The following is a 72,089-nucleotide window of genomic DNA, read 5'->3' as shown; positions in this document are numbered from 1 at the left end:
CACTCTGCTTCTCCTATTTGTGGATGAAAGAATAGAGACAGCTTGCCAGATAGGGATGTAGACTGATCCTGGTGGTGGACTATAGTGAATATTTCATCAACCACCTGGTCCCCAGCCCTGGCACTGGCTGTGTCACCATAAACACCAACATCAAACGAGCAGTTCCCAGGGAAAATAACTTCAGTCATTCACTCTTACGTTGTGAGAAGCTCCCATGAGTCTGAAACAATCTGGACAGCGTTCCCCACCCACCAGCTCCCAGGCATATGATATGAACAATTGAAGAGACATTTTATTTTCCATCACATATGTGTATACGACAGTTACATTCCACATACAAATGATGTGATCCAATATACATAAGAGTATATATAAGACTAATCTGTTATTACATTTCTAGGCGCAATATTTAAACACAATTGTGTGATGAACCAACACATCAATGAATTTGTGACAGACCATTTCCACCACACAATCCTGTTTCCACAGTTTTTCATCTTGGTCAATTTCTAATGTTGACATTTCAACATTTCGACAAGTGGCACAGATCTACCTGATCTTCATCAGGACAACAGGTACGTTTTCATACACAGTGACAAGAACGAACATGAACACATATCACTACATTCTACTACTGTAGTCAGTTGTATTGCATTGCAGTTACATTTATAAAGCACATCATACCCCTGGCAAGCCTCCAAGTGCTATCTGGTGGACAGGTAGCAAACTACTCCCTTCGTCATTGTTGGTAGAGCGTGATTTTATAGTGATCATTTTGAAAATAATGCTGGTGTTGTGCTCGAAGACTAGTGGGCGGCTCCAGTCAGTGCTTAATTTGTAAAAGAATAGGTCCAGGGGCCCTGAGTTTTGCTCAGAGACCAATGGCCAGTGCTACTGAATGTCGGAATGTGGAATACTAAGGCTGCATTGTCTTTAATCCACCACTAGACACTCTCTGCCCATTTCTATCGCTCTTGCACGTTCCTGTTTTCTCTTTTTGTCATTTTTTTCTGTCTATCTCTTCATCCTTGTGTTTTCACTTTCTTGTTCTGATCCAAAACATGATGAGAAAGAATAAGTGCCTCTCCCCAAAAATAAGTGTTGGTGGGCCCCGCCTGCAACCACTGGCTCAAATTAAGTATTATCTCCTGTTGTGCCTCAGTAAAAACTTAGCTCTGCCTATGCTCAAGGATAGAGTGGTGTAAAGAGAAGTGAGAGTCAGACCCGCTTATGATAATACATGCCATCATTATTGCTTTGTGGGTAGAGTGTGGGTTTATAGTGGGGCCAATGTTGTTAGAGTTTTGGTGTTGTGAGTGGAGGGAAGAGGGGTGAGAGATACAACTACATTTACTCATACTTACCATATTATGTGGGTGACTCATTCTTTCCCGGTGGGGCAGTCAGTGTCTGTCACTGAATTTTGCATTTATTTATTTATTTATGTAGCTTATACAGCGCGCAGCTACCCCCGAAGGGGTGTCCCGGCGCTAGAACCAGACCTCAAAGGAGGAGGGGTGGAATGAGCTGATTACAAGCCAGGAATCATAATCTAGAGAACAGCCAGGTTTTTAGTTTAGCACGGAAGATGGATTCAGACGGGCAGAACCTGAGGTCGGTTGGGAGGCAGTTCCAAAGTTTAGCAGTGAGTACGCTGAACCCTCTGCCGCCCATTCTGGAACGTCGAAAGCGAGGTGAAATCAAAAGGCGTAAGTTGTTAGATCTCAGTGATCTTGTGGATTGAGATATTGACACTCGCTTTTTCAGGTAGCTAGGTCCAAGGCCGTTGATAGCTCGGAAGGCGAGGGTGAGGATCTTAAATTGAATGCGGCTTGCAATGGGAAGCCAGTGGAGCTCTTTACGATAGGCGGCAACAGACTGACGGTAGGGGATATTTCCGATCAGTCTAGCCGCAGCATTCTGAACGATCTGAAGCCGATCAATCAGATATTGAGGAGCGCCGGCGTATAAGCTGTTGGCGTAGTCCAGGTGAGAGGTGATGAGGGCCTGAGTGATTGTTCGGCGGGCGTCTAAGGGGAGGTAGGGAAGGATCTTTTTAATCATGCGTAGCTTCGCGAAGCAGGCAGAAGTGACCTTGTTGACTTGTGCTTTGCATGAGAGTGAGTCGTCGAACTGATAGCCCAGGTTACGTGCTGAGTGGACAGGGGTGGGCGCAGGGTCAAGTGCTGTGGGCCACCACAGGGTGGGGGAGATAGGACTTTTCTGGTTAAAAAACAGGACTTCTGTTTTATCAGCATTAAGTCTTAGGTGATTGTTGGTCATCCAGCCACAGATGTTGTCCAGACATTGTCGGAAGTTGGCAAAAGTGGAGTCCGAGTGGTCTCTAAAGGAGAATATCAACTGAGTATCATCAGCGTAAGATACCACTCTGACTCCACAAGATTCCACCACAGCGGCCAAGGGGGCGAGATAAACGTTGAAAAACAGAGGGCTGAGGGCATGACCTTGCAGGACACCACACAGCAGGGGTTTACCCTCTGATTTAAAAGGCCCAAGCATCACCCTCTGATTTCTGCCAGTGAGGAAGGATTCAATCCAGGCGAGAGCGGAGCCACCGATTCCGACCTGCTGGAGACGGTTTAGTAGGATTTTGTGGGAGACCGTATCAAAAGCGGCGGATAGGTCGAGGAGGACCAACATGGCCTCCTCGCCCCTATCCACACACTCACGGATAGTCTCAGCCACTTCCAGAAGAGCAGTCTCAGTGCTGAAACCCGCTCTAAATCCGGATTGAGAGTCGTGTAGCAGAGAGTTGTCCTCCAGATACTCTGTTAGTTGCAGCTGCACGGCCTTTTCCAGGATTTTTGCGGGTTTGGGGAGGAGGGAGATGGGGCGATAGTTAGGAAATTTAGTAGGATCGGCATCGGGCTTTTTCAGAATGGGGACCAGCAGTGCTTCCTTCCATGTGGTTGGGAAGATGCCATGATGGAGGGAGGCATTCCAGATGGAGAGGAAGGAGTTGGCCAGTGAGGGGGCTAGGTCACCCATGATTTTGGCAGGGATTAGGTCGGAAGGGGAGCCAGATCTGCATTGGGTGAATAGCCTGAGTGCAGTGTCAAGAGTCAGCTCGTTATAGGACTGCAGGGAGGCAGATTCCGGGCCCCTCACGTGGGGGATCAGGGGGGATACCTCAGTAGGGAATGAGGTACATATTTTGTCAATTTTATCAAGGAAATAGTCCGAGAGTCCATCGCATAGTGCCTGGCTGGAGGTGTTCTGCGTGGCCCTAGCGGGAGGATTTATGAATTCCTTGACAATATTAAAAAGGATTTTTGAGGAGTTTTTAGCGTTGGAAATTTGTAATGAGAAGTAGTCTCTCATAGTGGCTTTTTTTTGTTTAAGAAATTTTTTCAGAGCGGTTTTGTAGATAACTTTGGCTTCAGGGTCGTAGTTATGCCGCCACTTGCGTTCAAGTAGTTTGCATCTGCTTTTTTCCTCGCGAAGGGTAGTGGAGAACCAAGGGGCAGAGGGGTGGGTTCTAGCGGAAGAGATGGATTTGAGGGGGGCGATGGAGTCGATGGCATGGAGCAATGCAGAATTGAGTCTGGAGACATTTCCATCAATGTCACTGGAGAGAGGGTCCGGTTGAAAGTGGAATAAGGGGTCAAAATTGGTACAGGTGACTTTATGCCATTTTCTCCCCAACTCTTTTCTGAGGACCGTAGGGGCGGGTTTCGAGCTTAGCACGAGGTTAAAAGGGACAAGATGATGGTCAGACCATGTGAGAGGGAGGGAAGGAAGGACTATGATATTTGAGAAGTTAGTAAAGATTAGATCAAGGGTATGCCCAGCTGTGTGTGTGGGGCCTTTGACTAACTGAAGTAAGTTCAGACTCTGCATTGTTTCTAGCAGGTTGTTAGCTTTCGAGCAGCGAGGATTGTCCACGTGGAGGTTGAAGTCTCCTAGCGCCAAAAAATGTTGGTGTTTGAGGGAGAGATCCGCCAACAGGTGGGTCAGCGTAGTTAATGAGAGAGTAGAGGCGGTAGGAGGGTTGTAGACTAATGTACCCGCCAAAATAACTGCCGCGGTATCCGAGATGGTGAAGTACATAGCTTCAATCATCCCGATGTTCGTCAGTTTGGTAATAGACAGCTTGAGGTGGGGTTTTAGGATGATGGCAAGACCGCCTCCTAGTTTACCCCTACACGATTAATGCCCTTTAAGATGTAGCCTGGCGGAGTAGCAAGATGGATATCGGGAGTGGAGGAATCAGTGAGCCAAGACTCGGTAAGGAACAGGATGTCCCAGGCGTCGGAGATAATTGACGTCCATATCTCGTTGGCATGGCGGGGCAGAGAACGGCAGTTAATCAGACCTGCTTTCAGCGTCAGGGGGTGGGGCAGGCGGTTTGGCAGGCTAGGGCAGGGAGAGGGGCGAAGGCTTCAAGGCGGGAGCGTAAAATTACATTGAGGGCAGTAAAAAGAGGCATCCTCCAAGTGATCGGGGTTACATCGTGTAGTGGAGGGGCAAGTTGTGGGTTTTAGGAGGAGAAGCTGGGATTTGGTCCAGCACGTGAGGCCAGAGACAGCCGGACAGGCAGGGGGGCTGGCCCTAGGCACGGGCCAGGCGCGGACGGGCGCAGACGGGCTTGCCTTAGGCGCGCCTTCGGCGCGCAAACGGCGCGCCCGCTGCGCCCGTCCGCTGCGCGTACGGTGGATGCACATCTTTTCTAGAGGTAACTGAGGGCGGGGGGCGTGGCCTCGAAGTGGGCGTGGCCTCGCACCTCGCCGGCAATGGCGATCTTGTTAGTTTGGTCTCTGAGGTCCGCTGACAGCGATTGGATCCGCTGTGCGGTGCGCTGGGAGTGCAGCAATGAAGTTTTAAGATGCCAGGTAACAGCGTGATTGATTAAAAACAAGTTATTCGTGACACAGAAATATTTAAGAACAGATCGTGATGCTCCCGGATCCCGGCATAAGGGTGGCAACTGTTAGGGAACAGTCAGGTGTTTGGTAGTGAGTTCCAGAACAAAGAATGTTACACCAGTAATACCCACTTGAAGGGGAGGACGTGAGAAGGGCTGACCGTCATGTGCAAGGTGATACTTCACAAGCATTATCAAGGTTTTACTTGGATGAAAGAGGATTCAATGCTGTAGATTGTCCTAGGTGTATGGGGGGGTGCCTTGACGGAGGAGCATGTGGCCGGTTGAATGGCTGGAGTGATGTGGACAAGCAGGTATAGTTGTAGTGGTTTACTGATTGCTGCATTCTATATCTCTGTTGTCTTTATAATAGGTGAAGTGGTGCTCTGGAATAAGGACCAAAAGGGCATCAAGAAAGCTGATGGCCTGGATTTTCTGTGGAAAACCTAGATGAGGCAATATGTGTGGGACACCACCATAATAATAGATAATGAATATACCGTCGACCTGTTATCTATGGAGGGATTGACCAATCTCCACACTTTAACCCAAAATAAATGAGAGACCTAACTCTATTTATTGGATCCTAAGGGGACCAATAATAGAGGTCTAATAGTACCACTGAAGCCAATAATAAAAATAAAAATAACATGTCATAAGAAACATGGTGAGATCAACCTATTAGTATTACTGGACACAGACTTCACATTTATGCATGCCTTCTGTCAATATATCAAGATATGAGAAAATCGCTGATTTATTTTCAAACACAAGATCCTCCACCCCGGTGGAATCTTATTGAAACAGACTCAACTACTTTTAGTTTAGTTTATTTATGCATTGTTAATAAAAACCCTTACATGTACATAAAAGCATATTACATTATTACCATGATAATACAATATTACCACTAAAACATTATTTTTAAGAAAAATAGTAAGTCAGTGCATGTTTTCACTTTTGACTGTGAACAGTTGAAACTCACACAATAATAATTTAATACAATACGTTTTTGAAACAGACTCTTTATTATGCTCTAGTGTATGAAAAAGGGTTTTACAGAGTCATAGTAAATTACTCAAAGCGTATACAAGTAGGTTAGGCTGGACAGTAAAATTCAAATTTTTGTCATATTTCTAGAATTGCTATTCTCGTTGTTATGGGTGACGTTACATGTTTAATGCTTGACTTATGTTAATCCATCACAAATGTACGAGGATGACTTTGCAATGACTACCAAGTCATACACTTCCTCCACGTCAATATATTCTACAACATACATGCAACATACATCAACAACAGTCGCACATGGCAATCCAAAACCTTGGCAGCTATGCCCCCAGCAGCCCCCGTTTTCCACTCTCCAGGGGCCCCATCAGCGCTGTAGCGCACACAGGCAGCACTACACTCTCTCGCCGGCGTTGATTGCACCAGTCTTTCAAACATTTCAAGTTTTTGTCCATTAATGTCTATTCTATATCAGATCCTTCATAGTTGTTCTTTGTTCTTCAGCCATAGTGTTCCTGAGACAATAGGATCACTTGTTGGCATTGTTCTGCATGCTGCCTCAGTTAAATAATCTGCTCTTGACAGTATTGTTACAAATGGCATAGCTTGTATGTTAAGAGTGTTTCCCACTGTCTCATTAGAACTTAGAGAAAGACAATATAGAGGCATTTAATTTAAATGTTGGAGGTTTCAAATCAAAATATACTAGATTTCTGGGTGGTAGGGCAAAGTGATAGGTGGTGGGCCGGGCCGCCATGGGGGGGGGCCCTTCCATGTGCTTTTCAAGGGGGCCCCCTCAAGTTTCGTTACGCCACTGTGTTGTTGTGCATATGTGCAATAGTGTTAGATCTTGCATTGCAACAGCATAGTACTCAACTGCCAAAATCTAAGTGAGGCCCAAAGTCTTTATTGTTCAAAAGGTCTATTCCATGATAATTAGTCACCTTAAGTCCAGTAGTTTAATTTACGAGACTGGTCGGCAAAGTTATTATTAGATCTTGCTGCCTCGAGGAAGAACTGTGCATGGATCAGCTGAAGCCTTGAATCCTTTACCAGAACTCATACACATCCCTTCAATGACTTATGCTTACATGCCCCCTCATTCTTAGGCAGATGTAAGCAATGGCGGCTCATCCGCTAAGGCAGAGGAGCGCCGGCCCACTGCTCAAAAGTAAAAATAAAATGATAATAACAAATTATTATTATCATTTTATTTTTCCTGTTGCAGTCAGTGGTGAGACGAGGATGGCCAGAGCAGGGGAAGGAGTGGTTTGCACTCCCTAAGTGCGCATGACTGGCATTACACAGCCTGGTGAGGAACATGCACAGGCTCCCAGTCCCCGTCTGAGCATTGATCCACTGCGGTCAGACCAATCACAACTCTGCACTGCAGCATTGTGATTGGCTCAGGGGAGCCTGTGTGCCCAGGTGCTTCCTACTGCCTGCCGGGACTGGGGACAGGAAGATGAAGAAGACGAAGGAGATGCTGTGGTCCTTTTGTTTCATTCACATCCCACCCCTCCGCCCCAGCATCACATTCGGTAGCAGCTGCTACTGGATGTAGGAACTTATTCTAGAAAACATCCCTGAAGGCATTGCCAACTATTCAGAAAAACCCAGCAAACACTGTACAATTCCTTCAAAAGCGCTAGTCCTGCTAATCCTATATTATCATTATTTTTTGTTTGGTATACCACTAGTTAGACCCGAATGTATCAGAGCGCTTAACATGTTATGTGATAACGTTTACAAGAGGTACATAAAACATGAACAACCCTGCATACATTTACTCATTTATTTGAGAGTTTTATATAGTGCTAGCTAGATCCAAAGGTATCACATCAAAGATAAGTCTATACAGAGCATCTAAGTCAAAGCGCTTTACAATAGTAAATGTTCACAATATAGATAACAAGTATAGTAGATATTTATGCTGCACAGTGTTAATTTAACTGCCTCCAGGTGCACGGTGTCACCGGCGGAACTGCGCACAGCCTCTTGTCCATTTCACAGGCAAATACCAGACTTGTGAGAGAATGGGATTACAAACCCCTCTGGGCAGGGTTGTGCTTCTCAATTGTGTGACTCCACCCTGAGCTTGATGCTTTTTAGAATTGCTCATAAGCAGCACATTTCTAAAACCCCTTGTTCCTGCATCGTTTCAGGAAACTTGTGCCTGCGAGAATGCTGCTTCATGATAAATTTCCATCATGGTACTGCCAGAGACGGTTCCATTCCAATGCAGCATGCAATCGCTTTGTATTAGTAATACATAGTATTTTCTTTCCTCTATTTTCTGCCTTTGGCTGGCTGTTGTTAGCTACAGCAGTTCCTGATCCGTTCCCTCCTAATTTATAGATGTGTCCATCCTAATTTCTAGTTCTTTTAGCCTTCTTTTGTGTCAGTTTTTTTCTCATCCATTTGCCCTATCTCATTATACGCTACAGGGCCTATTCATGAACTGCATTTTTGTAATACATAAGGTAGTACTACAATAGAATTACTAGCCTACTAGACTATCTTTTATGAGAGGAGACCTCCATCATGACGGAAGAGGGCTTTGCATATATAGGTATACGTTTCTGTAGTAAATATAGGATGGACAAGAGGTTAGAAAATGAATGGGGAATGCCTACTACTAAATAGTAGGAGATTAAGGAAATTTAAGGAGGGATCTAGGGGGGCACATGCTAATAAAGGTATATGCCCACAAATGAGTATGACCACTACTATCTACATTCTACTCTTCTAAAATTACTAAATTCCTAAAGATGTCAAAACAAGTGTAAATCTACCCCAACCCAGTCTTGAAGTAAGTTAGCACTACACATGTCACTCCTGGCACTGTAGCACACACCCAAATAAAACAATGTAGGAAGGCAAGTAAAATACCCATAGGAAGTAATGTTAAAATAACTCCTGTGGGATGTGAGGAGAAGCTGATGGAATATTCCCAAATGCCAGGTTCTGGGACAGTACCCATGAGCAGTATTTCTCTGTATCAACAATTCATGTATGTGCCTACAGGGAAGTCGTATGGTGCTCCCTCTGGGCAACCATTAGAGCTGGATGTGTAAAGGAATGCCCATCCTATCCAGCTCTGAAAGCGACTTACTGTCTGTTACTGTAGAAGAGACTCCCTCTGTCCTCTATGGGTTGTCCAGCCATGCATGCTATAGACATTTGACCACAAGAATGCATAAATGTACCCTAAAAGATGTGGTTATAGGCTTATGAAAGTAGCTTAAAGCATAGGGCTATAGACTGTTAAATGCATCCTAAAGGATATGGCTATAGGCTGATAAATGCATCCTATAGGATATGTGTTAGAAATGGGATTTCTGGTTGGCTACGGTTTGCACCAAAGCCAGGCAGAAACCACCACACTAGTCAGGATAAGGGAGTTACACTCCTAAAATAACCCCTGCTCACCCCCTTGGTAGCTTGGCTCGAGCAGTCAGGCTTATCTTAGAGGCAGTGTGTAAAGCATTTGCACAAAACCAACAGTAATACAGTGTAAGCACTACAAAAGGACACCACACCAGTTTAGAGAAATATCCAATATTTTTATATATTTAAAACAAGACCAAAACAATAAAAATCCACCATACAGTACTTAAATATCTTCAGTTGTCAAAATAACATTGAAACACAGTTCCTTGATGTCGATAGCTCCGTCCGGGGCTATCACGGCGTCGTGACCAAACAAAACCAAACAGTTCTGGCTGTCCGCGGCGTCGTGGGCCAGCTACGGTGTTGGGGAGACCCACAAACAGTGCCTCTCAGAAATGCAGGGCATCGATGACCTCTTGTGGAGCTTCCGAACACACGCCGTTCGCAGGCGTCGGTTCCGGAGGTCGGTGCAGGAGTCGTTGGGCCCTGGAAGTCACCCGCGTTGCAGATCAAACTCCTCTCTGGTGAAATCAGGAGCGCCGGCGTCAGTCGGGTGCTGCAGTGCAAAGTGAAGCGGTGCGGTGTGCAGTACCCTCAGGTCGTGGTGCGAGCAGCGGCTCGGTGGCAGCATCGGATGGCGTCATCGGTGAGACCAGGGTCGCGGTGTGAGATGAAGGCGGTGCTCGTCACGGTGCTGGCAGGTCATGGTGCAGCAGCGACGTCGTCGTTGCTGAAGCGCTGTCGTTGGCTGACGAACGGGAGTCGATGGCACCGGCGTCGGTAGGCCAAGGCTGCAGTGCAGGATGACGGCAGTGCATCGTGTAACTTTACGAACTGTGCCCTCGAACCACGGTGCAAGCAGCGACATCGAGTCCGGCGTGGAGCGGCGGGGTCGGGGATACCAAGGCGTCGCCATGAAGCAAGGCGGTGCGGAGTGCGGTGCCCACAGGTCGCGGTGGCGGCATCAGCAGGCATCTTCGGTGAGACCAGGGTCGCGGTGCAGCGTTGCGGCGGTGCCTTCAGGACACAGAGTCGGCAGCGGTGTCGTAGATGGCGTTGAGGTTGAAGTCTTTGCTGTTCCTGAGACTTCTTGAACAGGGGGCAAGCTATACCTCAAGCCCTTGGAGACACTCACAAAAGTAGATTGCAGAAAGTTAAGTCCTTTCACTGCCCAAGCAAGAAGCAGCCACTGCAGGCCAACACAGAAAAGCACGCAGCAAAGTGGTAGTTCCTCCTCACTGCTATTCCGGCTCTTCTTCTTGGCAGTCTTCTTCATCCCAAAAGAGCTCTAAAGTTCTGGGGACTGAGTCCCCCTTTTTATACTCAATGCATCTTTGTTCTCTGAAGGCAGAGAGGCCTTTGCCTAGTCCAAACCAGTTCTGGTCAGAATTGGAGCACTTTGTTGACAAAACTCCTTCTTTCCTTTCACAGTGTAGGCCAGGTACATCAGACGCACCACAGGAGGTGGAGCCAGCATTGTGGAGGGAAGGGACCACCCTATTCATGTCCCAGGTGCAACTCCTCCCACCCATCTACATGTAGATCTTGCTATTCAGCCCTGTGCTGACTCACCCTGTCTCCTGGAATCCCCCAGCACCTGTCACTCAAATTCCAGACAAGGAATACACAACCTAGCAGAGGCAGGCTTGGATGGTTAGACAAGAAAATACCTACTTTCTAAAAGTGGTATTTTCAAACCCAGAATGTTAAAACCAACTTTACTAAAAGATGTATTTATCATTCTGAGTTCAGGCATACTAAACTCGAACTTCTACCATGTTCCCTGGGTCAGTTAGGATTTTAGGATGTAATAATCAAACTGCCCAGTCTGGCCTATGGGGAACAGATAGCCTTGCAATAGTGAAAAACGAAGTAGGCTGTAATTCACTATTAGGACATGCCACACAGACCAGGGCATGTCCTACCTTTCACATACAATGCACCCTGCCCAGGGGGGTATCTTGGGCCTACCTTAGGGGCGACTCACATGTAGAAAAGTGAAGGTTTAGGGACTTGCAGGTTTGTGCACTTGCCAAGTCGATATGGCAGCCCCAGGCTGCGCACAGGCTCTGCAATGGCAGGCCAGAGTTACACTTTACGGGCTGTTTGCGTGGGTGGCACAATCCAGTGCTGCAGCCCACCAACAGCATTTGATTTATAGGCCCTGGCAGTCACAGTGCACTTTACTAGGGACTGACACATAAATCAAATAAGCCAAATTATTGAAACACCAATCCATAACACATTTTATACAGGAGCACTTGCACTTTACCACTGGACAGCAGTGAGGAAAGTGCGTAGAACCATTACGCCAGCAAAAACAGAGTCAAAACCGGGAGGTCAGAAAGCAAAAGTCAGGGGAAACACGCCAAAAGATGCCAAGTCTAAAAATATGGCTATAGGCTGATACATGCATCCTTGTGGATATGGCTATAGGCTGATAAATGCATCATTATAGATATGGCTATAGGCTGATAAATTCTGGATTCTTGAATAACATACTACAGAAGAAAACATTAATGGATTTGACAGGGCTTGTGTTTCCAGTAAGTTTTCAGACACTCATGGGGACAAAAACATCAACAGAAGCTGTACAGGTATGGGACAGACATAACGTCTCCATGTGTCCTCAAACCAATTTTCTGATTTAATGCAATAAGAGTGTTTTCGTTTATGAGTGGTAGAACAGCAAGGCAAGAGCCTCCAGTTGAGCCAGGCTGATCTGTAGAATGGCAAGAGGCAGGGAAAGAATAAAGGGCACGTCTGAATATTGATTTAATGCTCACTTTGAAAATTGCTAAAAGTTCAGCCCAGACCTGGGACTTTCCCCAAACATGATCATTGCAGGTTCAGAGCCAACAGATGCTCTTCCGAACACAGCCATAATTTAGAAGCAAGAGAGGAACAGTTTATTTGCAATCATCAGATGAAAGGCTATGTTCAAAACATCACACCTGACAACGGCTCACCGCCCCATCCTCGTGTTCCAGCTGAGAGTCAAGGGTAGGGCAGACAGACCTGCATCGGTTCTGGTTTGTAATCTCTACGACTGGATAACCTCCATTTATTGCACTGTGGTGAGAACACCTCGGGGTGGGGAATAGGACTCACTGTTCTGAGGACCCTGGGAAATCCCCAGCAGTGATAACATAGAGGTATCTTATTTGAGGTTACTATGCAAACCAATTCAAGGCACTCATTGCTAGCACAGGAAATAAGGTTGGGATTCAATTAGTGCATAATCTCGGCTCAATAACTAGTTATATCTGTGAGAATACACGTGCTAGCGACATGTTTGTCTTTAGCACAGATCTTAATCCAGGGGATTCTACAACCTCGTGCCTGTAATGTTCTCCAGCCCCCTTTCTGCAATTTAGCGCCAACTGGTGGGCGTTTCCCATCAAGGCACAATGGATGCTGCTATCTGTGTGCATCTTCTGTTTGCTCCTGACAGCTGCACAGCTGCCCCGCTCTTCCTTTTCACCGCCTCACTTCTGTTGACCTCGACATTTCGTGACAAGGTAAGTAAACATTGCATCTTGATGAAAAACACGTTTTGCTGCAGGTCACAGGGCAGCGCCAACCACACTTTGAACTCGACGAGCTGCCACTCTGCATTTCCGATCTGATACCAAGCTAGAACAAATGATACGTTTGTGTCCATTGACATGGGAATGCTTTCAAAAAGGGTTGCGATGGCTTGTTATTCCCACAAATAATGTAATTTATGTGAGGTCCTGGCCCTAAAAGCGCTTAAGCATGGAATGAGAGGCTGGGGAGGCCCCAGTTTATGTGGTGTTATGTGGTACAGACTTTCCACTGCTCACAACTGCACACTATCGCATCACTAGGAGGCCTCAGCTCCCTTTCACAGTCAGTCTTATATTGGAAGTCATGTGGGCTTGGAGTCATATCTTCGCTGAGAAACTATAGGCTGCATTTCAAGCCCCCATGGCCAAGAAACACGTGCCAATAGACGTCAAGCGTTTGGTAGCGCATACAATAATAGTCAACACTCTCTATTTGTGAGCAATTAAATTAATATGAACTGGGACAACCAGAATGCACTTGGGAGAACGTGTAATGGCATAAAAAATATGCTGTGATCCCTTACGCCTGTAATTGCCAGGCATGGTACAGTGGCAGGCTTTCTTGCAAATCCCTACTCAGTACAGAAATGCCTGAGATTATGATTTATGATGGTGTATTCAGACGCCTTTTGTCTTGGCCTTGGATGATAGGGTAAGGTGGTTGAGCTCCTTATTAAGAGTGTTGGATACACACCCCGTGACCGGACCTACACAAGTTAACAATAATACCTGTGAGCCATGGGGTTCACCTGGAATTACCACTGCATCTAGTTATATTAGACTTTTATTGAGTGCACCACATTTCTAGCCCCAGCCATGCTCCCTTTCAACCTGCTTCATCCAAGACAATTTACCTAGATACATGTGTCACAGAAAAAAAGCGATGTGGGAGTGGCCATATGCATGTGCGTTGAATGCTATATGAACCAACACACAATCCAGCCTCCATTACCCTATAAACCAGGCTTCGCCAATGAGTAGCTGGTGAGCTACTGGCAGCTCTACAGCAGATTATGAGTAGCTCCCGCTGTGTGCAGCCTAGCCTACTAAATTAGAAACATTTAGTTGGTTGAATTTAAATATGTATACCAACGTTGAAAAGTGTGTATTCAAGACGAAAATGTTTATGTCTGGACTCCTTGCTCTCAATGAACTGCCATATCAATGCCATCTCGTCCTCCTGCTTCCACACGCTCAGCCTACTGTGGAAAATCTTCAAGTGGATCCCCACGAGTCTAGGACAACAGTCACTCATGCACTCGTCAGCAACAGACCCGACTTCGGCAATGCACTCCCTACCTCTGCATCTCTGCCTCAATTCAGGAAGGACCTCAAGATCTGGCTCTTCAACTGAACAGCAGATTCCATCCCACAGCGTCTTAAGACCCTTACGGGTGAGTAGTCGTGCTTTACAAGAACACTGATGGATTGATTGATTGATTGATTATGTTCAGACTCCATATTTTCCAAAACAAATGTAAGGCTGATGTTTGAAGGATAAATAATGCAACAATGGGAAGACTTATTACTAATATTATTACTTTGCTATTAAGATGTGTTCTGCATTACCCTTACCGAAGCATTCCATACTGATAAAGCCTTTTCTTACATTACTGCTGGCAGTCTTGCACTGAGATGATCCCTGCAGGTAAGCTTGCATAGTGTGGTCACTAATATAATCTTGCCTGATGTGCAACACTGATAATATTAGTAGCTCAGGATGCTTTGCATTGAATATAAGTAGCTCCTGTTGCTGTGAAGATCGGAGGCCCCTGCTATAAATCCTCATCAGTAATTTTGCACCTCACATTACCAATGTCCCAGTTATCATCATTTGAGGTTGCAGGTTGTGGGATGCAGAGTTGTTTCCCTTATGAGTGGGACAATAATTGTCTCCTGAAAAATGGGAAATTAACACAACTTCATGAACACTGCACCCACTTCCCATGGTAATTTACCTATTTTGTCAGGCTTTCCACCTGGAGCTTTTAGCTAGTACAATGTCTTGTGTGAGGAATACCAGTAACGTGGTACTCACACATTCCCTGTATTTAATGATTTGGCTGGATACACTATTTCTGCCCAAAATGGGAATGACAAAACAAATGTAAAGAGGGCCTTCGGGTATTAATATGTATGAATATGGCTGACCTTAACTCAATTGGCAATGTTTTAGTTACTGAATATCTCTCATGTATATTGTGTGTGGATGCATACATGCGTATGTACATTATGGATACAAGTGTTTAATTTGTTTCAAATTTGTTTGTAGGTGAATATATCAGCAGTTATACCTATTTCACTTGTATATACTTTATTACACATATAATAAAAGATGCAATTTTTCCGATATCAGGCAAAATTGTAATTGATGTACATTGATTTTATAAAAACACAGCTCACAGTCTAGTTGTTTGAAATATTCAGTTTCACAGTTTTCACTCACACTTCTCTTTTGACTGTCATTTACAACAAGTGCTATGTGTGGAAAGAATTCATCTTATACAACAAGCAGAATTGTGCTGCTGGAAACTGAGTGCATAAATCATATTCATTCTCACTTAAACCAGGCTCTATATGGCTCGTTACTTACAAGTCTATGATTTTGTTGCTGATTTCTGGGATGGGAATGCATGGATCAGTGGAGCCAGCACCCAAGTCCAAATTCCCAATGTAAGTTTCTGAGACATTTTGTTGCTCATATTTCTCCTCAGCACACAGGAGAATGAACGAATGGATGAATAAGTAATTTTATAAAGAGGACAAAACTCCAAAGTGTGTGGTGTTGCTATGCGAACAGTCAAGAGAAAGCTAAATATAAGGAAAGGAGGAAATTACATAAATCTAGTGGAATGGAATAGATGAGTTTAAGCTTCTTTTTGGCCAGTAAAATGCTGGCTTCATTCCGGATTGAGGAAAGAAGGCCAGTCCAAGGTTTAGGCCCCAAATATGAGAAAGAACGACCTCCTAAAATTCTAGTCCTACAAATCTTTGGCACAGCAAAAATATTCTCTGAAGTAACCCACGAGCAACGTTAAGGGTGTAGATCTTCAAAGTATGACAAATATATACTGGACTCATTCCATAAAAGGCTAGTTCGTAAAAACAAAGGATTTTTTATGCTAAAGGCTGTGGCATAGATTGGGTCCAAGTCCAGGGTGTCTGGTCTGAAATGTAAATCAAGTGCACCCCTCCTTTGATGGGAGTGAATACTGTTCTCTTGGTTGAGAAATACTGGCAGGAGAGTAAGAGCTTGATTATAGATGTAAGAGCAGGTCATTTTCTTGTTACCTGCATGGGGGGAGTGGCCTACTGGCTTCTCTGGTTAAAAAGGCGTCTGCCAGGCCCTGTAACCAGGGTTCTTCACTCCATCCACGTGTTTTGAATGTGAGCAACCAGAAATCAACTTGAAAAATGGTCTGTTCTGGTAATATTTTGAGTGTGAGATGCATCTCTGGCAATTAAGTGTAATTTTGTGGTAATTTCACATAATTACACCAAGCGAAATTACATGAGTTATGACCACCCCTGATTATGATTTGGTACTGTGTGTGCCAGTTGCCTCAATTCTGACTTGCCTCTTGACTTATGATTTGAATGTGTTTTCTGATTGGCTGCCTGAACCCTGTATTGTCTCTGGATTATGCATTGGTTGCTGTGCTTGTTCTCCCTCTTGTTCCCTAAATTTCCAGATCACTATCGACCCAGGACTTCACTGTTGCTGTTATCTGCTTCCTTGGTTTGTGGCTTAGGTTCCCCATTAAAATGCTGATAAACATATTCACCAATACCTCTCTTTCTCAGAATATTTCAATGTTTATGGAACATAGTAAAACATTCATTTGTTTCATTTACATTCAGTATATGTTTGGCATTCACCATTGGAAATTCTGTTGTGAATCCCCTAAAGCACAAGAGATGTGTTATGTTATGTTATGTTAAGGAATGCTTATAAAGCGCTCTGTCACCGTGGGTTTCCTGGCGCTGGTCTGATACTGACAGAAGGGAAAAGAAAATTAACCAGATTGTGGGAAAAGCCAAGTTTTTAAAGATTTACGGAATTGAATGAGCGAGTTAGAGAATTTAAGTGAGGGAGGGAGAGAATTCCAGAATTTGGGGGCTAGGAGTGCGAATCTCCGGCCACCGATTCTGCAGAGTTTAAAAGAAGGAACAACTAGCAGACGGAGGTGGGAAGATCTGAGGTTGCGTGAGGGGCAGTAAGGGCTGATAAGGGATTTCAGGAAGACAGGACAGGGGCCGGTTAGAGATTTGAAAGTGAGGCAGCCGATCTTGAAGGCTGCCCTCGAAGATACAGAGAGCCAGTGTAGTTTGGTGAGAAGGGGTTTGGCGGATTGCCATTTCGGAATCCCGAAGGCCAGTCTCGCCGCTTGGTTCTGGACGATCTGAAGTCTTGAGAGGAGGGCCTTAGGTAGACCATGATAGAGAGAATTCGAGAAATCCAAGCGGGAGAGGACAAGAGCCATAATAACTTGAATCAGGGCTTCGGGGGTCAGGAGGTAGGCCACCTTTCTGATCCTGCGCAGCTGGTACATGCAGGAGGATACCACCATCCCTATTTGGGGTTTAAGGGATAGCTCGGAGTCAATGATGACCCCGAGGCTCTTTACTGAGGCCACAGGGGTGGGGGAAGGGCCGAGGTCGGCCGGCCAAAAATGCGGGCCCCAGTGGGTGGAGCTCTTGCCGGGGAGGAGGAGCTCCGTCTTCCCGGGATTTAATTTAAGTTGGTTCTGGCTCATCCACTGAAGAATGTGGACCATAACCGCCTGGAAATTAGAAATAGCAGAAAGAGAATCAAGAGAAAAGATGAGTTGCAGGTCGTCAGCGTAATTAAAGACGGTGACGTCCCACTGCCTCAGAGAAAGAAGAAGAGGTTGAAGATACAGGTTGAAAAGAAGAGGAGATAAGGAGGAGCCCTGAGGGACCCCGCAGAGTAAACGCTCCCTAGGTGCCATGTAAGTACCCAGGCTGACTGTCTGAGACCTCCCAGTCAGGAAGGATTTGACCCAGGCCAGCGCCAGGCCCTGGATGCCGGCCTGCTCGACACGGTGGAGAAGGATGTTATGGTCCACCGTGTCGAAGGCGGCCGACAGATCTAAAAGGACCAGGGCCTGAGGGGTACCCCTATCCACGCCGGCTCTAAGAGCATCCAACACGGCCAAGATTACTACCTCCGTAGAGTGGCCGTGTGTGGTTAAAGAGACCAGCCATTACATCTGTCTGTTCACTGTTTCACTACCAGTCCCCTTCCCCTCCCCCTCTTTACACTTCAGTGGAGCTACATTCTGGGGAGTGGAATGATTGACTCTGTCAATCAAGATATGCAGATCCTGACAGTTCTGGATCCAGTCCACTACAACATATGGCACAGACACGGCAGGCTAATTTTTCAGCTTCTCATCTACATAAGGCTCCCAAAAGAAAAATAGAAACTCCTGGACCAACTAAAGGGATAGATGACACACCACTGATTTCATGACTATTATGCAAAGATACTTTGGAACTCAATGATGTTTTCAGTCAGAAGGGTGCTGACTCCTTACCTCTGCAATGGGAATACGACAGTGCCATTGATATAATTCCAAACTGTGATTCTACATGGTTGTACATATCATATGACCAGAATGGAAGATGAACATTTCAAGATAAATACGGAGTAAAACTTAGCAAAAGGCATCCTCGGGCACTCTATAGCAGCTGCAGGGTTTCCAATATTTTTGTCCCAAATTCCAGTGGAGAGCTAAGATCATTTAAGAACTGGATAATATCACAGTGAAGTATTATTTCCCTTTGCAGTTGATTTCTGCTTTGTTGGAGCAAGTCCATCCTCTCAAGATTTTCATACATCTAGATTTAAAAAATTCTATAATCTTATCAGATTAAAGCAGGCGACATATGGAAGACCGGCTTCAATATAAGGTATGGTCAATTGGAGTATTTGGTTAAGCCGTTTGGTTTATGCAGAGCTGCCCTTCTTGTCAACATTTAGTGAATGACATATTCAGATATATTTTGGACACTTTTGATCTCATATACTTAGACAAAATTCACATGTTTCTCGGGATCTGCAACTACAACGACAGCATGTACAAAAATATTGAGATGCTTATGAATCTATCACTTATATGCTAAATTTGAGAAATGCATCTTCAAATTCTAAACAGTAAACTTTTTGGTATTTGTCCTCTCAGATGAAGGTATCAATATGAATCCTAAAATAAAAAAGTAACTGGGGTGGCCGAAAATCCTATTCTTCGGAATTTGAAGAAATACAGGTTCTTGGGTTTTGCTCATATTTATTGACACTTCATTAAATTCTTCTGAAGTGTGGTCATCCCTATTGTGCAACTTTCCAGAAAAAGATATATATTTCATTGTGGGGTGACAGCATCTCAGCAGCAAGCATTCAACAAACTGAAAACTGCCTTCTACACAGCTCTCATTCTAAGGCACAATGCTGCCCAGATACAATACTCCCTTCAGAAATCTGTAGGATCTTTAGAACCAATATCCACTCATGAAAGACCTTGGAAAAAATATCTATATGGATTTCATCATGGATATTCTCCCTTCAATTAAAAACAAAGGTTTGCTGGCTGTGGACTATTTTAAGAAATATGCTCACTTTGTCCCCTTGCACAAGATACCAGCAACACTACAACTAAAATTGATTTTGCTGAAAGAATTGCACTTTTACATGGCTTACCTTCAGAAATAATCACAGACATTGACTTTTTGAGTTTATTTCCAAATATTCGAACACATTACTTTGTAGACTGGGATCAGACACTTTTAAGCATACCAATTATCACCCCTACACTGATGATCAGACCACGTACGTTAAACAGTCCCTTGAACAATTTCAAGGTTACATACCGAACCAACAAGAATAATCGGTTTTGTTGCTACCTATAGCTGAACATACATTTATGATTCACTGCACTCCTCAGGCCATTCCCCTTTCTTTTGGTCCTTTGATCTCCATCCGCAATTTTTACCTGAATTCATAAAAGTCACCTCTGTCCCATCTGTTACAACACACCTTATTAATATTTTATCAGCACAGGTTAACACTTTACTGCATTTACAGTCACCCACAGTTGGCAATAAATGATTTGCTGATTGCACAAAAACAGCCCAACTTTAAATAGGGGTAGGTTGTAGTATCGACCCATTTTCTGACTCTGCCCAGTTTTCACCCCAAGTTCCTTCTAGATTTATGGGCCTCTTTTCAGTATCAAAAATAGTGGAACATAGAACATTGGCATTAGAACTCCCTTACAGCTGAATATACATCCAGTTTTACACACTTCCAGAGTTAAATCTGCCATTTGCAAAACAACAAACCCTCCTTCTCCAGTCATCAAGGATGGCCCTCTGGAATTTGAGGTGGAGGCTGTAATCAGCTCTAGGAGGGTTAAGGATCAACTGCAATAGTTAGTACCCTGGAAGGGTTATGTTCGAGTGGAAAGATCCTGGCAACCCTCTACTTTTGTCCATTCCTCTAGGTTAGTAGCTTCTTTCCTCCAGAGGTTCTCTCACAAATCAGCACCAAGAAGGGATGGCCCTAACAGGCAGGGCATTGTCATAAATAAGGGAGTTCGAGAAACTCGGAAATTTGCTTCAGGGACAGGTTGCTATTGAACGTGGTTGAAAAAGTCAAGAAGGTTGTGGAGGACCTGTCTACAGCAGCTACAGCATCAGAATCATCACTGGTGGAGGTCAAGAGGAGGCACTTCTAGTTTATGAATGGTAGCAAGGCCTTTTAAGGTTCAGGCAACATTTCTGTGTTTAATTGGTTCCTTCACTTTCGATCAGTTCATTCAACTTTGTTATTCCCCTTTTTGATTCCCTGCTAGCATATTCACAAATACCTCTTTATCAGAATATATAATTGTTTATGCAACATAGTAAACCTTTTTTTGTCTACCTTCGGTATGTTTGGCGCTAACCTCTAAAAATGCTATTGTGAATCCTGGGAAGTACAAGAGAGGGATGGTTGACAAGACAGCGTCATTATGGCAGTCTCTTCTCTCTCACTCCCATTCTTCTTCCTTTCTAGGGTTTATATCTGCTGTCTATGTTTGCTAACGCAGGGGAGGATCTATGTTTGGAGGAGTGGCAAGGGTTATCTTCAGGCCTGCGCATCCTGACATTTAAACTGATGCTTGTTCACCATTAATCTCAGAGTCAACTGGAGAGGCCATTGCAAGTCTCTTTTGGAGATCATATTGAAATGTACTCTCATGACATTATTGCCTCGCCTAAATATGCTGTAATGGATGTATGACGTTACACCGCATACTTTTACAACGCCTACCTTTACAACGCGGTTTTTACCACGCATACCATTACAACGCATAGTGCTTTGGGGTGCTGGATAGTGAATAGTTTAATTTACTATTCCAACTCCAGTCCCCGTGGATAGTAGGGAAGGTTATTGGATAGTAAATTAACCTATTCCCTATCCTAGAGCGCCCCCAGCGCAATGCGTTGTAATAGTTTGCGTTGTAAAAGTTGCGTTGTAATGGTAGGTCGTTGTAAAAGTTTCGTTGTAAAGGTTGCATACCGCTGTAATATGTTGAAAACTTTGGTTAAAGGGACATAATCTGTAAACTAATTGATCTACTTGAATAAAAACTCTCCTTGCACAGATTTGCAATGATCATTGTTGTGCTTCTGGAAATTATGGGTCCTCAAATGAAGAGTTAAAGGATTCCATGTCAAATTTAATTGTAGCTCATCTTTCTTCAATGCCTATTTAGTTACACGTTTTTCTCCAGTTTATTCCAAGTATGCTGACTCACCTCCCCTCACAGGGATTATGATTGTGCCATACCAATTGAACCTGGCACTTCTGTTCCTTTTGGATGCATCCTATTCTCATCGTTTATTCCTGATCAGAAAAGGAGATGCTTAAGTATTATTTTTAGCAGAATGTGGATATACCATTTTCCTCACTAGATGGGTCACCTATGTTTTTGCACTAATGAAGGATGAAGATTTTCAATCTTGTATTCATTACAGAGGTTTCGATCAAGTTGCAATTAAAGATTGCTATCCTTTACCTCTCACAAACAACATTTTAGGATCCAACCAAGGAGCATGACTTTTCTCTACACTTGATTTGCAAGGTGTTTATCATAGAATAAACACCGGCTCCAATAGCAGCAAAGAACTCTTTGCAATCATCAAAGACTCAACCATACCCATAGCTGTCACGGGAAACATCAGCCCATCACAAGACCTGAGCAAGGACCTCTTAAACTTCTTTTGCAGCAAGATCGCAACCATATATAGTAACTTCCTCTTGTAACCGGCCCCCCTGGATCTCTCCAGACGTCTCCCATTGACAGAGGAAGTAAACACAATCCCAACATGGGAACATGGGAGACCATTAGATACCATTAGCACAGAGGAAACTTCAACAATCTCGGAGACGATTCACTCTGGGCCCCCGACAGACCCCTGCCACCACCACGCCTTTAACAAAGGAGCAATCCCTATCAGCGAGGCCCTCATCTCTATCCTCAACACATCCATTAGTACAGCCACCTTCCTGAAACCATGGAAACACAGCCATCAATGGCTTCCTATAGAAACAATTGGCTGACTCGACCAAACTCGCATCCACAAACCAATATCCCTCCTTCCCTACCCTGCTAACATTCTGGGAAAAGCCATCAACATGTATCTTTCTGATCACTTTGCCAAACACCAACTTCTCACCAGCACACAATCAGGATTCAGACTCAACCACAGCACAGAAACTGCCTACAACTGATGAGATCCAGATAATCCTCGAAAGTGGTGAAACTGCAAGTTTAAACAATGTCTCTCACCCCATCTTAATCCAACAACTACACGAAGCAGGCATCAAGGGGCTTGCCCTCAAATGGATCTGCTCCTTCCTCACTGGAAGAATCCAACCCATCACCATGCCCCTGAGACCTCTGAAGCACAAGATCTTATTTGCAGCATCCAGCAGGACTCCTCACTCAGCCCTGCGCTCTTCAATATCTACATGACCCAGCTGGCCAATGTAATCGGAGCTCACAACATAAACATCTTCATTTACGCTGACAATACGCAACTGATACTGTCCCTTTCTGACAAATCACCGAACACCAGGAACAAGTTCACCACCTACATGACAGAAGTAGCTACCTGGATGAAATTCAATTGCCTCAAATTGAACTTGGACAAGATCGAGGTGGTAGTCCTATAGAAGAACTCCTCACCATGGGATTCCACCTGGTGACAGACCATGGAGCCTCAGAATCATCATAGACAACAAACTGGAAATGGCTGCCCAGGTCAACTCAGTAATCTTGTCCTGCTTCAACATACTAAGGATACTGAAGAAAATCTTCAAGTGGCTACCAGACAACACCAGGAAAAGGATCACCTAAGCCCTCAACACGAGCAGACAAGACTATGGAAACACCCTGTACGCTGGTGTTGGAAATTGCCCTTTCTGCAGAGTCATCCCCAGACTTTTTGTCTTCCCCCTCCTATTTTTCCTGAATTCGTTTTAGTTGGCTTTGGGACTCTGTGCACTGTACAACTGCTAACTAGTGCTAAAGCGCTTGTGCTCTCTCCTTAAAAAACATGGTAGAAATGGCGTACACCAAATTGGCATCTTTAATTAACCTATAAATTAAATATCTGGTAACATGCACTGCATGGGCACAGGGCTTGTATATTAAATGCTACTAGTGGGGCTGCAGCACTGATTGTGCCAGCCACTTAAGTAGCCTCATAAACATGGCTCTGGCCTGCCATTGCAGAGTCTGTGTGTGCAGTTTTAAACTGCAATGTCGACCTGGCAAGTTAAACCTCTTGCCAGGCCCAAATCTCCCTTTTTAATACATATGTCACCCATAAGGTAGGCCTTGACAGCACAAGGGGCAGGGTGCAATGTATTGAAAAAGTAGAACATGGACTTTTAAGCTTTACATGTCCTGGTAGTGAAAACCTCTAATATTTGTTTTCCACTACTGAGGGCTATAACTGCCATAGGATAACATTGGGTCACCCTATTACATTTTATAAACGTAACTTCCAAATGGGAAGATATCACTGGTTCATGTTTGGTGTCTCCTAAATCTTAATTTAAAATCCTAACTTATGTTGAAGTTGGATTTTAAATGATAATTATGAAAATGCCAGGCATTTGGGGAAGGCATTTGCATGCCTTCCCCATTTGGTGCCTGCAGCCTGTCTCTGATCAGATGACTGGGTGTAGTTAGCAGTTGGGATTTGTGCATCCCACCTAGACAGCCACACACAATGAGAGCTTAGTTGTGACTGAGTGGGCTATCTTAACAGGATGGGAAGGAGGAGCTGGACCCAGCCTCACTTATACCTGCATAGACTGTGTCCTTTCCCCACACTAAGGGCTGCATACCCACTTTAGTTTAGTCTGTAGCCAGGGCAGGCAGGGCATCTGTGTACTTCAAAGTCTTGTCTTTGAAGTCTCCACCATTTCAACTGTACTATCGTGTATAGGTACTTGACCTCAGACACCACCACTTCAGTACACTTCTGGACCATGGATACTCTGCCAGTAAGAAGGACTACTGTGCTGCTGAAAAGACTGTTAATCTCTCTGCTAGACTCCTGCCTTGCTGTGCTGACCTGCTGCCCTCTTGTGTGGGTGAGAAGAACTGGACCTGCATCTCTTGAACCCAAACCCCAAAGTGACTCCAACGGCTAGTTGGCTGACGTCCTGATCTGAAGACTCAGGGACATAATAGGTTTCTAACAACCTTGCACCTGGACTCTGTCATCTCCGAGACTACCCTGCTAAGTGGTGTCACCCCCAGTCCTGGACCCTTGGAAGTAGGCCTAAGGTGCTTACCAGCAGAACTGACACATCTCCTTGATGATTATCCTCCAGCATGCTGTGTGTGGATTGGGCCCGCCGCAGAAGATCTGCATCAACCTCGTGTCTTCGGAACTCCCACATTGCCAACGGCGCAGCAAATTTCCGACCCATTTCCTTGAATCCCTTGTTAACGGCAGTTCGACGACAAAGCTGGCCTCCACATCGCAGCCTCGCAGTTCATCGGAACTGACGCATCATCTCAGCTGTGCACAGCATTCTCAATGCCCAAACTTCACATGCAACAGGATCTCGCAACACAGTCTTGCTACATCTCTGAACCGACGCAACTTCAACTGTGCAACGCTTTCTCGTCTCGAAGACATGCAAAGCTCCTCAACCAGGATTTAAGGTACTTTGTTCAGCGGGTCTTATCTGGTCCCTTTAGTTGGCCCACAGTCTATCGTGGCCAGCTTGAACTTGTGACTTTGTGAAAGTCCGGCATGACCAGATACTCCTTGTCGGTGTTTTGTGCTTTTCGATGCTATTTTATCCTAAAGCTTTGAAATTCCTTATCTCCGGTTTCCCTAATTGATTTTTTTTCATTTTGGTCTTGTTTTATTTGTTAAAATCGACTCTATTTTCAAACCTCAGTCAACCGACAACCCAATTTCTAACAGCAGGGATTACCAACCAGCTCACAAGAAGACTGCAGACCATTTAAAACACAGCAGCCAAACTAGTCCTCAACCTCCCATACTGAGCCCACATCACACAACAACTTAGAGAACTCCACTGGCTACTGATACAAAGGTTTGCACACTTAAAACTCCTAATCCAAACCTGCAAAGCTCTCTACATCCCCGACCTTACCTACTTGAAAAGCTGCATTCAATTCCACCAACCTTTTAGACACCACCACTCTGCTGGTCTCCCACTAGCAAACACCCCACACACACACAAAAGCAGATCTGTGGGAACACCTTCTCGTAGCTGGCCCATAAAATCTGGAATGACCTTCCACAACACATCAGAGCCTCCTCCTCATCTCTTCTTGACTTTCATAACAAGCTGAAGACCTGGCTTTTCAAGTTAGCCCCAGGGAGGACCTCACACACCTGCTACAGAGTGCAAGGTTACCCTCACAGCGATAACATAACATAACAAATAACACCTTGTGCATACAAAGGAAGGTGATAAGTGGAAATCAGGGTTGCTCCACACATTTGGGCATTTTGAATATAGACAAATACTGCTTGGGATGTGCAGTGCTCCTACTATTTTTCAAAGCTTTATGGTTTCAATCATTTCTGATGGTTGGATGTTTTGGGATTCATATGGATAACATTTTTTTTTTTTTTCTAGGACCCTTGCAGAGCATCAAGAACATAAGTGTGGTGTTAGCAAGACTCCAGCAACATCAGTTGTCTTGTGAGCCTTAAAATGTGAATTTGAGAAGGAAAAGATTGATTATCTTGAATTTGAACTGAATGCTTCTGGCTTTAAATGGACTAAGACAATTATCAGCAATATGTGAGTGGCCTTCACCAACAAATGTAAAAGAGACTCAATATTTTCTTGGCGTTAGTAGGATGATCAAGCCCAAAGGGTTTTTGATACATTCAAAAGGATGTTTACAGAAGCACCAATTGTTTGTCATCATGATACTCATGAAACATATTGTGGAATCAAAATGGGATACCCTAGCACACGTAAAAATCAGGATACAATCTTTTCAGAGATTAGTAAATAACACAACACAATTGATGGATTATATCAATTCTTTTCTTCTCTTTTAATCAGTTTCCCCGGAGTTCGGGTTTCACGTTTTTCCTTGCCAAGCCAACACGTGTTTTGTCGCTTCTTGTACAAATTAGAAAATGCGACTTGTTCACAGCTGTACGTATGATCATTGACAACTTTCTCCCCCTAGCCTAGTAGAGACTCGCACTCGAGCACTCGGCGGGAGGACAGAGGACGCGAGACAGGAGCCTATCATTAGAGAATAAGATTCTGGACACCTGGCTATTGGCCTTTGATTATTATTTCCTGTACCTGTGAGGACTTTTAAAGCTTAAGCTCACGCCATGGGACCATGTGGCCTAGAATTATCGCTATATGAGAGAAGTTGTCAATGATCATACGTACAGCCATGAACAAGTCGCATGTTCTAATTTGTACAAGAAGCGACGAAACACATGTTGGCTTGGCAAGGAAAAACGTGAAACCCGAACTCCGGGGAAACTGATTAAAAGAGAAGAAAAGAATTGATATAATCCATCAATTGTGTTGTGTTATTTACTAATCTCTAAAAAGATTGTATCCTGATTTTTACGTGTGCTAGGGTATCCCATTTTGCATTGTTCTATTGGTTTTCCACAGAGTTTTAGGGAGGCAGGTGGTTCTCCCGATCCCTGTAGCACCGTCACAAATAGTGCCAATTGCACAAATAATCTAGAGTGAATATCCCTCCAGCGCCTACAGACTTATCACCCATACCACCATCCTTTTTCCAAAAATATTGTGGAATCAGACATGTCTGGAAGGGCTGGAGGGACAGAGTTTTTAAAATACAAAAAGATGAAGGACTAAAACATCCTATCCTTTACTTTTTTTCATATTTTGTCAGAAATGGAATGGAACTATTCAGTTCTTGAAAGAGATCTTCTAGCTATGACAAATTACTTGTACTACTAACTACACAGACTTTGATTGCCCTCAGAACATTTTATAGATCCTTCCAGGTCTTACAACATCCTTTTAAATCCAAGGTATGTCCTTTGTCTCAAAGGGTACCACAGGGCTCGGCCCTTAGCCCTACTTTATTTGATGTGTATATGCGCCCCCTGGCAGACATTGTGCTGCAACCTGGGGTGAAACTGGTGTCATATGCCGATGACACTCAGTTGATTTCAAGGTTTGTTTGAGTAATCTTGCTAACTGGATGAAGTTCAGCTGCCTGCAGCTGAATGCGGGAAAGACGGAGGTGATGATAGTAGGCAAGCAGCCCTCCATATGGTCACATTTGTGGTGGCTGGAGGAGCTGGGACCTACTCCAACTCCCAAGGCTAAGGTCAAGAATTTGGGAGTATGGTTCGACAACACCCTTTCTTATTCAGAGCAGATATCAGCTGTGGCAAGAGGCTGCTTTGGCATTCTTAAAATGTTGCGGAAAATCCTGGACCTACTACCACTAGAGGCCAAAAGGACCATTGTACAGGCCCTTGTTACGTCCCGTTTGGATTACTGTAACATCCTTTACCTAGGGGTGACCAAAAGAAATCTCAGCATTTTACAGAAGGTTCAGAATTCTGCGCCTCAGCTGATACTGAATATCCCTAGGCGGGCATTGGTGGAGGCGGCCTTGAGGGAATTACAGTGGCTCCCTATACAGGCTACAGTCACCTTTAAGGCTTTGTGTTTTGGCCATAGACTCCTCAACGAGAAAGGGCCAAGATATCTGTGTCCCCTTCTCACTGACTACAGACTTGCTCGGAATCTGAGATCGTTGGGCACAGTGAAGATGATTGTGCCTAAGATTCGTAAGGTAAGGGCAGGAGGTAGTTCTTTTGGTTTTCTCATGGCTAAGGCCTGGAATGACCGACGTGTGGAATTGAGGACTTGTCCATCGGAGACATCGTTTTGGAAAAAATTGAAAACCTGGCTCTTCCAATATCCTCCAGGGGGCCGGTAGTACGCCTTTTCGCTTCTTACTGCCTTGAGGCTAGGGGGAGGAGGGGGTCTGGGCCAGTTGCTGTGGTTTTACAGTGTTCTAGTGCTGGGACACTCCATTGGAGTAACCAGGCGCTCTACAAGCTTAATAATAATAAAAATAATAATAATAATAGATACCTGAAGCTGCTAACCACTGACCTGTTGGAAGTCCTTCTGCCTGACCACGCTGTGTGCTGCCTGGGGCCCGACTCAAGACCAAGAACTCCCATTGCTGCTTGCAACGACCCGCCTGCCCGTTTCACTGCGGAGCGCAGGACTGCCCGGGACCACAATCCCCAGGAGGCAGTGCGCTCTTGCGGGACTGCGCCAGCCCATGAAATTGACACCAGGGCTCCTGCGGCACGGGACGCTGCTAACCACTGACCTGTTGGAAGTCCTTTTGCCTGACCACGCTGTGTGCTGCCCGGGGCCCGACTCAAAACCAAGAACTCCCATTGCTGCTTGCAACGACCCGCCAGCCCCTTTCACCGCGGAGCGCAGGACTGCACGGGACCACAATCCCCAGGAGGCAGTGCGCTCTCGCGGGACTTCGCCAGCCCTTGAAATTGACACCGGGGCTCCCGCAGCGCGGGATGCGAGCGGGCCAAGGGCAGGCCCGACCTTGCCCATCACTGGCCGGAGGTGGCTGGGCTGGGCCACCCCTCTTGGCTACTATTCTTGGGAGTAAGGTAATCTTTTTACGATGCCTACAACTAATGCTCCTGCTCGTACTCAGAGAAAGCGTACATGTACTGTTAAAGGGCCTTTTATTAACCGAGCCACTTCTTCAGTAACCCTGCCTACAGCAATTGACTTAATGCTACAGAAGGCGATTGGGGTAGTTAGCACAGAAATTGAACTTACGGAAAGACGTCTATCTTTTACTCCTGACTTTTCCCCCCCTGGTAGCATCGACTTCAGTTAATGTTGTAAACCTCTCTGAATCATCTCTACTTGAATGCCCCCCTTTGCAAGACTCTGTGCTAACACTTTCATCTAAAGCAGAACCTGCTAGGGAGGGTACTGTCAAAATACCCAAGAGAGACAGGAAGAGAAAGCAGGGTAAAATCAGGGGGCCCAAGGGGAAAAAGGCAGGGGATGGTAATGTAAAAGGTACTTCAAACGATCCTAGACCAGAGAATTGTTTGGGCAATAACCATGTGTCTTTGGTAGCCCAACCATATCCATCTTGGGCCCAAACATTACTATCAGACCTCCTCACTCAATGTAGAATTATTGTGAAGGAAGAGATTGCCCCACTCTATGATCATATTCAAAATCTAGTAGCTAGTGTGGGTAAAATCCAGGCCGCCAGGCAAACAAAGCGCTAATACCAACTCACCATCTAGATGTCAAATAAGGGCTGAGATCCACCAGAATCTTTCTGAGACTCAACAAATTCAAGCCTATCCAGAAATTACTTTGACCCCGGCTTCGGCAAATACTAAAGAGGTAGCTTCCATTACTGAAACGGTAGATAAGACTATCCCTCAATTGGTTGGGCAACCCCCGATAGAGACCCACCCCAAAGTAGGGAGGGAGGTCCAAAAACAAAACCAGTGTACAGGGGCAAACCCAGCTTGTAATGTGGAAATGGGTAACACATCCACAGAGGGGAATAGAGGTGAGACCCCTTACATAGGGAAACACAAAAACTGTCCCTTGCAACTATCAATCTACCTCCAGCGGCAGCTCCATATGCAGTTATTCTGGCTGGTATTCCCGAACTTAAATATGGCCAAAATGAGTCCCAATTAGATCTCAGAAATAAGATATTGTTCTGGCTGGCTACATATAAACAATTTCCCTATAACAGGGCAGGTGAGATCTTGATGCTGCATAGGGTGGCCTGGTTGGGTCCCACAAAAAAACACAATACCTGGGGACTTTGTGATTATTAATTTTAATTACCCTGAAGCCGTCCGTAGACTGATAATCCATCCTTCCCGCCTTTCGGGCCAACAAACTGCCATTAGAGCACTCCCTTTGAACTCTTTTTACCCTTCTTCCCGAAACGCTTGCGAAGTTTATCTTCCCCGGGACTGTGGCAGTTGGCGTATGGACTCTTACGCGATTCCCCCAAACGTTCCGTCCATATTTAATATTCCGGTGTCAAATCAGTTCGCCCCTCTGGAGGATGTAGACTGACTGAGAGGCCCGGAAGTTTTTAATAATTATAAACCTGGAAGGTGTGCGTCTGAATTTTTGTCTGATCTAACCCAGGTCCATAGACAGGCTATAGTACATATAGAGGAGGGTATGAAGTTACAACAACAGGATACCTCCCTCTGCAAGAGGCTACACAAATCTGGTGGTTCTTATATGTCTACCTATGCGGCCTTAGCCCCTGCCCATTCGGATTCTCCGGGGGGGAATTTTGCAGGAGAATAAAATTTTAATTCTGTCCTGGAATGTGGCTGGCCTATCTAACAAAATTGCTTGCCCTGATTGGGGTCTTTTATAGATCAATATGACATATTCTTACTTCAGGAGAACTGGGCAAGGGAGGAGACAGTAAGACTGGGCTTTGCTTCATTTAACCATCTGGCATCGATGGGGTAAAGGGGTAGACCCTATGGGGGCTTATCCATATTGGTAGCATCACATTTGGGCTGCATGGTGACACAATTAGCCACTCCAACGATAGATCTGCAATGTGTCACACTTAAGTTTCCATCTAACCTCAGGGTGACTTTTATCAACGTTTATTCTCGCCCTGTTCGCATTGGGAAAGAATCTATGACAATGGCCCTGCTTGATACATTTATCCCCACCGTTTCTGGCAATAGCCTACTGATCATTCCCGGTGACTTTAATTGTCAATATGAACCCTTACCTGCCATTGGAAACTCTATTACTATAGAAGAAGATGAGCAATGGTCTATACCCGAGCTCCAAACTACTCCAATTAAGACTTGGTCACCACTGGCTCTCCAATTGAATTCGATAGCTATGGCCCATTCTATGAGAGCCTGCAACGGTCATACCCAGTCCGATCATGAAGGAAAGGCCACGTTCAACCGCATTGGCCAAACATCCCGGATAGATTATATCCTGGTCGGGACAAGGACATGGCCTATGGTCACCGATTTTGAGATTTTATCCTGACATGATAGTGACCATAACGCTTTGGTTCTAAATCTGAGATTACCTGACACTGGCATTTCCGTCGGGAGTAAACCAAGCCAGAATAGTGAACTGAATCTCTCTAATAATAGAAGAAGGCTTAAACGGCCTGTGGTAAAACAATCGTTAGATAAAATGAGTGCCTTATATTCAGCTGTTTATAAGACCTTTATGGAGATCAGTGGTTGTATCGAGCTCGGGCAAGAAGAGGTGGCAAATAAAATCGTTAAACTACATCTGGGGTTGGTGGCAGCATTGACTGATTTACTTAATCCGGTAGTAACTAGACATAGGCCAAACCAGAAGACCCAGTCATGGTTTGATGATAACTGCAAAATGGCAAAGTCTCTTTTAATTGAGTCAATTAAAGCCCCAGCCAGGAGCCTAGTAAAACTGAGGAGGCAGGAATACAAGCAGGCTACTGCAGAGGCTAAGCAGCAATGGAAAAACAATAGATGGGACAGTATAAAAAGTGCCCTAGGCAATAGGAATATGCAGGAGTTCTGGGCAATCGTGAGAACTGGCAGCAGTTACGGACAGGTTGCAGATGAGCCGAGTATTGCACCGGAGAGATGGATGGAGCACTCCGGGTGCTGTATTCAATGAAAAAAGATTCTTTTACAAGCCTGGTAACCCCCCAGAATATCCACAACGACTTTCATTATAGCCCGGAAGATGTTCCCACATTGACTATTCTTAAACCAGCTGTAGACATAAAAATTACACTGTTGGAGGTGGAGGGTGCGATAAGGAGACTCTCGGCAGGAAAAGCCCCTGGTATTGCTAAAATCCCAGGGGACTTTTATAGGGACCAACCTGAGATTTGGACCGCGTACTTTTGTCTGATGTTTAATGCCATACTTGTCCCAGTATTCAAAAAGGGCTCCCAATTAATCCCTGCAAACTACCGCCCGATCAGTTTGATCGACGTGAGTCAAAAACTTTTTGCACAGATTATTCTCGATCGCCTCCAGACCTGGATGGAGGAATCTGAGATACTGAGCCCTTACCAAGCCGGATTTAGGGAAAAAACATCGACCATAGGCCAACTTTTAAGATTGCAACTCTTATATTGGAAAACGGTTAAAGTAGAGGGTGGCAGCCTCTACTTAATATTCATTGACCTTAAGACGGCATTCGATCTGGTACCCCAGGATATTTTGTGGGAAGTTTTAGCGGATATGGGTATTCCAACTTATCTTCTTAATATTCTTAGGAGACTCCATTCAAACAACTTTGCGCAGGTCAGAAGTGATAAAAGGGGTGCCTTGACTCCTAGGTCCATGGTCAATAGAGGAGTGAGACAGGGATGCTTTCTGGCGCCCACCCATTTCTGTCTCTTTTGTAATGCCCTAATTGCCCATCTCAAAGGGGTCAAAGATATAGATGCACCCAAGATACGTGGTGAGCAGGCATGTTTGCCGATGACACCCGCCTTTTGTCCAAATCCCCGATGGGAATACAGCGTGCCCTAGATAGTTTTGCCAGTTTTTGTGAGAAAATGGGGTTGGAGATCAACATCTCAAAGACAAAGTACATGATCTGTAATCCACCAAAGATCACTCGCTCCATTCCTTCTCTTAATGGCACTATCTTGGACAGGGTTACTATATTCGAATATTTGGGCATTACCCTCAACAACAATATGGAGTGGGGCCCTCAGATAGCCAAGGCTAAACTCAGGCTGGTGCAGATGACAGAAGGTGTTTTAAAACTGCACCGGGAATCCACCTTCAAACCAGTTGCCTCCATTCTGGAAATGTATAAAGCCCAAGCCCAGGGAGCCATTCTGTACGGGGCAGAACTGTGGGCACTGCTCAACTGAAGGCGGAAAACTGCTTTTTGAGATCTCTGTTGTCTCTTCCAGTTAGCACTCCCCTTATCCCTCTAAGACTGGACCTAGATATTAGACCCATAGACGAGGAAATTGGTGTTCGCCCTTTACCATATTGGCACAGACTATAGGTAACCCCAGAATTGAGGTACTTCAGAGAAGAAGTTAAAGAACTTATGGAACTCCCTGGGACAGATAAAATCCAATGGTTTGCTCACATAAGAAAAGAGAGCAAGAGGTTGGGCTTCCGGATCTTTGGAGTAAACCTGAAGTAGCTTGTATGAAGGTGTCTCAGGCAGATTTGGTGAAATTGCATCGCAATCAACAACTGGAGGATGTTGTCACCAACTCTGCGCTGGGATCCCTAACTCTAGACTTTTGGAGATACAAAGATGAGTACTAACTTGAGCCAATTTTGGATGAGATTGTCCCTAGCGAAGCAAGGAAACTCTATATTCAATTTAGACATGGCACTCTACCACTTAGGTTTTTTTCGCACAAATGGTCTGATAATAAATCGCTAGAATGTCCAGCGTGTGGCGTAAAAGAGGAGTCTGTGCCCCATGTTTTTTTTTCTGCCCATGCTATAAGAATCTTAGGCAGCAATGGCTCATTCAACTATGCAGAAACTTGGGGCTCAAGCAGTATCATCAGGCACTCAGGATCTTAAAATGTGATACTTCCCAACCAGTTGTATTCTCTGTTTCTTGTTATCTGTATGCCATGTGGCGGAGGTGCTGGTCATTTATTAACAACTACTCCCGTGGTCAATGTTCTGTCTAGTCTCGCCCGTTGTGTGATATCTGTGCCTTGACTGTACATTACTTTAACCTGTATATATCTTTTTTATCTTTTTAACCTCTTTTTATCCTTTTAGTTTCTATGAAATGTAATCACAGTACTTCTGTAATTAATGGAGTTACACATAGTTGGCATGATGCTTTTTATTGAGTGTATCTTGTATTTTGCATCTTTTAAGGTCCTCGACCGAAATAAAGATTACTTGACTGACTGATACCTGAAGCTGGTTATTAGATTGAAGTATCCCATTGTACATAGAATAAAGCACTTTTTAAAGATAAAGTACTGTTCAGCATTGAAGTATTCTTTATTACGGTTGTTGTACTAAGTCCTCTAACCTCACACCACCTCCCTGAGTAAGCCTTGGATTGCTCTACCTTGCTACACTGAGGATGAGGTGCTAAAAGGGCATACTTCGTGTTGAGTCTTGGGGCAGATACTGGGTCTGATAGTTGGTGTTGAGTAACCTCTGCATGCCCCAGGACTCCCGAACCAGTCCCAACTTCAATCTAAGGCTGTTTGTTTATACTAACAAACTTCCACATATCATTTTATTTCATTCATGTCACAACTCATAGCACATCCTGGTTACTTTGTTGCACAACACAGACTTTGACTGGCCTCAAAACATTGTATAGGTCCTTCAATATGGTTTTAGGTGGGCAGTATTCTTTTGCATCTAGAATAAAGTACTTTCTTTTTTTTTAAATACAAAGCACCTTGTTCAGCATTGATTTATTTTGTGCTGTAGTCGTAGTTTTGAGTCCTCAGTCTTTAACCGCACATCACCTCCTTGAGTAGCCTTGGATTTCCCTACTTTGCTACGCTGATGGCCAAGTGCTGAAAGGGCAGATATGGTGCTCAGCTTTGGGGCAGGAAGAGGGTCTGTTCCAGGGACAAATTGGTGCCCAGTAACCTCTGTATGTCTGAGGACCCCCAAACCAGTTCCCACACTGATGCTAAGCCTGATTTTTTATACTTACAACCTTTTAACATCATCCTTTATTCATATTACTCCCTTATGGTTCACTCCTGCCACTTCGTTCCTCTGTGTTACCCAGCTGTTACTGGGTAGAGCTCTGAGGCCTGAATAGACCTGGTACACGTGCAACAAAAAGGACAAATAAATAAATGGTCCACTTTTCAAATGGTGCGCTAACAGTATTCTACAAACTCTGTATTTGCCAGCATGAGCGACAAGCTCATGACAAAAACTTTGATCCCCAGCACTTATATATTTTAATTAAAACGTTTTAAATCAAATTGTGAACTTCTGTTATGCTCAGGTCCAGTGCTGTAACAATGGTGCAATTGCCCTATTGGAAACAAGGAAATCGAGATGGACTCACACTGGAGGGACAGTAAATGACTGCCATAACTGGGCAATTTGGGCCCTCTTGGACGCCAGGCTCCTGTGCGCTACACCTTCTGCACTAATGACAGCTACCAGTGGAGGCCCCTAGGCAGTCAAAATTTCGTGGACCCCCCTCAGAACTTATCTCCTAATATGTTTAGATTTTACCAATAACTAAAGAGTGACTAACAATTAGTGTGCTATGTAAAATATGAAAAACAAGGGAAAGGAAAGACAACTCTATTGGTAAGAGGAACAACTCTATTGGTAAAAAGAACCCTCACTCACCCTAGTGGTGACATGCTTCATCATGGGGTTCCCACGGGAGGGAGACCGAATGTCCCCCCCCCCGTGTGCTTCAACGCCTGCAGTTGCAGCGGAGCAGGTTTTTTATGAAACAGTTAGTTGTTGAATTATATTTGATAGGGGTAGGAGAGTGACCTCTGAATACCTTACTCTCTTGTTGTTTGAATATAGATTTTACCAATCAAATATTTGAATAATCCAATTGTATTACACAAAACTAAACATTAGCTATTGTAAATCTTATTAAACAAAAATTATTTTAAACATTTTTTTTAAAATTATTAATCATTAATCTTTATTCGGTACTTAAAAAGACACCATAAAAGCTCATACACAATATACACTTTAAAAAATAATTTTTCATACATTTTTAAAACACGTATTTCGTTGATTTAAGAAAAAAGAGTTACCCATACAGTTTGGGAAATTATTACAATTAGTTATCTTCTCTTGTATTCCTTAACCGTAATGCAACTCGAATAAAATTCACAATACAAAACAGTGTGTGGGCATCCGGGGCTTCCTGTAAAAATCTCAAAGCCTTTTTAGCTTGTCTAAGTTTTGTTTCTTTCATAATCCCTACTAAAAACTTACGCCTTGGGGCAGAATAAAAAGGGCATAATAAAACAAAGTGAAGGGTATCCTGCGGAGATCTGAAGTCGCAGCCACAGGTACCCTTCTCCTCCACTGTGAGACTAAACGCAGAGGGGACAGAAAACAGATGGTGAAGCATATTCAGTCTGAAGCGGGTCATATGGTAGCGATCCTGGGCATTATACATGACCCTCAGGTAAGGTTCCAGTCCCTGCTTCACTGTTAGTTGGTAATAAGAAGAAACAGTGGGCTTTCGTCTTTCCCTCTCTGCCCTAGTCGCACCTAAATGTTCTAAAAGAAAGTCTTTTAACCATTATTTTATTCGCAATGTTAAGGGATTCTGGGTCTGCAAAGAAATGTATTCAATCAATGTCCTCCATCGAGTCCTTGATGTACTTCATCCAAGGTATATAGGACCATTTATCCCGTTTAAGGCAGTCTTTTATAATTTGTCTTGTAAAAGATGCGTTCGGATTGGTCCAAATTTTAACCCAGGCTAAAAGTGGTTTGCTTCTAATCCGATCTTCAATATACAACTCTCCAACTTCCTCATGTATAATGATAGCCGGTACACTTTGGGGCACTTTTAGGATTCTTCTGAAAATGTTATTTTCTTCCACCTGTATTGGTTGTAGTTTTTTATCAATGAAGCCCCAAACGTCTGCACCATAAGTAACCTTGGCACTACATATTGATCTATAGAGATTTAATATCTGCTCTGGGGACCATCTGCCCAGTCTCCTCCCGTACCCCATAATAGCGCCAGTTGACGCTGCCAGTTTAATTGCGTGTTTCTCCACCAGGGGTTTAAAGGTCAGCTGATTGTCAAAAAGTACCCCTAAATAGGAAAAAGTCTTGACCTGTCCAATTTCGTGTGAACCAATGTGGTAAATAGTTTTCCCTTTTTTCTTGGGTCCTATTGCCATGATATAAGATTTTTCCAGGTTAGTTGATAGGTCAAGTTGGGCCATAAAATCAACGAAGCCGTCAATCAACTTCTGCAGCCCCCGGGGGGTTCTGGCTAGCAATAATGCGTCGTCGGCATATAATAATACCGGCACCGCACGGTGGCCAATTTGGGGCGAGTCTATCTGTAGCTTAAGAAGTTCCTTTTCCAGGAGGTTTATATATATGGAGAACAGGAATGGAGCCAAGATGCAGCCCTGCCTCACTCCACTGGTACATACGAAGGGATCAGTTTTACTTCCCTCTTGGTTGTATCTTACACTTGCAGATGTATTCCAGTGTAAATTTTTTAAGACGTCTACAAGGGGTTGGTCCACTCCTAGATGTAACAGTAATGACCAAAGTTTTCCTCTGTTTACGCGATCAAAGGCCGCGGAAAGGTCCATAAAACCCATATATATATTCCCACTACCAGCGATGGTATATTTTGCTGCCAGTAGGTACAGATTTAAACATTGATCAGTGGTGGATCTACCCTCCCTGAAACCATATTGGACGTCTGATAGGACCTGGTGCAACTCAGTCCAATCCTGCAGCCGGCATAAGATGACACGTCCTAACACTTTCGCCGTCACATCTATAAGTGATATGGGGCGGTAGCATTTTGGGTCATCGCGATTCCCCTTTTTATAAATCGGCACTATGGTTGCTGTTGACCAAGAGCGAGGCAGTCCTGCCACCACTGCCTCGTTCAGAACCCTCGTGAGCAGCGGTGCCCAAAGATCTATATTGCTCACGAAAAGATCGGGGGGTATTCCATCAGGGCCGGGTGCTTTATTCTTACTAAGCCCAGCTATGGCAGATGTAACTTCTTCCAGGGAAAAGTCCAATTTTGTACATTTTGCTAGCCTTAGTCTTGATCCTTCCCCTTCAACTGAATGCCCTATATAGTTATAAAGGCTCTGGAAATGAGTTTGCCATTGTTCAGGTAGGATATTGTTCGTTATTTTTGGTGCTCCTGGGTCCTTAAAACAAAGGGTATTGATAACTTTCCAGAAGGCTGAAGTATCCCGCCTTTCAGCAGCTTCCCTTAAATCCTCCCAGGCTTGGATTTGTAGACTCTTTTTCCGTTTATTCAATATATTTTTATACTCTATTCTGTTTTGTGCTATTATCTGCTTGTTTCTGGGTCTAGTGTTCAGGCTAAGTTTCAGTTTTTTATGTGCCTTGGTGCAAGCAGAATCAAACCAGCGTGGGGTTGATGGTACTATGTTATTTTTTGTAGTCCTCAGGAGTTTATCTACATGGCGGGCAATTTCTTCAAATGCACTAACCACTAGTGCTCCTTCCACAAGAGGATCGAGGCATACATTTATGGCGTTCAAACCCTCCGTTATCAGTTGTTTATAAAATCTATCTCCATCAATCTTGGCCCATTTAATCCTTCTGCCCTGATCCACTGCGTTTTCCATAATATCTAATCTATTAGAGGATTTTTTTTTAACTGGCCCTCTTAATACAATAGACAGAGGGTTATGGTCACTGAAAATACTAGTGTCTATAACCATATTACTGATGTTTCCCTTTAATGGGGTTGAAACTAAAATGAAATCAATATACGACTGGCAACCTCTACCTCTAAAAGTTGGGTTAAGATCTCCCTTTTCACCCAACATAGCGAGGTCCAAAGTATGATCCAAGTCATATCTTTTCACTATTTTCTCCAGCTCCCATCCCTCCGCTACATGAGCAAAATGTGGCCCTTTCAAGATAGTACATCTTGACCAATCTCTGTTGAACGGTTTTAAATTATCACAGAGATGACAATTAAAATCCCCCAGGAGTATTATATTTGTGGGGTTTGGTGTCTTTTTTGCGCAACTCAACTTTTCTAAACAGGAGTCCAGTTCCTTAACCACGGACCCCTTTCCCGTTGTACCAACGGCATTATACCAATTAAAAAAAATAAGATTAAGATTTTTAAATTGAAATCTCACAACTTGAATATTATGTGAGTCCCACTTATAACTTGACCATACACCCTGAATTTGAAGGTTAACATACATTATTAGTCCACCCCTTGCTCTCCCCGATTGTGAATTTAAGGCCGGGACAGCAAAGCATTTGTACCCTTCTAAACTATATGGGTTGGGATCAACCGCCCATGTTTCTTGTAGACATATGACTTGGAATTTGGTGATATAATTATGCAAATCCTGGGAGTCAAATTTGGCTGCTAATCCAGCAATGTTCCAGGATAGAATTCCGATGTATTCATTATTTCCCCCTGTACATTGTTTGTTTGGGCCATTTAGGTTGTGGTCTACCTCCATATTTAGTTTGTGGGTACCGATTTCTGGTCTGATGTCGCTACCATATCTGTTCGGTATTGGGGTTTTTTCAGGGGTTAACTGTTCCTTACTTTTCTTTCTTCCTTTTTGTGAGTTACAGCTCTTTTCGTTGGGTCCCTTAACATTGTTGTGTCCTATAGTACCGGGTATTCCTAGATCTATTACACTTGATCCCTTCTTCTCAGATCCTCTAGGTATTTCAAGAACAACGTCTTCAAGTGCACTAAACCTATTCCAGTGCGCATACTGGGACAGGGGATAATTATCATAGGTTGGGGTTGCTACTTGGTGAGGCATTTGCCATTGGGCTGGTCTGTGCGGGAGATCCATCTGTCGAGCCCTATTCTCTGGAATTCTAAATCTCTGTGGAGGTCTTTGTTGTGTATATGGGTAAAAATATGATAAATGAACGGGGTTGATTTTGGGTTTGAGATTTACTTGGGGGTGCATTGCATATATAGTTAACTGCTGCAATGTCTCTAAAAGTAATAGTTATTATATTCCCTCCTATTGTTTTAGTTCCTTTCCCAATCCAATCCCCCCTCCTTACTGTAAGAATTTCACCGCATATATTATGGGGTAGGGGTCGATTTAACTGCAGCCATTGTACACATTTATTTTTTAATTCAAAATGTGTTTCCCTTTTGCCCTCTTTAAGTGGCGGAACTCCAGTTAACACAACTACAAAAGGCGAGGCTTCAGGGGGGAGATTAAATGTCCTAAAATGGGTCAATGTGGATTTATTTTCCCAAGCATTTGTTTGCGTAGTAGGATTTGTTTTATCATTTAAGGGTTGAATTTTATTTACATTTGATGTCTGGACGGTACCTTGACATTGTTGTTTTGTTGGAACCTTTGTTGCCTCATTAGTACTGACAGAGTTCAAAGATTTTGGTAAATTTTGTACACCCTGAACGTTCATTTGTTTTTCCCTCATTGTTTCACTTGGTGGCAGTTCAGTTGTTGATATTACCTTTTCCTTTAATTGCGTTTTAGGCGAACCCCTTTCCTGTGTTGCTTTTGGTGTATTGCCTTCCTGTATTACTGTTTGTCTAACTATAGTAGGTCCTTTATTGTTTACCAAGGAAGTTAATCTGTCTATTTTTGATATAAGGGGTTTAATTAGCGCTGTGATAGTGTCTTCTAGGTCGGCTTTCAAATCAGCCACCATATTAGTAATCCAACAAGGTATTCCTGATGTAGGCGGATTTATGGGTGCCACCAAATTATGATTTGTGGTCTTACTTTGATCCTTTTTCCCCTCCTGGTTTAAGTGGTGTTTGAATCCTTTTGCCCTTGTATTATTCAATTTGGCTATTTTTTTGTTTATATTCAATGTCTCCTTTTTCTTTTCGGTGACAACCTGAGCACACGGGAGATCCACAAAGGAGGAAGAAGTAGCACCTAAACTAATGTCTGGCCCGTCTAAAGCCTCCAGCGAGACTGCAGACATATCCGTGTCCCCCTCCTGTGTATCTTGAATAATAATAGTGGTAGTAGTGGGTGGTAGGGACATCCTTCTCTCCGTGTTTGCTATAGCATCAGCTACAGCCCCTATTGTCTGCTGAAGCATTATATCAATGGCAGTTAATGTTGGTGCCGGTTGGGGGGTATCCTTTTGTTGTTGTTTGGAATTTGACCTTAGTATAGGCATCCTTGTATTTTTAGCCTGCTTCCTCATACTGGGTTGCTCGCCCACTAGTGTGGACACGACTTCAATATTTGAATCTACTTGCTCTAATATACTGGGAGCATAAATACCTTTTCTCTCGATGACTTCAAATAAGGGGGGTACCCCAGCCCAGCCTCTTCTGGCCGATGAGGGCCGTAGAGGGCCCGCCCTTTGCCTGGGCTTAGCCCCGGGCGTCCCGCTCGCGTCCCGCGACTCTGAGGGCTCTAGTCCTTATTGGCCCCTCCTGGCGCTCTGGTCGCGTCAGGGAACGCGCCGCCGCGAAGGCTGCCGGGATATGTAGTCCCGGAGCGGCGGCGCGGCTGGTGGTGGCTGGTGGCGGCAAGACGGCGTGGTCTGTGTTCTCTTTGCGCTCCTGCGCTCAGCTGTCCCAGTGCCGATATGGATTTGATGCGCCTCTCTCCCCAAGTAAGTGCAGAGTTGATACTGCGGGATTCCCACCCGCTCCACCGAGGGCTCTAGTCCTTATTGGCCCCTCCTGGCGCTCTGGTCGCGTCAGGGAACGCGCCGCCGCGAAGGCTGCCGGGATATGTAGTCCCGGAGCGGCGGCGCGGCTGGTGGTGGCTAGTGGCGGCAAGACGGCGTGGTCTGTGTTCTCTTTGTGCTCCTGCGCTCAGCTGTCCCAGTGCCGATATGGATTTGATGCGCCTCTCTCCCCAAGTAAGTGCAGAGTTGATACTGCGGGACTCCCACCCGCTCCACCGAGGGCTCTAGTCCTTATTGGCCCCTCCTGGCGCTCTGGTTGCGTCAGGGAACGCGCCGCCGCGAAGGCTGCCGGGATATGTAGTCCCGGAGCGGCGGCGCGGCGGGTGGTGGCTGGTGGCGGCAAGACGGCGTGGTCTGTGTTCTCTTTGCGCTCCTGCGCTCAGCTGTCCCAGTGCCGATATGGATTTGATGCGCCTCTCTCCCCAAGTAAGTGCAGAGTTGATACTGCGGGACTCCCACCCGCTCCACCGAGGGCTCTAGTCCTTATTGGCCCCTCCTGGCGCTCTGGTCGCGTCAGGGAACGCGCCGCCGCGAAGGCTGCCGGGATATGTAGTCCCGGAGCGGCGGCGCGGCTGGTGGCGGCAAGACGGCGTGGTCTGTGTTCTCTTTGCGCTCCTGTGCTCAGCTGTCCCAGTGCCGATATGGATTTGATGCGCCTCTCTCCCCAAGTAAGTGCAGAGTTGATACTGCGGGACACCACCAAACTTTAAATATTCAATGGATACCTTACAATAATACAGTATTTCCTCTATAGAGTTCTTAATGTAAAATGTTCGTTTCTTTGAGTTGATTTATTGTTTCCTGTCTTTTGGAAACAATTTAAGAAAGCTTGATTGTAATTTTCTTTCAAGATCAAATCAACATTATTTTGATCTGATGTCGCGGGGCCTCTAACAAGAGTGGGGCCCCTAGTCCGGTGCCTACTTTGCCTATTTGGTAATCCGGAACTCACATCTACGCCCTGCTCCATTCTGTTTGGGTTAGTGTTAGTCCTTCACCCCTTTGCTTCCATTGCTCAGGTGCCATCGTGTTGATAACACACATTTACTGCTGTGACCTCACCTCTTGCGGGAAATCCAGAGGGTCGTTCTCTTTCATTAATCCGAACTTCGTAAACATGTGAAACCCATTAGCTTAAAGAGCACGCACGAGCCTTCCAATTCATGACATCACAGGCGCAGGATTATACTTTATGACCGCACAGTTCATTAATCATGAACCAGGTGCTTCACGTACAACCCCTCCCCTTCACTGCGCTTCCCACCACCGCCCACCCCCACTCTCCCGGCGGGATTTACTGTGCGACAGTCTGGGTTTCAGGGTGTCCCCTCTAAAAGCGGTTTCGGCGTCATTAAATTCTGGCGGTGACTTGTTTAAAGCAGAATATATTACTTCCAGGGCTCACCGAGACTGCTATAATGACGCCACCTGCTATACCTGTAGTGTTGACCCACCATTTCCTGTCTGCAGAACACTACGTTTCCAGCCCTGGGCTTTTGTTGTTATTAATGCAATCACAAACAGAGCTGGTAAATAGGAGAACTCTGTGGAAAGCTTTTATATTCTGCACTTTGCCACAGGCGGCCCCAAGGCACTTGGGACGCTCAGCTCCACCTATGCTGTGTTGTGAAACTTCGAACTTTAGTTTTGTAAACTTTACTTTCAATTGACCAACAACCTAATTAATTATTCTTTCGAGATCAAACATATGTAAATATAGGAACTGTTTTCCATTACTTTTCCTTTTTTTTTTAACCTCATACGAAACAATGGTGTTGCTTTTGTAATGTGTTTTCGCTACCATAACTATTTGTTTTCTTAATTGTGGCTTTTGAACTTGTTTTGCTTATGCTATGGTTAGCCCATCCACCCTTTCAGAATATCCTCTGCACAAACCTGCCTGCAGGATTTCTGTTTTAGCTGATCTGCTGCCCGAGGTGAGCTAACTCCTTCTACCAAGTTTATATCAAAACAGATATTTATTTGCACAACATACCACGAGACTGATGCCAAAAGTCCAAGAATAAACACAAAGTTAATCAAATGACAAACCAACCAAGCAGTCCTTGTACTTTACCCTACCCTTGGGCTTTGCCTTAGCCATCTGCAATTTCTAAAGGTGTTATGCCAATGCAAGTAGCTACAGGAAATAATGACTGTGTAGGGGTACCAGAATTTGCTGTTGCAACCCCTAACGTCCATCATGATTCTGTCCCTCTTAGCTCTACGATGAACTGTCTATTGAACCTCTAGCACCAACCGAAGGGAATATGTACATTCTTTTGTGTGTCACATCCCCGTTTGGTGGGCCACAAGGTAGACTAGGGCCAACTGTGATGATTGAGGTCATCTACCACTGGTGTACTGGGTTGGTCCTGCTATGGCTGCAAAGTGGCCAAGGTACATTTTATTGCACTTGACTGGCAGGGTAGCGAGAGTGACCAGTCACAGGCTGCTCGGGAAGGTACTGTGGGGAGGAAGAGCTCAGAACTCAACAACCAACAGACACAATAGCGAAATGTCCATCCCTGTGCTTATATTTTAAGGAAAAAGAAAATACTTTAACCCAAAACAAAATTATATTCTACACAACGCAATGAGAGTGTAATGCAGGGTTGTAATCAGTTGCATCCAACAGTTAAGCGCTTCTTTCTAGCGTCCATCTCCTTCCTGCCATGATTGAGTTTTTGTCGCTGCAATAACCAATGCCATAGAGAGCGGGCAAGAATTAGGCAAAGGTGCAGATAACACAAAGCAGTTCCACTCGTTAGCAGAGTAACTGAGTTAAGTGTTTTTCAACACTTGGTTTAAGAGTCTTAAGCAGTGCGGTGACCATTCCTAATAGACCTTATTATTGCTACTGAAGACTCATTGACAACTCTATTCTGCATACCTTCTGCTCTTGGACATTCTCAAAACTAGAATTGGGACTTTAGGGGAAACAGTCTTTTATGTGGTGGTAGCTGTAGGAAGGTGGGTATCTGACTATATGGTTACCCCAACTTTTTGCCCAGTGTTTTGCTGGTTTTCGACTTAGTTGGCCTGGGATCCTGCTATTCAGGGCCCCAGGCTATCTGTTCTCCCTATAAAATGGACTCCATGTACTTTAGGTACATACCAGATTGGTTACTGGATCACCCTTGTGAGCCCCTGTATAGTGTACCATAGGTAACCAGGGCATAGGTGCATTCAAGGCCTACCAGAGGCTGCAGCATATATTATGCCACCCTGGCTGGCCCTCCAAACTGACACCACAGGCTGATCACTCAGCTTGGGTAAGGTGGTGTAATCACCCCTTACTTAGATATAGTTTACCTACATCTACCTATATATATAGACACATATGCACCTATAAGTCACTCCTATGGTAGGCCTCGACAATCCTGGAGGCAGAGTGCTTGGTTTTATGTGAGGGTGCCCTAGCATGAGCTGAGCCCCTCTGAAGCTTTTGGAACCATCTCCTTATAGCTGTTCTATGATATAGCCATACCATATACTCTTAAGTGCATTATAATCCTCACGGTTAATGCTAACTTTGGTTTGGCTACTTTGGAATACTACCCCCCCCCCCCCACCAGTTCTGGTGGCGGGGGTAGCATTCCACCCTTCTAGAGGGAGAAGACATGTAGTTACTGCTAACCCCGGTTAAAGTAAAACAGAGCCTCAGCATCACAAAATGGATGCTGCTGCCACAGACACGAGTCTGACCTCCTGTTGCTGGGGGAAACTCCACCAAGGGCAGCCTGGACAATAGGTTTCCTGTCCAGGGAGGTGCCACCTCCCTAGACAGGGTTTTGTGTATTGGGGCAGGGAGGGCTGCATCAGCAGATGCTTTTTGAGACACTGCCTGGGGCACACAAGGTACTCCATGCATAGCCCGGTTCAAACCAGTTGCTGGGGTACTCCAGCCCCGCTCTGGTGTGAAACTGGACAAAGGGAAAGGGGTGTAACCACCCCCTTCCCAGGTCCACCATAGGAGGGACCTAACAGGTAATCCAGCCCCTTAACTCAGTATAAGTATAGGAGCTGTGTCCCCAGGACTTTAGATTATCCTGGAACGAAACTTTGATACAGAACTCTTGGACCTTCAACATTCTATTCTGACTAGAAGATGAAAGACATCTCCCTTGTGGTCTAGGAGTGACCACCCTGTGCAACCAGGCACCACCAGTAACTTGCCTGTCTGCTTTGTCGATGCTCCCGCCAGAACCCGAAGACTTAGTGACACAAGAACTAGACTTCCAGACTTCTCTGACTCCAACCCACATCCACAGCAAAGCTGAGACCCGTGGTGGACACCAGAGACATGGGACTGGACACCCTGGACATCCTGCATTTTGCTAACTGCATCGACTTCTGAGGTAACTCGAAGTTGTGCATTGGAGTACGAGAAGCCCCAGACCCGAGCACCATTTGCACTGAAGCTCAGCCCTCCACACTCCACGAGTGCTGCGTGGGGCCTGCTCTTGCATTTCAGCTTGACGCGTCTTCCTGGTTGCTAGCCCATTGGCTAGTGAGCCTCCTGAAGACATTCCTTTAAAACCAAACTGCTTTCCTGGTTGCTCCAGGCTTGCTCCAGCTTCCCTGCAAAGGAGAAGCTCCTCAGACCTTGATGGTCTGCACCAAAGCCAATCTTCACTTCCTGCGTGGGTTGCATTTGCCAAGGCTCGTTGGGTCCAGTCCGGATACCAATGCTGCAGTCAACTAGATCCTTTGTGGGACAGCTCAAATCCAGCTCCTGGTTGTCGTCGACACCTCCTGGTCCTCGTGGCTGGGGAGACAAGCTTCACCTCTTCACCTGAGATCATCGCGACATCGCCTGGTTCCTTCCTGGTACCTTCCTGGTCACTGGCTAGTGACCCAGACCCTGTTCCCTCTGCTTTCAGGTTCTTCACATCTTTGATCCACCTTTGGATCCACCCTGACACTTTTCCTCTGGTCGCCTGCAGCACTTCTTTGCAGATCTCCATAGAAAACATAGACGAAACCCGACACCAAAAGGCACCTATGCACCCGGCTTCCCTGGGTGCGGTAACACGAGTACTCCGGTGCTCCCGTGGGTATTGACTCTCCAAGTGTCCTAGTCTAAAGGGGTTTTGTCGTAGTCCATCCGGAAGTGCCCTAAAACCGTAACTTTGTAACTTTTACATTTCCCATTATAAGTCAATGGTAACTCGTAACTGTGTTTAGACACTGCACGCGTCTCCCATGGGCCTCCTACTTCCTAACCTTTGGTTGTTTAGTGTAGCCCCACCAATTCCCTAGGCCCTAGGCCTACTCACTATTTCTGTCGTGATTCTTATACCACTTTCTTAGTATATGGTTCGTGAGGCCCCTAGGGCATTACCGAATATTGTGCAACTTATCGTATGCTAATTGAGTAACTTGTGATGTCCTTTTACCTCTGACCTCATAAAGAGTGCAGAGGGGTTGTGTTTAAAATAAATACATATATATTTGCCTTGTGTGGTGTCCTTTCATTTGGTATTCAAGGGATTATAATTGGTAAAACAGCTTGCTTCACATGCTCTCTGAAGTCTTAGCCTATGACTGCTGGTCCATGCTACCACTAGGATAGCTTGTCTATAAGCTTGACTTTACAACCACCATCAATAAGGGTCGATTAGACTGGTGCAAGGTGCCCACTAGAACTAGTGGATATCATATGCCAGGCTAACTTCTCACAGTAGCTAAGTCAAGGAATTTGTTATACATCTTGTGTACTCCGGGCCCTGCATGCTGACGTTTGCAGTCTCTGTCCCCCATGTGCAGGGTACCTGCTTTTGATTGCATTGCAGTTTAGGTTGTACGCACCCATCGTTATGGCCCTGATAATTACACTGGGATGACCACAGACCCAGCATTGTTTGGGTCGGGGTTCAAGGGGTAGACTCGCTGGGCAGGGGTGTGCTGTCCCATCGATCTTCTGCATGGCCATCCTCATGGCTGGTTGCAGACTGATCTTTGGATGCAGCAGTTGTGACCACCGACTAAGTTACATCATGATCATGTCTGTGGCAGTTGTGACTTCCGGGCTGACACTGACTTCCCGCTTCGGCTGTGATGCAGCTTTCATTTTGTCCTCCAGTGGAAGGAATCAATATCTCAAGCCCCTGGTGGCTAGATGAGACTGGTATCTTTGCCCTGGTACAAGCGTGATACAGTTCACTGGATAACTGTGCGGAGAGACGGGGATCCATTTGTCAAATGGATCACTACTGGCTTGCTCTCGCTTTGCTATCTTTCTCTAGATACTTCCCACACCAGGAACACACTCCACCTTTCCTCTTGGACCGCCACTCCTCTGGCATGGCAAATCATATTTATTTTCTCTTAGAGCAGACAAGCAGTAATTGCAGCCTTCAGGTGAAGGCCCCCTAACCTCACCTAGACTGGCTGTCTGACAGGCACCAGCCCTTTTTACAAAGATGCTATTCAAGTGCTCTGTGGAACACTCCCTTCCTTAGTCAATAAGAAATTGGAACTTGAATAAAGTTTGGTGGCTTGGATACCACGTTTATATAAATTTTCCAGACAGGCGATGCATTTACAATGTGTATGGCTTCAGAAACGGTTTTGGATGGTCTCTTTCTAATATTAGTTCTGGTTGCCCTTCAGACACAGCCTTTGTGCAAAGCAATGGCTCCCACAACAGACAGAAACGGGACTTGCTTCAAGAAGGGCTGCCCATAACATGGGCTCCATGAACAGTGAGTTCTTTCTTTGCACCTGACTGCCATTAGAATTCTTGAAACAGTAATCAGAGACAGACAAAAGGGAAGGCTGTGACTAGAAATGTCCTATATTAAACACATGAAATTGTAGTCACACCACTACCATCTACCAAATGGCAGTGCTCAGGAAGAACTAATCAGCAATTCATTGCAAACAACGACCTTATGTAATTTCTAAAGGGTTTGCTGTCTCCATCCTCTTCACTTTCTGGTTATGATCTCCACCTTCAGCCCCCGACATGCAGGCAATACACATGCATGATATGGGGAGCTTTCCCCATCCTCCATAGTGTGTTATGCCAATCTAGGAGCATCCAAAATGGATCCCACTGGTCTAGGTGCTTGAACTGACAGTCACACAGCGTCCTACTACCATAAGCTACATATGCAACATGCGCATAAACACACATATACACACACAAACACACATATACACACAAACACACATATACACACACAAACACACATATACACACACAAACACACATATACACACACAAACACACATTCTCTCTCTCTCTGGCTCTCTCTCTCTCTCTCTCTCTCTCTCTCTCTCTCCATGCACACAAAATATCAGCACATGGGTCTAGTTTTCAGATTATACCAGAATTTTGCACAAGAGTGTCAGCAGCCCATGCACACATTGTCAAGGTCTGGACACACTACAAATTCACAAAACATGGTACATTGCCACCACCCCTTTACTTGATATACCCAGGCCAGGGACAGTGTTCCACTGCGGAGGATGAATTCATGCTTGAAGCACCCGTCCAGGCCACAGAACAGGTTCTGGACGTCGCTTTGTCAGGGATATGCTCAGACCTCTGTGCACACTCTACATCAGCATGACACCAGTGCAAAAATGAGACTCAGGATGCCAGTTTCACATGCAGTCGGGCTCTTAGGGCAGGGGTACCTGCCAATTTACTATGCAGGGGGCATACTCATGGAAGTAGTTAGGCTATTGCAATTAATTTTATTTGTATAGCACACAAATGCTTTTTTGGGTCTGGAGACAAGGGTCATAAGCATAATCACAAAAATGCAAGATTATTAGTTGAAAAACCACGATCTCAGATCCATGCAAAACGTCAGTAGGCATGGTTCAGAGTACACAAGAGGCACAACGTATTCAGTGACTTAGCTACCGCCACATACAAAGTCTGTTTTCCCCAAAGTTACAATTCTAGTTTTGAGAACACCCAACAGAAAAAAGTTGGCAGAGCACACTTGGCAATGACCTCAATACCATCTAAAGAGTTTATTGGTGAAGTGTTCTGTGCCTGATTTGTTTAAAATTCAAAACGGTTTCGCTCTGGATGCTGAAGAAGGGAAAAATGGGCTGCTGTCATAGGCTAGTAAGAAGTGATGTTGAGGCATTTTGCAAAAATAGGAACCTATTTATGAGTTTTACATTGGAGCCCAGTAGTGGAGTAGCCAAAATAAATAAGTACCCCTATTTTGAACAACATTCTGAATAGATGTTGCCAAGCTAGTGAGCCAGATTCTCTTTAGGGGACTTTTGGGAGGTGGGCTTCCCTGCCCCCAAGATATAATTTTTCTTTTTTTAGGTACTGCCAGTTGGTGAGTACTACAGCCCAATTTTCAAAGAATTGGGAAGAACTGTTAATTTTCCAAGCATTTTTGAGGGCCTCTCAGGAATGAATCCAAATAGATAAGGACCTACTTACAGAGGTTGAACTTCCCCAGAGATATTAAGTATTTCCATCCAAGTCACAAATGCTTTTGCAGCATGATTTCCCTGAGTAACTGGCTAAAATCGTAAATTGGTTTACAACGTGACGCATAAACCTAACATTTTTGCTCAGTGGTTAAACTATCATCCTCACGTCTACCTTGCATTGCTCTCACAATTCACAAGTAGGTCCACCTGTCTGTAGTAAAGCGCTATAATCATGCACGGCACTTTCAACAGGGGTCGATAGTAAGGTCCTCCTGTTTTCACTTTGGATGTACCTTAAAGGGGACATCCAGTGTAGACTTAAAATAGACAATCCAGAACGCTGCTTTTTGTCGACAGCTAGAGTTTTGTCATGTAGTCAGTGGCATAGCTGGGGGGGGGGGGTGCAGAACTCTTTTTGGGGATGGAGGAGGTGAGCAAGTTGCATCTGTCGACTACCATCTTCCCCCCGCCCTTGAGAACAAGTCGTCCATCGGCTGCCATGCCCTGCCCCTCCACCCCCAACGAGTTGTCCATCGGAAGCCACTCCGCCCTTCGTGCCCCTCACTGTTACCTCCGGGCGGCAAATTTAAGGTCCTCCCCGGGTGACAGTAGGTCTAGCTACGACTCTGCATGTATTGTGAAATCATTCACTACATAGCCACTTTATTTCAGCTGAGCTGTTTTATCCCTTTAGTAGATTGCAGCAGTGGTTAATTTGTAAAATAAAAAGTGCCAGGCTCTCCTCAGGAGGCAGCACTAACAAGAGAAATGTGCTGGTGCAAACTGCCTCCTGACTTATCAAAGCAAAACTTTAAGGCACAGCATGGAAAGAAAAATGATGGACTGGATAAGCTACTCAAACGATGACCTGGAAAACATAAGAGCCCTGCAGCTATTAACAGAGAAAATATGTTGCAAGGTATAGAGGCAGAGACGATGAGAGAAGGACATGCAGAAGAATATATGAGGGTACCCTTTGCTAGCAATTGCAAATACCAGCCCATATGTCAGCACTGAAACAAATTGTGTAGGTAGCGGGTGCCCCTGGGATGATGTGCTTAACATGAAAGCAAACTGTGCAAGTCTTGTTGTATATAGCACTTTCGAACACTTTCGCAATCTGGGGAATGGCCACTGTGCAAGCTCCTGATGGATTTACAACCGAATAATAGGATTCTATCGTAGGGTGGCCGGACGTCCCGGATGTGGCCGGACAGTCCTGGTTTTTCACCGTCTGTCCCGGCAGATTTAGGTAATTTTGGCTTATGTCCCGGTTTTTAGAGGGGGTCGACTGAAAACATTGAGAGACACTTTTTTGGGTGTTATAAAGCTGTGCTAATGAGCAGCTGTTATAAGTAAGCAGTTTAATTAATATGTCTGATGTTGGTTGTAGACATTACATTTTATTTATTTTCTTAATGCCTTTTCTTTTCTTTGATCTTATATTGATGAGAATTGTCATTCTGCACCATTCTGCTGATGAAAAATTGTAGTCCTTCTTCTATTTTCCTAAAATGTACCATTTTTTGGTTCTCAAGATCTGGTCACCTTATTCTAACGGGATCCCCTTTAGCGACCTAAATACAAAGGTAGAGCTAAGAATTGCTCTTATGGAGGCCACACAAAATATTGGGGTGACCTTTCAGCTATCCCAGCCTCGACTCCACATTCTGTAAATCAGGCATCTCCCTGTGACATAAAAAGAAAAGTGTAGATTGCGCTTGTTGTGAAGTGCTTGTTTGACCTGGGCAAGGTTTACGCTATGTGAAACTGCCATAAATGAAATGTGGATTCTGCCTGTCACCCATGCTCTAAATTCCTCTTCAAGAATTAAGGATACAGTATTAACCTTTGATGTCAGAAAGAGCACAGCATGAAACTGGAAAATCAGAGACCAACCCTGGCTTCCCGGCTGTTTCAGATTATGCTATCATAGGCAAACACTTTATATCACCGAGCCTCCTGTTTGTTCATTATCACATACGAACGCACCTTCACATACATGAGTTCAGGATGTGCACAGTACAAAAAGTCTCATTTTTTAATAAATAAGACATAATTTTGTTCTGTGTATAATAAGAATGTAGGCCACATATAGGGTTCACATGAGAAATAACTAGCCGTTTAGTTCAATAATGCCATTATCATCACAGAGGGGACAGGAGTGTTCCTCAGTTTGGGACATATTTACGAGCCCCAGCACATCGGTCTTGCACCAGAGCAATTCAACTAAAAAAAGAGATTTATGAAGCCACGCAAGGCCAACTTGCTTGGCCCAGCGTGGCTTCATAAATCTCGAGTAATGTAACTCAGCACAAATAGCTGCCTTGGCTCACTCTGTGCCAGTGAGGCGTTTCCATGGTTGTTGTGTCGGTGTTCCCACAAAACATTCCGGCTTTTTTAATGGATTTCCAGATTTAGAAGTTCAGGTAAACCTGACAATGTGACAAAAAGATACGCCTACCACGAGAGAGGCATAAAGAGTAGAAATATCTTTATTTCTCCTTGCTTTTTCCCTCTTTTTATGTGTGCTGAATTTTGCAGCCCACATAGAAAGAGGAAATAGCCTCTCAGGATTGTTTTGTGGAGGAAGATGTCCCTTCCTGCACAAAGGCAATCCTGCCTATAACGCAGACACCCTTGCACAATATGCAAGGGTGCCTGCATTGGCGCTAGGGAGCCCATTGTGCACCAGTGTAGGGGGAGAGGACATGAATGTGTCGTATTCTTTTAAATACGGTGCATTCCTACCCTTTTCTGGTACCGCAAGGCACACGCAAGCGTTACATTACTCAAGATTTATGAAACTACGCGGGGCCACACAAGGTGGCCATGTGTGGCTTTATAAATCTGTTTTGAGTTGTTCCGCTCTTGCACCTCTGGTAATTATGCCCCCTCTTTTAATAAACACTACTCCATGCAGAGATAAAATCTTTTATGTGTTAAAGAAATATCAGCCAGATTCATCATTGCAAATTGCGCTCCCAAAGGGCCAGATTCTGAGAATCTGGCCCTTTGCGAGCGCAATTTTTGCATTTGGGATTCATCATCCCAAATGCAAAAATCGCTAATAGCAAAATCGCAAAATTGCGAGGAATTGCATTTAAGGAATCTCTATTTGAGATTCCTTAAATGCAATTCATTAACCATTTTTAAATTGCGAATTCGCAATTTTTGGCCGCTATTTACCGCGAAGTCTGACTTTGTGGTAAATAGCGAAAACTTAGAAAAATGCACTTTAGTGCATTTTTCTAAGTTGTATGTTACACACACACATGTCCTTTGGACATGTGTGAGCGCAACATCAGTCTACATTTTCATTTCAGGGGTGCTAAAGGGTGTTCTTTGGACACCCCTGGCACCCTTGAAATCGCATCCTTATTTGCGATTAGCAAATTGCTTATTTGCGATTAGCAATTTGTTAATCGCAAATAAGGAAGATGTTGGAATCGCAATTTTATTAGCAATTTCTACATGAATCCCGTTTTGCAAGTCCTTAATAGGGATTCCTTAATAATCACTATTAAGGACTCGCAAAACAGGACAATGATGAATCTAGCTGTATGTGTTTTTAGGGCTCGGACTCCTTCCCAGTGAAACTGGGAGGAGTTTGAGAACTAATGTTAAAGGAGAAAAAAAAGAAGAAGTATCTCCTAGGGCCTTGGAGAGAGAAATTCCAGACATTCCTTAGCGTTTTCTGTCATCTGGTCAGTGATTCGTCTTCCTTGTGTTTTCTTTTTAATAGGCTTGAAGTGATAGGGTAAATGTAGTTTTGTTCCGCCATTTTGAGGCATATTTCGTGCGTGCTCGCGCAAAGAAGTACATTAATTATAATTAGGAGCTGTCAGGGTGCCTCCGTTAGTGAATACAGATGGCCGGGCGCGTTCACAATTCTGCAGCGCTCAGCGCGCAGCTTCCTTGTTTTGTTAGGCACGGTGAGATTAAGTGATTTGCTCAGTGAGGAGGCGGCTTCGATGCACCGAGCCTTTGTTCCAGGGCCGGAATCCCCTCTGCTTGGTGCTCGGGAAAGGATGGTGGCCCTTGTACAGCGTCGCCCACCAGCCTCTTAAAATGCACGGATCCTGCAAGCCGCTGAACTCGCACTGTATCAAAGGGTGGCGCTGCGGGTGGTAAATATCCTGTTTTCAACCCGGTGGTTAGAATCCCATGATGTCACAGCCACACCCCCGGGTTATCTTCGTAGTTCTATGTCTATGCATGAGGTTATTAGCTGGCCCGCTGTGTCGAACAGCAATGACTTACAGAGGTTACAGGAAAAAAGTGCATTTGAAGGAACTGATGACAACGAAGTACACAAAGACACAAGCACAGCCAGGCATACACACTAACACGCTCAGCAAGACAAGGGATACACAGGTGCACTATTGTGTAAAAAGTTCAATCGGGTCGGGGACAATCGATATTTGCCCGGCGGTATTGCCTCTGTGACCCTCTAGTTATTTAAATCAATGAAGAGGCAGGCGCTGGAGACTGGAAAGCAGGAAACAAGGTTTTTATTCGCTCCGGAGGAGAACACAACGAAAACGGACAGAAGGTATCGTTCTGAGGTGCTCTAACTGTATTCCTGAGGCCTGGCCTCTTATACCCACATTTATGACTTTATTGTAGATTACACATACATGTTAAAGCTTTGATGTACGGAAAAGACATTCTCGGAACTCCCCTTTGGGCCCGTTCCCACACACATTTACAGTTGAAGTCCCCACCCTAGTCACAACAGGTGACGAGCATCGCGCAGCTGGATAATCCGCCGATTCACGGAATGTGGGGGGTTTGATCGGATCTCATGGGGTGGGGGCTTTGATCAACCTGGGGATCCTTTGATGGGGGAAGCTTTCTATTGCACGGGGAGGGGCAAGGGATGGTATCGGCGGAGCTGGGTGTCAGCCTGGGAACGGGGAAGACAAAACGGGCACACGGGGAAAAAGGGGTTTGCATCTAAGGGCCGGAGATCATGAAAGGAGAGCAGGGAGGTGTCGCGCTGGGAACAGGATGAGGGCCTGGGGCAGAGCAGCGCCGAAGAGGGGTTTATGACTCAAGGCAGGTGCAAGCAGGGGGTAGTCAGCGTGCAGGCTTAGTGAAGGCGAAGGGCTATGTCAGGGGCCAGCGGCATGCAAAAGGGTCCGTTCTGATCGGGGCATCTTAAAATGGCGGGCGCGCACGACAAAAGTGTGGCATCAGGGGAAGAGGCAAGATGGCGCAGATAATGTTCACCAAACCGTACTAATTTTCAACAGTCCTCCCTTTAACATATTCAAGACATCTTGCTGGGTGTTTTTCTATTTCGGTTCTACTGAGGTGGGCATGAGAAAGGAAACGGTAGGAACCCTAGATGCAAGAGTTGTAAACAATACATTTTGAGATTTCTAGTTTTTAGGAGGTGCACCTATTTGATAAACTTTGATAAATTTGTTCAGCAGGAAAGTCATAGGAATGCAAAAAAACGATTCTGTATAGGTCATTACATATATCAGATTGGAATTGGAGCATAATCAATACAATGGTGGCTGGGAGAGAAATGAGGCGTAGCAAAAACGGTGATTGAGGATGTCAAATGTTCGAAGTTTTCATGGTTCTTTGTGGTCTTTCGTTGGCGCTGTTGAGCACCGGCGGTGGAGCTACAAGTCCAGCTCTGTTCTAAGTTCTGCGTTGCAGGGCACGACCCTTTCCTCGCGTTTTCTGGCCGGGAAGGTCCTTTTCGCCCTGTGTCCTTTGAGGTGATAGTCAGAAAGTTCAGATGGAAGAAGAGCGTACAAAACAGTCCATAGGGTAGGTCAGAGGAAAAGGGGGATGGAGCAAGGCCAAATTAGGAACAAACTAGGGGAACGAGAGACTTCAAATAGGCGAGCATGTGACCGAATTCAGAGAGCGGGGACTTGTCGACAGGCACTGGACACCAAGCAGGGGCATCAGGTCGACCCTTTCTTCTCATGTTGTCGAAAACAGTGCCTCGTCCTGCAGCTCTTTTCTGTCGTGGTCTCGCCTTGGCTAATGTCGCAGGTGTTCCTTAGTCTGCAGTCAGGCCTCGTGCTCCCACATCCGATCCTTCTCTCCTCCAACAGCAGTACCCTTAAACAAGTTTGAAAAGACAGTCTTTAGAAAATTTGCAGATGGAGATAATCAAAAAGTCTATTTCTCTCCCAGCTCCAGGCAAAGAATGAAAATGCTCGTTCTCACAACTGGCATATGAAATGACCGGTGACGGGCCTGTTGGATTTACTTATGACTTTCCTTCATAATTAGTTCACGACAGTTCATCTGATGGTGACCCACCTTCGTGAGACGAACCTGGCGAAGATATGCTGTTCTCTAGAGTTTTACATTTACAAAGGGTACTGTGAGTCATCAACATGGTACTACACAGGTATTTTGCTGAGAGGCGAACATGGCTAAAACATCTCCTTTCTATAGATGCATCCTGCTTTTAAACTACTACGGGGTTCATTTCGGTGATTTCTTTACCTTGGGCTAATCTGTTAACCTTGTAAAACATCATTCTGGATCCTACGTAACCTTTTACAGCCCGATTACTTAATCAGGAAGGACAGGGGTTTTATGGGAAACAACCAGGGACATATACAGGGGAGGTAACGGGGGTGATCATTTTTTTTTCGGCTTGGGTATTGCGACAATTCGGGGAGGGGAGGGTCGCGTATTCTGAGGTCCTTGTTTTATACTATAGGAGCCGTTGACATGTAGTTCCCTTATTTCGGGTCAGATTAGGGAACCTCTGTCGTCTTACCTGTCCTTTCCCTTACGGCCCCACCTGGGTTCATTGACTTCTAGCGGAAAAGGAGAGGTAACGACGCGGTCTCAGGGTGATTGTATTAAAGACAAGTTTTTGTGCAAATACTGACGGTATTTGAAGCCAATTAGGTGGGGTGCTAGGGGTGGCAGTCTGCCAATTTCGGGGCTAACCACTCGGAAGAGTGGGAGTGCAGAAATAGAGAGAGAGAGAGAGAGAGAGAGAGAGAGAGAGAGTGAGAGAGAGAGAGAGAGAGAGAGAGAGAGAGAGAGAGAGAGAGAGAGAGAGAGAGAGAGAGTGAGAGTGCAACGGCAGGCTAAATAGTACACGTGCAACAGAGAGGGTGGCAGTGTATTCAAGAAAGGCTATTTAGTGCATTACACAGTAAAGGGCATTCACGGGTCTGCGTTAGGATCTTGTAATCATGCAGTTTGAGCATTAGACAGGGTAGAGGGGACGCGCCTTGAGAAGAAGGAAAGAAGAAAGGAGGTACCATTTTGTCGCACTTCTCGCATTCTCGGTCCTTCGACCAGTTGGGTCGACGCCTCAGTCACACACACACATTCCCTCATAGTTTCGCATCATACGTGACATGGGTTCATTCGTCCGGTCTGGTTTAAGGGTGATCACTTTTTATCAGGGTTGTGCTAATTTTTCGGGTTTGTTCGGTACGTGAGTAGTCTGCAGGCATGCTTAGACGCCACCTTGCGGCGCTAGTCCGTTTCGTGCATTAGACATGGCAAGGTTTCGGATCTTCGCCACACCTCGGCTGTAATCTCTGATGTAACCTGCAGAGGGAGGAAAAAAGGGGGGGGGGGTGGGAGACAGCATTCGCGCACATTCAAATACATGGATTCATAAGTCCTTTACTTACCTCTTACTCGTCTTTCCTCCTCGGGGCAGGGTCCCTGGGGATATGGTTTCTGGAGTCGAGGGGGGGTAGTGTGTTCATATAGGTCGTGTGCGGGGAAACGTAAAAAGGAAACCAGAGGTGCCTAGTGCGAGGTATCTAGTCAAAAGGATGTATCTCACTATCGGGGTCCTTAAACCTCTTTCAACGCTGTGGCGTTCTAAGGTTCTTCGGTTCTTGGGCCCCTGATACTTTGGAACGTGGTACTTTATAATATTTACATTATTTTATTTCTCCCTCCTTTTACATTCCCTCATTTACACCGTTCGTTTTACCCATCCTTGGAAGTCAAGGTCTTCCTCTACGCGAGAGTTCATGGGTCAGTTGCGTACTTTGAAGGCGGAGTGTCGTGTTGTTGATCCGATCCATCCTCCAGGGCTGGGTAACCATCTTCCTTTAACCTTAAAGAGAGAGCAGAGTAGGGTGCACAGAAAAAAACTTTCCCACCGATCCCACATTTTTTTAAAATAAAGCATGCAATACCCGTCCATAGTTTCAAAGACTTTATTTTGCAAAATCATTTCAGCATATGGATTATGAGGGTGCGGTCGTATTTGGCCGGTCGTGGCAATGGCTAAAGTGCATACAGTGGGGGGTTTCGCTTGCAGCAATAAAAACATCGGAAAGTTTTACTCGTTCATTTGTAAGTAACTAAAACGTCTATTAATTGGTTGGGGGTTCGGGGGCATTTATTTTCATAATTTAGAAGCATAATCATAATAGTGGTAATCAGATTTCCTATATGCATACCGTACGTGAGCGTCGTAAATGAGGTTTACATCAGTTATAAAAATATAATACATTGTACATTTGTAATCAACATTTGTAACGGGGATCCTTTCATACTGTTCGTCGTGTGAGTTCTCCTTGTCTTTTCTAGCCAAGTGTACAAAGGATCATATAAAATCTCAGAACATCAAGTTTATATTAGTGCGAAGGAACACCACGAGGTGTTCGTAAGTTCCGATTGATACCAGCGCCATTTTGGGCGGGGCCGGCACAGTCCGGAAGCAGCATCAGGGGGAAATGTTTCCATTACTGGCAGTTTGGACCAGAGTCCTTTTCGGCAGTTCTAGAATTCACGCTAACAGAAGGTGTGGCAATGTCATGTTTGTTTCGTTGGCGATCAAGGCAGCCGTCCCTTACCGGAAACCTGCAAAGGCCGAAGGTTCCGCCGGGGACCTTTGTATGATCTTCAAGGCTGCGGAGATGCTGTCGGAGATGGGGGCTCGTGCTCCATGGGACAAATGTTCGAGTTATATGGCTGGCCAAAGTTACTCTAGTGGCCGGGGCCCGCCTTCCAGCGGATCCAGACGCCATTTTGAGGCCCTACAGGGGCCACTCTCGTCGAGTTTGCAAGAGTGGAAGAGATCCTTCGGAGTGAAAGGAAGAGGTCCCTGTTTTGTGTAAGCGAGACGTTCAGCTGGGGTGCAGCTGTGATGCCCCCACCTGGGGGGGCGAGGGAGACTCGTTCACATCGTCTCCTTCTCCCGGTGCACTCCATGCCGCTCCTTTTCATCGCCCCGCATGAAGGTCTCTCCACATCCGGTGTTCCCCAAGTGCCACCATTGTACGTTCGGTGCTGCGCAAGTACTGGGGTGCCACCATTGTACGTTCGGTGCTGCGCAAGTACTGGGGTGCCACCATTGTACGTTCGGTGCTGTGGAAGTATTGGCACCATCGCCTGACTGGGGGTGTTCGGCGTCGGGCCGGGGGCTGGGAAACCTCCTATCGGTGGAGGTGGGAGAGGCTCGTCCGCGTCGCCTCTCCCTCCCAGCCCAACTTGGACAAATTGTTGTGGAGGTACGTGCAGGACATCCCGCCGTCCAGGACTGCTGCGGCTGTGACGGAAGAGAAAAGGAAGAGGTGCCTCGTTCTCCTCTGGACATGTGGCGGGACTACCTTAGTCTTTCCAGGCCCGTTGCGGCCGGCCAAGGAGACATGTGGCGGGACTACCTGCAAATGCCCAGGCTGCGGGCTCCTGCCTCTCCTCCGGCTCCCCCATACGTTAAGATTTCCTGACCAAGAGTTGGCGGCCGGGCTCGCCTTATATGGGTTGCCGTTGGTTGGGCGTAGCCGTAACCCTGCCCTACTTTGGAAGGTTCAAGAATGGGGGGGGGGGCGAATGTTCTGTTTGACTTTCATTTTCTACAGTTTATCTTTATTATTCCTTGTTTGTTGTGTTAAATTAAAAGTTCAAGTTCATTAATGGTCTACGGATTTTGTTTTACCATTTCTTTCTTTCCAGGTTGCTTTTATGCTAAGTTTCTGCTAACAGAGGTCGAGTAACACGGAAACACGTGTAGAGGGATGACGCAGATTTGTACATTACATACACACAAACTCAGACGGGGGACAGTACAAGTACGACATACAAAGACCCAAGACAAATATAAAAACAGTTATTGGTCATAATTATCTCTTTCCGTCTGTGAATTTTAAACGAGGCTGGGTTCCCGTCTTGACATTGCCCGACCTAGGAGAACTTGAGCATGCCGCTGAGATTTTCCTGGCGAAATCTGTGCCATCGGGCATAATCAAACGTGGTAGTTCTGTCTGGTCTGTCTATGTAAGTCGGGTTCTTCTTTGTCTCGCGCCTTTTCTCGTACTGTCGGTCTGTCGTTCTTGTCGGCCCTTTGCCTTTACTCACGCTCAGTAGAGTCGGGCATTGGGCTTTCCAGTGTCCGACATACCTACAAAAAGCGCATTGGTCTGACCCTAAGTCTGGTCGTCCTTTGCATAGTGTCGGGGGATAAGTTGTGGGTAGCGGTGTCCTGGGGTTGTCCTGTCGGTATATTTCTCTACTTGGTTTGTCCTCGTCTTTTCTCTGTCGTTTCGTAGCCTCTCTGCGCCACATACCGAGACTGTCGAGCATAATTGGCGTTGTCTTATTATTTCGAAGGGCTATTTCTAACGTTTCTATTTTATCAAGGTCAAAGGATCCTGCCAGTGGCCACTGTTTGTCTTGACTCTCTTCGGTATACCTGTGCCATAATTTATTATAAGCTATGGTGACTAACCCATAGTTTATGAACATGTCCTTATTAGGGGTGCCTTCTAGTGGAGCTATATGGTCCACCTCTAACACCCGGTCCGGGCTAAACAGGCTATTTATCAGTGGGGAGAAGACAGACATGACGGCTCGTAACGAGGGACTAAAAGAAGTCAGCACTGCCTATCTTATCACTAGGTGCAAAGACTAGACAGAATATTTCTATTCTACGTTGTTTGCAGGCAGTGAATACCTCATGGACCAAAAAACCAAAAGACCAATAAATAACAATGGGGAGAAATGAGTAGGTCCGCAAAGATCTGCGTTACCTACCCTTTTCACTATCTGCAAAAAGGGTGGTCACTTCCCTGTTTGCAGACAGGGAATCTCCAGGAAACAATATTTTTGCGAACAACAGTTCAGTTTCAAGCAATTATTAAGTGGGGGAGAAAGAAAACAAGCACGGCTGCTACCCTACCTATCCTCCACTGCTTGCAAAGAGAGAGAGCCTGTTGTTTCTCCGTTTGCAGACAGTGAATCTCCAAAATAAAAAAAATAAAAATAAAACGAGCAATACTAGTATTTTTGAACAATCAAGCAATCAAACAAATTTTTTCGCAACTTGTCGTGGCAACACGACCTTACCCGGACCATGTGGACAGTTTCTTGTCTTCCGAATCCAGCGCCCGATCGTCCTCTTTTTCTCGTATTTCTCACGGCACTCCTGATGGTTCCCAGTCAGGACCGTAGATCACTCGAGAGAGGTCTGTTCGGAACTAGTGAAGTTCGGATGATCGGCTGCCAGACGAGGGTCTATTGGGCAAGAGCTCTCCCGATCGTTGCAGTCGTTCACTCTGTCGTCGGGACCTCTCCCACTGGATCCACGAGTCGCTGATGGGCCCCACGCTTGGGACGCCAATTGTAAAAAGTTCAATCGGGTCGGGGACAATCGATATTTGCCCGGCGGTATTGCCTCTGTGACCCTCTAGTTATTTAAATCAATGAAGAGGCAGGCGCTGGAGACTGGAAAGCAGGAAACAAGGTTTTTATTCGCTCCGGAGGAGAACACAACGAAAACGGACAGAAGGTATCGTTCTGAGGTGCTCTAACTGTATTCCTGAGGCCTGGCCTCTTATACCCACATTTATGACTTTATTGTAGATTACACATACATGTTAAAGCTTTGATGTACGGAAAAGACATTCTCGGAACTCCCCTTTGGGCCCGTTCCCACACACATTTACAGTTGAAGTCCCCACCCTAGTCACAACAGGTGACGAGCATCGCGCAGCTGGATAATCCGCCGATTCACGGAATGTGGGGGGTTTGATCGGATCTCATGGGGTGGGGGCTTTGATCAACCTGGGGATCCTTTGATGGGGGAAGCTTTCTATTGCACGGGGAGGGGCAAGGGATGGTATCGGCGGAGCTGGGTGTCAGCCTGGGAACGGGGAAGACAAAACGGGCACACGGGGAAAAAGGGGTTTGCATCTAAGGGCCGGAGATCATGAAAGGAGAGCAGGGAGGTGTCGCGCTGGGAACAGGATGAGGGCCTGGGGCAGAGCAGCGCCGAAGAGGGGTTTATGACTCAAGGCAGGTGCAAGCAGGGGGTAGTCAGCGTGCAGGCTTAGTGAAGGCGAAGGGCTATGTCAGGGGCCAGCGGCATGCAAAAGGGTCCGTTCTGATCGGGGCATCTTAAAATGGCGGGCGCGCACGACAAAAGTGTGGCATCAGGGGAAGAGGCAAGATGGCGCAGATAATGTTCACCAAACCGTACTAATTTTCAACAATTGCACGCTGTCACTAGAGGTCCAGCTCTGGTGGGACAGGGCTGCACTATCGCACTCTGTCACTAGAGGTCTGGGGAGAGCGAGACTCCAGGAGAGCTGAATCACCGCACGCTGTCACTAGAGGCCCAGCTCTGGTGGGACAGGACTGCACTACTGCACGCTGTCACTAGAGGTCCAGCTTTGAAGGAAGCATGTGGATGTACTGAATTGCAAAGTGTTTTTTATGTCTTTAGGAATTACTTCAGTGGAAAGATATGTATTGTAATGTTAAAGTCATAATATGATAATGTGGATGTAAATAAATAAATAGAAATCATTTGCTTTTTAGGTAGACACATATACCTACATACACATTTCTTTGACCTCTGTCTACAAGAAAACAGGCACAGAAAGTGTAGAGAAAATAATTTTCTTTTACCAGTGTGACGTCATGAGCAATCACCATCAATAGACGTTCTAGAACGTTGCGCTGTTTGATGATGTCAGCTGGGGGTTCAGCTCTATTGTGACATCATTCTCCGAATGGCGCGTCTTTTCGAGGAGGAAATCGTCTGTCTCTGAAAGGTCGGTCGGGGTCGTGCATTGTCAGTTTAATTTTTAGGTGCAAAAGACACCGCTCTGATAGATGGCATCAGTCTGTTCTGCAATCAAACATTATGTCAATATTGGCCAATCCACTTGCATTTGACAAAAGTGGAATTTATAGGGAATACGTTGTGCCAGATTTTCAGGATATTAAGATGAGATAACTGCGAAAGTAAAAATGTGTTTTGTATAGCACTTAATACCAGCCCTGGAATTTCCAAGCACTATAATTAATACATGCTACCCAATTTCATGTCGCCAACCTTGGCAGGATGAAATTCGGAGTCGACCATATCGTTATTTTAAATTGTGACAGGTCTATCACTCCATATCTCAGTGGCATGTTTACCTCACTTAGTCATCCAGTGAATTACATAAAATGGGCTCTAAATTTTACACAATTGTGGAAGTGACTGAGTTTATGAGTACAAATTAACTTTTGCAATTCTTAACAGGTAAATTAGCACTTGTAAATTCATGTACTCATATATATCAGTTGTGACTGTGTAGTTCATTGTTTGTGGACGATAGTGAAGTTGAAATATCTAGAAAAGAGAATTTTGTACATATATAAATATAATAGTGGTGGACTGTATGGAGTATGATCGGACGCCTGAAACTGCAGCTGGTGTGTGAGTGCCGGCTCTTGTGACACTGTGTCTGTCTCCTGTCGGCTCCTCCTCACACGGTGCTGTGGCTCTCGTGACTCTGTGTCTGGGTCCTGCCTGCTCCTCACACAGTGCTGTGGCTCTCCTGACACTGTGTCTGTTTCCTGCCGGCTCCTCACACGGTGCTGTGGCTATCGTGACACGGTGTCTGTCTCCTGCCTGCTCCTCACACGGTGCTGTAGCTCTCGTGACACTGTCTGTCTCCTACTGGCTCCTCACACGGTGCTGTGACTCTGTGTCTGCCTCCTACTGGCTCCTCACACGGTGCTGTAGCTCTCGTGACACTGTGTCTGTCTCCTGCCTGCTCCTCACACGGTGCTGTGGCGCAGCAGTAGTGCAAAATTCGCACATCCACTAGGAGACTACAGGCAGTTGACATCTTAGGCAGCAGCTGTGCAAGCTTCTTACACTCACAAGAACGACATTACAGTGTGCAGTAGTGCAGCCCCATTGCATTAGTTCAGTGTTGCTGTTTTTTCCTCCTTTCAATATGTTACAGTTTAACAGATATTTTCGCAATAAAAAAATTATTTTTCTTTTATCCACATAAAAAGGATAAAATGCTGAGACAGTCCCCTCTTTTATTCAAATTGGGTGAAGTAAAGCTATCAGGCTGCACTTACAACTTGCCACACGCGAGTGCAGCAGGCGCACGCTGCCACTGAGCTATACGAGGAGCGCGGGACATTAAAGGAGGCACTTCAGTGTGTTCTGGCAAAACAGCCAATATTCGTGCAGTCTGCACACCCGGCGAAGTGAAGCTATCAGGCTGCACTGACAATTTGCCAGGCAGCTGCTTCTTGCAGACGCAAGAAGGATGAAGACACAGAGCAGCCCTGCAGATTACATTAGCACAGATTAGGCTTCAGTGCCAGGCAGCTGTTCTTTGCATAGTCAAGAAGGATGATGAGACAGAGGAGCCCTGCAGAATACATCAGGCAGCAGCAGTGCAAACTTCTCACATCCACTAGGAGACCACAGGCAGTTCAGTTGCCATCTTCTCCAACTCACAAGAACAATATCACAAGTAGCAGTTGTGCAAGCTTCTCACACTCACAAGAAGGACATCACAAGCAGCAGCGGTGCAAAATTCCCTCACACACTCACAGCAGGTACTGTGCCAAGGCAGTAGCAGCAACAGAGCAAGAGTCCCTTATAAAGAACAGGCACAGCACAGAGATGCACAATGCAATCTTCTCATACTCACAGGCAGCAGCTGTGCAAGCTTCTCACACTCACAAGAACGACATCACAGGCAGCAGCAGTGCAAGCTTGTTACACTCACAAGGAGACCACAGGCAGCAGCAGTGCAAGCTTCTTACACTCACAAGGAGACCACAGGCAGTAGAGGTGCAAGCTTCTCCCACTCACAACAACGACATCACAGGCAGCAGCAGTGCAAGCTTCTTACACTCACAAGAAGGACATCACAAGCAGCAGCAGTTCAAGCTTCTTACAGTCACAAGGAGACCACAGGCAGCAGAGGTGCAAGCTTCTCACACTCACAAGAAGGACAACACAGGCAGTAACGGTGCAATATTCCCACACTCACAATGAAATCACTGGCAGTACACACCACATGAACACACTCCATAACACATAGCAACAATACATTGGCATTTACAATGCCATTAGCTCAAACTCAAATAAATCCGAGCCTGATTGCATTTCTAATGCTTGTTTAAATTTGAAGACACCAAACCATATTCTAGCATATTGTTTGCTTCATGATTTCGATTGCGAATATTTTCAGGATTAGGCTCACACATGGACTTTTAGAGCTAGAGCGGACCCTTGGCTCAGCTCTCTCTGTTAATATGTTGGCTCGCCCGCCTCTATGCGTTCAGTTAGTAAATACTGCTGTCTTTAACTCAGAGAGCTACAGCGAAGGTCACGCTGACAAATAGTCGAGAGCGACTGGGCCTCTTCATGTAGTACCGTCTGAGGCTGCAGCAGGTGACTGGCATCTAATTATGTCACTGCGCCCTGCGTCAACTGCTCGCGATACCAGACTTGGAAATGCCTTCTGGGAGTTGTAGTTTGAAAGGGGCAAATTGCCTACAAGAGGAATTAACTCATTGACTACAACCCCCAATAAGAAGCAGTGCACCAAGTTACCAATTGTGGGCAGACCGAGCCAGCGCTGTCAGCGTGGAATCTGACAGACAACTACCGGTCGGTTTGTCGCCCACTATCCTCGGCCCATTGAGACCAGGTAACACCACCCCCACTCCAGCTGATGAAGCGGGAGGTTCACGACGCCAGCGGGAGTCGCTATAATCCGATATTAATTGGACTGACCTATTAACTACTGAAACCTGAAGGGCCGAACGGGTAAATGGCAAAATCGTATTAAGTATTTTTGTTTGCAGGAAACAGCTACTGGAAACTTTAATCCCCTGGGTCTCCTGGGACAGATCTGTATCAATGACAACTCCAAGGTTGTTTACACACTTTAGGGGATCAGGCGGAGTTTCTATCATGACTGGCCAGAGGTGGGTTCTGGGTGGAGAAAGCACTTCATGTGCTCAAGAGCTCTCTCTTGGCTGGATTAAGTGCACTGTTCATCTCCCACCGGAAACAGCAAAGTGGCTGTGACAAGATCTCCACAATCACAGTGACTGGTCGCAGGATTATGCTTTCACCTGCACCAGGGTACTGTGATTTTGGCCCCTATGATTTCCGTTGTGGCCCCTACATCTTCCTTGTACCTGTTTACGTGGTATTTTTAAAGTTATTTCCTATTTTTACCCCATTGTGAATTTTTTCTAACCACTTCCTGTGGTTATTTCTGGGACAAAGGCAGACTTGATGTCACATGGTCGGATGTCATGTGATCTCCATGTATTGTCACCAAAGGGTGAACGTGTGTGTGGTGAGACCCTGAACCCCCTTTAAATTGGTGATGTGAGGAAAGTGTACCTTCATTTTTTATTCTGACCAACTAGAAGCCAGCCCAGAAAGATGGTTTCCTTAGATATAGATGAAATGTAAAAACATATCATACTTATAATGTGGGCTAAATGCTAAACTGGCGCGCAGGCGTATGTGCCCTTTGGGGGTTGAAAGAAAGCTTCCCTTGTTATGATATGTTAATACAATTTATTACACACGCGTATCTCCCCAGGAGGGATATCTCGGCGCGAATGCCAGGAGCCAAGCAGAACTAAGCCAGTTAGAATAAACTGGTTTAAAGTAATTTCCTCAATTGGAAATGGTTCTTGCAAGTTCGCATTTGAAGAGGCAGCTTATTCCAATAGATTGGGGCTAGGAAATAAAGAGCTGCCCATTGACCGGGGCTTTATGAGCCTCGGGGCTGTAAGTGATCCTTTGTTGATAGTTCTTAAAAGTCTTTTGAGGGGTGGGGGGGGGGTAGTAGTGAGTAAGTTTTAACGATAGATAGGAAGGCCCCTTACCATAGAGAGATTAAATGAATTAAGCAGCAGATCTTAAAAATAATTCAGTTTTTTTCACCAGTAGCGAATGTAAAACATGGAGGAGAGGAGAGGAAGCCACTCTAGAGGGGAAATTGCCGATAAGGTGGGCGGCGGATTTCTGCACCACCTGAAGTTTGGATAGCAGCGACTCATTTGCTGAGACCAAGAGAGCATTCCCACAGTCCAGATGGCAAATGACCAACACCTGGACTAAAGTTTTCCTTGCTGTAATTGGCAATAAAGGAAAGGCTCTTCTCAGCAATCACATGTTATGGAAGCCTGAGCCCACAGTGGATACAACCTGATCTTTCATGATGAGAGATTGATCCATCCAGACTCCCAAGTTTTTAACTACTAGTGTGGGTGAAGGGGTCGTACCAAGTTCTGGGGGCCACCATTCAGAATTCCTACGCTATTGGGCTTTCCCAAACAGCATAATCTCTTTTTTTGTGACATTTAACTGGAGACAGTTTCGGCTATCCAGGTGGCAATAGCCTTCATCCTGAGGGAGAAGGATTCTTTGGTTTTGGCCAGGTTATTATCAGGGGAAATTAAAACCTGCGTATTGTCCGATCTCAAAGCCAAAGGCTCTGACCATTTTGGCAAGGGGTGCAACAAAGATGTTACAAAGTGTAGTCATAGTACGAGATTTATAGGAGAGGTAATCTGAGAGCCATTGTAACACTGATCCGTGGATACCTATCCCATGAAGCCTACCAGGTAACCTGGAATGAGATACAGTATCAAATGCTGTGGACAAGTCCAGCAGCACCAGTACAGGTGGTATATTGGCATCAAGAGAGTATCTGATGTGGTCAGTGACCACTACCAGAACTGTCTCTGTGCTGTGTGATCGTCTAAAACAGGACTGTGATGAATCTAAGATACCGTTTGCATCCAGGTATGTTATAAGTTGCTTATTTATATACTTTTCCACTATCTTCCCCAGTAGGGGGAGCAAGGAAATCTATACTACTATTATAAAGAGAGAACTGGGAACCTTTGAGGCGGGTAAACTCGGGAACCACAGCGCCAATCCAAACACCCAATACACCATTGGAATTGTCAGGGTAAGCAGATGGACATAGGATATATAACAAAAAAAATATATGTTAGAAGGGCAAAGTACGTTCTTTGCCAAAGTAGTCCCTTCGAAGTAGCGCCATTGTCCGAGGTGGGCATGTGCGCTAACGACGTGCGTGCGGAACGTGCTGAATCACGGTCAGACATTTTGGTAAAGTAAAGTAAGTAAACCAGGAGCGCGAGGAGGAACGGCCAGGAGCGCGGGGAGGAGCGGCCAGGACAGCGAGGCTGAGGAGAACCGGCGCCCGCGGTGGGCTAAGGTAGAGGTCCGACATTCCCAGGGGTAGGAGCGGCCAGGAGCGCGGGGAGGAGTGGCCAGGAGCGCGAGGCTGAGGAGCGGCGGCGCCCGCGGTGGGCTAAGGTAGGTGAGTGTCACCCGGTCTTTGGCCCACGGTTGCACAGGTGATTGGGGGCCGGGAATTCGGGACGCGGCATGCTGCCGGAGGTCTGTGCACGCGGACCATGTGCGGCTGCTTGGGGCCCTGAAGGTGGCGGTTGCGCTCCGGAGGACTGCGCAGTGAGCCTCATTGCCCCCGGACAACGTCGGGACGGGCTGCTAGTAGGTTGATAATTGGCAAGATTGGTCAATTCCAAATTGGCCTTTTTTTTTATAAATCTGACCTGAGCTACTTTCCAAACCCATGGGATTTTTCCTGTGTTGATAGATAGATTAAACAGGGAACAGATTGAAGGGGCAAGCAAATTAAAGAGGTCAACCAGTATTCTGGGCTTGATGAAGATCAATACAAAATGGTCAGGCGATTTAGTTGATGCTTCCTAAGTTAAATTTGCCCGGCGTTAAACGCCTCTAATACCATACGAAGTTATCCAATAAAGAGGCAGGCGCTGGAGACAGGAAGACAGGAAACAAGTTTTATTCCGACGGAGCAGAACACGTCAGATCGGACAACAAGGTATCGTCTCGAGGTGCTCTGTCAGCCTCTCTGAGGACTGGTCTTTTATACACTGGTTTAAGACAAGTGAACGTTCTTTATTACAACAAAGACATTGTGAAGTATGAGGATGACATCCCCCCACCCCCCCCAGTTCCGGCCCATTCCAACACATGACAACAGTAGAGGCCCTTACCCCTCATACAATGGGAGGGGGCTATCACGCAGCTGAGTGTTCTGCCGATTCCTTTGGAATGTGTGCGCCTGATCGAATCTCAGGGGGTGGGGAGGTCATGATCAATGGTGGCTCCTTTCATGAGAGGCGAGTGCATACAGTAGTGGGCAAAAACTGTACCCTCTGGCTAAGGGATGACCAGCGGTTCGTACAGGCAATCGGGCTCAGAGGAAGGGGTCATCAAAGGAGGGGTATTCATGGACGGAAAGGAGGTGTTGGTCAGGCGCGGGGTGTGATTCCCAAAGGCAGAGTCACGCAGAAGGGGAGGGTTCGTGACTTGTGCATGTGAGAGCGGGGGCAGTCAGGGTACATGGGGGATGCTTGTAGGGTCGGGGAAGTGCACTGACGGGCGATCGTGAACAGGGAGACCATGGTACCTAGAATGGCCGTCGTGTTAGTTCATACGTGAATCTGAGGGATGTGCAAGATGGCGCAGATGATGTTCAGTTCACGAACTAAAATTCCACAGTCCCCCCTTTTAACATGTCTCGCCAGCTTGTCAGTTCGGATCGATCCCCATAAGACCACGTACTTCTATCTCGTAGAGGGGACTCATGTGCTCAGTTTTAAAGTCCAAAGTCTTAGGGCACATACAGTTGGAAATGAGTGAACACAAAGGTGGTAAACATTGAATACCTAAGCAACACCCACACAGTATCATGATTGGTATCAATATAAACGTGAACAATCTCCATCCCCAGTCCTTCGAGGTGTCCCAGAACCAGCCTCCAAGCGACCATCCTTCCTGCTCCTGGTGAACCTCTGAGGACAGTCTGTGAAGGTGTTCGATTGCCTTGTAGACTGAAGGCGAGTTATCTGGCACGTAGGTGCAACAGCTGGAGCCGATGATGCGGCATGCACCTCCACGGTCGGCCAGAACCACATCTAGAACAAGGCGGTTTTGAAGAGCCACCAGGCGGACTGCCTGAAGCTCAGCCGTGTTGTTAGCAAGGATGCCAGCCGTGATGTTAATGGTTGTTTCCACTGCCTGAGTCAGGTGTCGGATAGCGCGGCTATTTGCCATTGGGTCCCACAGAGGAACAAGTCCCTTCGCCGCATCCAGGAACTGTGCTCCGGTGGAGTCGGCTTGTCCAATGTCTCCGGCGCGCTTTTGCCGGTGATGGTAGGCTGGAGCCACATACGTGGGAGGAAGAATGAAGGCGATGTAGCACGTACCCCTCCAGCCTTTCGGGAGCCAAGTGTAAGCTTTGGTGCCACAAACAAAGTACATATTCGGAGAAGCAACAAAGGAGGGGGGGTCAGCTGAGACCAATGTTTTGGTGATGCGACAGGAACTGTGACCCACCAGCTGTGTTCCCTGGCCTTCGAGGCATACGAGACCTGTGACATTGATGACAGACAGGGCCACGGTCAGGGTGGCAGCCATTTGTTTCCGCAGGTGGGAGAAGGTGGGTCTGGCTGGATTGTGGAGCACTTGCATTTCGACTCTTTCTTTGGCAGGGATGTTCATAAGGAAGGCTGAACCTGAAATCACAGGACAAAAGGGGGCAGACGTCTTTCCTGTTTTGTTCAGCCAGAACCCATAGTAGAAGTGCGACACTGTTTGACCAGAAGCGGCGTTGTCCTTGTGGCTTTCCTGCAAGAGGATCAACCAGGCGAGGCAGGAGCCGTGAACTGAGAAAGGAGAAGGGATGAAGGGGATGGAGTGTCAGGTAGCATGCGGGAGCAACCCGCAGATCCAGCAGTTCGTGGCATTTGCAGCAAGGTTGTGCTGGTGCAACAGTTGCACGAAGGAATTGTTCCAGAACTCCTTACGCCTTTCTCGGAGCTGAGGTGAAAGGGTGATCAGGTGGTGCTCTTTCATGGTGGTTGGCTGTACAGTGGTCGGCAGCATCTGGTGAGCGGGTGTGCTTTCCTCCAAGATCCAGAAGGAAGTCATGAGGAGGAGGCAAAGGAGGAGGACAATGAAGAAAGCGATTGTCTTTGATTTGTGCAAATTGTCAGTCTTTGGGTTCCCGTAGTGGGTATTTCCTGTTGCTTCCGACGTCTTCTTATCTGTCGCTTCCATCATCTTCTTATCTGGCGCTTCCATCATCTTCATCTTCAAGGTGCTTGGTAGTGGGCAGAACCACAGACTTTGTTTAGCCTCTCTCCGGGTAACCCTTGGTTGGTTTTGGGTCACCGTTCTGAGATTTTAACTTAGTCAGTGGCCTACTTAGCCGAAGCTCCCTCCTTTCGACGCAGGAAATACCCTTCCCGGGATGGCACAGTGGGATCAGAGTGCTTTGCAAGTTCAAGGGCCTCGGTATCGGGATAGCAGTTCAGTGATGGTCGGTCTTTGTCCAGGAGCTCTTCTTGGGTGTTGACGTTGTCTGTCGTGGCCAGGGTCGAGGAGACCTTCTTGAAGTGGTGTGCGTGCAGCCAGTGCTTCTTCCCCTCCACTCGAAGAGCCGGCCGAGTGGTGATCA

The sequence above is a fragment of the Lissotriton helveticus genome, chromosome 8 (genome assembly GCF_964261635.1).
Source record: "Lissotriton helveticus chromosome 8, aLisHel1.1, whole genome shotgun sequence".
In the NCBI taxonomy this organism is placed as follows: Eukaryota; Metazoa; Chordata; class Amphibia; order Caudata; family Salamandridae; genus Lissotriton; species Lissotriton helveticus.
Note: the sequence above shows the minus strand (reverse complement) of the source record.